The following is a 71,512-nucleotide window of genomic DNA, read 5'->3' as shown; positions in this document are numbered from 1 at the left end:
CAGGTGCATGCTGCCCACGGTCTCACATCCTGCCTGTGCTGGCCCCTGCACCTTTGTCTGCAGGAAAAGATGGGACCCAGCTGGCCCCTCCCCACAGGGGCACTGTTCCCTTCAAACACTCATTCTGCGCTAGGGTCTTGTGGTAAATGGCATGTTTGTGCCGCTCAAAAGGCTTTTTGGGGTGGATTTTGTTTTTAAAGTTGTGGCAAAAAAGATACATCATGAAATCCACCATTTTAGCCATTTTTAAGTGTGCATTAGGTACATTCACCACCATCCATCTCTAGACATTCTGATCTTTCCCAGCTGGAACTCTGTCCCATTAAACATCAGCAGCTCTCCCCCACCCCCTCCCAACCACCACTCTTACCTTTCTATCTTCTTTCTCTCTGAATTTGACTATTCAGGCACCCCATAAAGGTGGAACCATACTGTATTTATCCTGCTGTGACTGACTTATTGCACTCACAATACTGTTCTTCTCAAGGTGCATCCATGCTGAAGCATTTGTCAGAGTTTCCTTCCTTCCTTTTTAAGGCTGAATGACATTCCACTGTGTGCATACACTGTGGTTTGTCCCCTCTTGTGCTGACTGACAATTGTATTACTCCCACCTTTTGGCTATTTTGAGTGGTGTTTCTGTGAACATGGGTGTGCAAATATCCATTTATGCTTCTGCTTTCAGTTCTTTGTGTGTCTGCCTAGAAGTGAAATTTCTGGATCATACGGTAATTCTATGTTTAACTTTTTCAGGAACGTTCGTACTTTTCTTTCTTATTTTTTTACAGCTGCTGCACCATTTAACATTTCCACCAGCAATGTACAAGGATTCTAATTTCTCCATATTCTTGCCAACACTTGTGTTCTATTTTTTTAATAGTAGCCATCTGTGGGGCAGCTGTGTTAGGCTTGCTCGCAAGTTTACGGGCTGCAAGCACTTTGCCTGATTGGTGCATGAGCACCTGGCAGAGGCCCGTGTGCATAGTCTATATAAGGCTATGGGTGCTTCGCCTGGGTGGTGATTCTCCCAGATCACTTTCCCACCACCGTGAGGTGCAGTTTTCCTTGTTCCCTTGCCCTTACTGTGAGTAGCAGGTTTTCCTTTATTACCTCTTCCCCTTTTGTTGTTTATTTGCTCACCTGTTCTTGAGAGCCTCCAATAAACAGATATGGCCTGATGCTTTATGGCTCCACAGTTCCTCTACCATCTGTCTGAATTCAGTGGGAACCTGCCCGGCCTCAGCCCCCAGCATTACATCTGGCGTAGTGGGCAGGGTTCGGAGCAGATGGGGATGGAGCCACTGACACCCTTGAAGGGCAGAGTAGAGGAGTGGTCGCTGTTCTCCAGCATATGGTTCCCTGTGGCTGCCCTTTTGGGGCCATAGGCTAGGTGTTTTTACAGCCCTGTGAGAGGAAACCGAGAGCTCTGTGTGAGAGGCAACCTGAGGTGGAACGCTCCAGGGTGAGCTGTGCAGCGAGCAGCAACAATGGCACAAGCTGGAACAGTCACTGGAGAAGGAGCTGCAATCCGAGAATTGCAAGTCAGACTGCAGGCTGAGAACCAGCGACAGTGTAATCTGGAGCCAGCACTGGAGAGGGAGGCCGACCGGGTTCGAGGGTTGCAGTGTGAGGTGCAGGTGGAACACCAAAGGCATCTGGAACTGGACTGGTCTCTGGAGAAGGAAATGTGGGTTTGACAGTTGCGGTTTGCTTTAGAAGCTGAATGTTGGCAGTGATGGCTATTGGAGAAAGAACTGCGGGTTCAGGAGCTCAAGAGTCAGCTTCAGGCCAAGAGCCAGCAGCCACAGGAGCCGAAGTGGGTGCAGAAGACGGAGCTGCATTCCTGTCAGTGGAGCGGCTCTGAGTCTGTGGGAGCAGGCTTCTCCAACTCCTTTTGAGGGGGAGGCTTGGGCTGCAACTGCTGTACCTAGACTCAGAGCCTGGCCGATGGTCACCAAGAAGGTAAAATCTCAGAAGCAAAGAGTCCCTCAGAAGCAACCATAGCCTCCTCCACAGACAGTGGAGCACTCTGTGGTCCAGCCCTACACCCAGGCAGAGCTGACGGAGTTGGAGGCACAATTCAGGCAGAAACCCATGGAGCTGCTGGCAGCCTGGTCACTGAGGTTGTGGGACATAGGAGGTGGATGGCATCATGCTCTCTGGAACAGAGGTGGAGAAATTGGCCACCATTACCACACACTCGTCCTTGAGGCAGCATCTTCAGAACTGCTATGACAACCCAGGAAACCATACCCTATTAGAATGGGTGATGGCCGGCATTCATATGGTCTGGCAGAATGCGGAGAACTTGCTGGGGCAGTGAGTCGGTGGCAGTGCTACAGTGAGATAGTAAAGGCCCTTCGGGAACTAGGTATGAAGAATACTGTTCCCCACTTGGAGTCTCGTGGACCAGACAAGGAAGTGTTTATGCCCGGGATGCGGGATCTTATCCTCTGCAGTGCCCTGTCAGCCCTTTCTGGATCACTATTGGCTATCCTGGGCCCCTTTGTGGGACAGGCCATCAATGCAGTTACACAGATGGTAGCAGATTTGGGGGAGCTGGAGGCAGCGCAGAATCACAAAGCTGTGAGGACTGCTGCCCGTGCTGCCCCTCTGACTAGCAAGAGGAATGGGCCTGTGAAAGTTACCTGAACACAGATATGGGTAGATTTAATTGCAGCTGGGGAAGATAGGAAGAAATTGGATGACAAGCCTAATAAGGTTCCTTTGGAGCTTTGGCAGCAGCTTAAACCAGGACAGAGATTCCAGCCACTGAAATGAATGGCCCAGCAGCTACCAATAAAACAGTTGGTGCACGAGCAGCACAGTTACAGGATTATATGATAGAGACCACTGAAGGAGAGGAGGACCCCCAAGACCCGCTGTTCCAGTTTGAATAGGGGGAAGGCCAAGGGACCAATCAAACAGGAACGGGTGGGGACTGGATGCCACATGTGAAACTGGGAATCCACTGGTCCCCTTCTAATGTACAATGGGTATTGGCCTTGGTGGATATGGGTGCAGAATGTTTTCTCCTCTATGGGAACTGTTGGGCAGATAAAATGTATTATGCTCACTTTGTTAAAGAGGCCGTTGCCCAGGTGATATTAATGTGTGTTGAGAATCCTTGTAGCCTGGGGCTTGGTTTTGGGATTAAGCCTTTCCCACCCTTTTTGATGTGGGGTGGTACAATCCAATCATGCCTCAGAGAAGTGACTTTGTATTAGAGACTTCCCTATTTTGTATATTGGATTAAGGGTTTGGATTTCTACACTATAAAATGGGGACGGAGCGGGAGCTTGTGCTCTTGGTTCCTGGGATGATTAGCATGAGAGAGCAGAGGGAGTAGAGCAGAGAGCAGAAAGAGGCCATGTGGCCAGGAGAAGCAGCCAAGATGGCAGAGTGCTGAGTGAGATGCCAGTTTGTGTGCAGTTTATGCAGGGAGAAGGAAGGAGATGAGGAACTGAGGAGAATAAGGCTGGTGAGCTAGAAACCTTTGATTCTAGGAAACTCGGATAAGTCAGTGGCTTTGTGAGCACTGAATGTGATTGGGTTTTGGAGCCCAGTGTGTGTTTTTACTTGCCCTCTGGGTGCAAGCTAGAATTAAAGACTATGGCCCATCAGTTTGTGGCTCCGTTGTTTCTTTACCGACTGTCCGAATCCAATGCGAACCTGCATGGGCCTGGCCCCGGCTCCTGGCTTTACAGGAACCCAGAACAGTTTGCTAAAACCCCAGTGGCCATTGACAGTTATGGGGGCCAAACTGTTCAAGTAAAGCCAATAACTATTCCATTGGGGATAGAAAGACTGTCTCCTAAGCCATATAAGATAGGTGTATTTCCTATTCCTGAATATATTTTGGGGGTAGATGTCTTACAAGGACTGTGGTTGGAAACTATTGCTGGGGAGTTCTGCCTGCGAGTCCGGGTCTTGAAGGCAGTGTTCCGGGGACACGCATCACATTTACCCCTTGCAATTACCCATTCCCCAGCATGTGACTAACACCAAGCAGTACCACCTGCCAGGCAGCTATGAAGAAATCACTGGGACAGTCCTCAAACTAGAAAAGGTGGGAATCATCTGGCCAACACGCAGCACTTACAATTCCCCAGTATGGCCTGTGTGCAAACCAGAGGGAACCTGGTGAATGACAGTGGATTACAGAGAATTTAATAAAGTTGTCCCCCCTCTGCACGCTGCTGTTCCCTCAATAGCTAACATGATGGACCAGTTAAGCCATGAGTTGGGGACATACCACTTTGTGACAGACTTGGCCAATGCCTTTTTCTATTGATATAGCTGCAGAGAGTCAAGACCAATTTGACTTCAGTTGGGAAGGGAGACAATGGACCTTTACATTGTTACCCCAGGGCTATATAGCCCCACCTTGTGCCATGGGCCGGTGACTGCTGACCTGGCTAAATGGAAACAGCCAGAGGCAGTTTGTATGTATCATTATATTGATGACATTATGCTAACTAGTGACTCTCTTTCAGAATCAGAGCAAGCAGTCCCTACCCTGCTATCCCACATGAAAGTGTGTGGCTGGGCAGTCAACAAGAACAAATTACAAAGACCTGGGTTATCTGTTAAATTCTTGGGAGTTGTCTGGTCGGGTAAGACAAAGGTTATCCCTGATGCAGTTATAGATAAGATCCAAGCATACCCCGTGCCCACTACAGTGAAACAGTTACAGGAATTCCTAGGTCTGTTGGGGTGTTGGTGAGCATTCATACCCCATTTGGCTCAGTTACTACGCCCCTTGTACAACCTTATTTGGAAGGGGGTCACTGGGACTGGACTGAGCAGGCACAAGGTGCATTTGCAGCAGCGAAGAGAGCTTCAAGGTGGCACAGGCCTTGAGTGTGTTTGATCCTGCCAGGCCCTGTGAGCTGGATGTCCATGTAACCCCTGAGGGTTTGGGTGGGGCTTGTGGCAGCGGACAGAGCACCTGTGGCAACCTGTTGGGTTTTGGTCCCAGTTGTGGAAAGACACTGAAGTCCATTACTCATTAGTAGAAAAACAGTTGGTAGCTGTGTATACTGCCCTCCTAGCCAACGAGAGTGTTATGACCACAACTCCAGTTACAGTCAAGACCACATACCCTATTGCAGGATGGGTGAGAGATTGGGCGACCAAACCTCATAGTGGTATGGCCCAAACCTCCATCCTGGCCAAGTGGGGTGCATACTTGCAGCAACACTGTGCTCTTAGCATCAGCCCATTGAGAGCAGAACTGCAGGAAATCTTGGGTCCTGTCACCAATGCGACCTTAGAGTCAGGTGCAGCTGGGGCTCAGGAGGCAGAACCTGAAGTCAGTCCCTACCAGGAGGGGGGCATCCCTGAGAATGCCTGGTAGACTGATGGTTCCAGCAGGGGACAACCCGCCAAGTGGACGGCTATAGCCTTTCAACCGGCCACTGAGACTATTTAAATGGTCACAGGTATAGGCAGAGTTGTATTAAGGTTGGTTGAGACCCTGGGCGCAGAAGAAAATATGGGGGTCTTTAAAAAAAAGAAAGACAGGGAAAATACATGTTAACCATATTTTAAATTAATAAAAAATATTTTGTACTATTAATGTTAAAATTGCACATATGAAACCAAACTTGGTGTCATTAGAAAAAAGTATAAAGTTGGGGTTTTGCAGGGCCCTTCAGAAGTCGAGGCCCAGGGCATGTGCCCAGTGCACCTACTGTTAAATCGCCTTTTGGTATAGGCCATGCAGCCAATGGGCAGAATTAAGAGCCATATGACTAGTTGTCCATAATGAGCCTTCACCTCTGGTGATTTGCACTGACAGCTGGGCTATCTATTGTGGACTGACCCTTTGGATTGCTACTTGGCACATTAACCAGTGGATGGTAATGCACTGTCCACTATGGGGTCAGGCCATGTGGCAGGACTTATGGGATATAGAACACCAGAAGCAGGTGACAGTACACCATGTCACAGGGCATGCCCCTCTAGACCATCCTGGCAATGAAGAAGCAGAGAACTTTGTAGAGGATGTGATAATGGTTGGAGACTGCGCCTGCAGGTGACATGGCACAGTGGCTCCACCGGTGTCTGCTCCATGTGGGACAAAAAACTATGTGGGCTATGGTTAAGGCATGGAACTTGCCTGTGTCCTATGCAGAGGTACTTACAGCTTGCAGTATGTTCCAAGGAGCACCCTTGGAGACCACTGGTGTCACCTGGACAGATCCAGAGGGGTCATATTCCACTGACACAATTGCAGATAGACAACATTGGACCCTTACCAAAGTCAGAAGGGTACCAGTATGCAGTCACCTGTGTAGATACTGCCACCGGGCTGCTTGCTGCTTACCCTGCCTGTAACCCAGACCAAAGGGCAGTCATACAGGCTCTGGACCGCCTGAGCACTGCATACGGGCAGCTGCTGGTCCTTGAATATGACAATGGTACCAATTTCACGGGTTCTGTGATAAAGCAATGGGCTTAAGACCTAGGGGTGGACTAGAAGTACCATGTCCTGTACAACCCACAGGCTGCTCGTATCATTGAGCGGTAAAATGGTCTCTTAAAGCAGGGACTGTGACAGGAGGGGGGCACTAGCTCCCTTACTGGATGGACACACTGCTTGTGGACAGTACTCCGGATTTTGAATGAGAGACCTCAATTGGGGGAGGGGGAAGCTCCTGTGGACGACCTCCTGCACTGAGTAGCTGTTGCCATCCAGTTGGAGAGATAACACCAAGGATGCTTTGCTCAAGCCAGGTTTTGGACAGCAGGGCAATTTGCTTTGCCTGCCCCAACAGCCCTCCTTAAAGGCCAACGGCTTCAATGGACATGGCCCTGGACTGTACAGGCCCCTACCTGCGATGGGTGGCCTTGTTGACACTGTGGGGTAGGGGGCTAGAGGTGGATCTCCAGTTAACTCTCTGGGCAACCAGAACCTGACCACCTAAGGTAGAAGTGTATTATCCCTTGAGTGCTCAGGGGGACAGCATTATGAAGGACACCTTTGTAATTTTTCTATGGCCAATAATGACTTCTCCCATTCTGCTGCACATGGAACCAGCAGATCCTGGTGTGCAGGCCAATAAGGTTTGGTATGCCCGCCCGGGGTGGCCTCTTGTACCTGCTACTGTGCTGTCTGCAGACAGAGCTCTGGCCTGGATTCTGCCAGAAGGGAAAGATTTGCCTCTCTTAGTGCCACTGACCACACTTTCATTTCACCCACAGCTGTGTTTGTAATTCTGTTGTTGTAGACTGTACTGTTTTGGTTTTGTAATGTCCCTCACTCCTTGCACAGGGACCATCGCGGAAGAAACCTGTCATGTAGATTGTGAGACGAGCAACCCTAAAGGGGTGGAATGTGGGGCAGCTGTGTTAGGCTTGCTGGTGGGTTTACCTGCTTGTAGCACTTTGCCTGATTGGTGCATGAGAGTGTGGCAGTGCCATGTGTGTGTGTGGCCTCTGTAAGGCTATGGGTGCTTGTGCTCAGGGGGATTGTGGATGGCGGATTGCCTGCCTGCCACTGTGAGGGGCATTTTTACTGGTTCTTTGCCTGAGATGTGGTTTCCCTTGCCTGTGTGATCGTCCACTGTTGTGAGAATCTATTAAATGGAATAGCTCAACACTTTCTGGCTCTGCAGTTTCTCTATCATCTGCCTGAATCCAGTGTGGACCTTTCTGCCCTTGGCCATTGGCATTACAGGTGGGTCACCTGGTCAGATGGAGGGCCCTTGGATAAACTCCTAACCCGGGTACCCGACAGGCTACCAGTGCAGGGAAGGGCAGAGGCAAGTACTCCACTAGGCTGGTGAACGTACAGGGATATTGAGTAGGACCAACTATGTGATCTTGTGTAGTGAGAGTTCAGGTTCCCGCATGTAGAGGGGAGCCTTCATCCCTCACAATGCCCTCCTCCTCCCTTATGAGCAGATTAGTCCCCGCAGCCTCCTCTCAGGGCTCCAGGGCATGCCTGGGTCTGGCTCTGGGAGGTGCTAGTGGCCTCATTGGACAGGCGTGGAGCCTGGCTGTGCTTTTTCTCATTTGCAGCTGTCTTGGAGGAGGTAGCTCTTCTGTGTTCTCCCTGTCCACAGGCAACCCTTCATGGAAAGGTCTCCTCCATGGGCAGACCTCTGGGTATGGGCAGCACTTGTGTGCCAGGCCCAGGTGCAGCCACTGTGCTCAGGATGGCATGTATTAAGCAGGTTTATCAGAGTCTTTGGGTAGCTTTTCTGCCTACAGCTGCCCTTTCCCCAGCCCTGAAGAGTCTGATGAAGTGAGTTAGAAGCAGGGCCTGGACTGTCTTGTTAACAAGCACCCAGGTGATTGTGAAGCCCAGGCAGGCTTGCGCATGCTGTTGGGAGCTGGTGGGTGAGAGAGAGAACCACCACCTGAGTCAGCTCCAGCCCTGGACCTACCCAGAGTCCCCATTGCTGGGGAGGAGCCCTCTGCTCAGATGGCTCTGCTGGGTGGGACTGAAGGTGGGTAAGCAGGTGGTGATACACTCTGCTGATATGGCCCGAAGCTCTCTCTGATCTTGTGGATTTTGTATTTCGATGGTGTGGGAGGCCCACACAAGCGAGTCATGTCTAATATCAAGGTGTGATCTGGGCCAAAACACCTTGCTCTTGCATAGAATTCAGGTTTTGCCTAAAGCTCCTATTCAGGCCAATGTTTCACTCATCTATTTCACTCCTATGCCCCCCCCCTAGACTTTGGATCTATAACATTGGTATACTAGAGCCCCCCCATGTAGCCTAGGGTCTCAAAAGATATAGTTAGGCACCTGACATAAGAACCCATCCCTGTCCAGGAAAGGGGCCACCAGCTTCTACTGCACCTCTCCAGTGACAGGGAGCTTAGTTTGCCCAGGCCACGCTCACCACACGGCATGGCTGTAGTAATTAGCAAAGCCTTTCTTACAGTAAGTGAGACCACTGCCCAGATGTGTACGTCTCTCTTTCCTTGCCCATGGCCATGCTGTGACACATAAGACACAAATGCATCTCCCCTAACTCCACCCCCACCCCCACAGCCAAACAGAGGCTCCTAGCACATATGAAAGTTTAATGTGCAAAGGAATCACTGGGGAATCTTGTTGTGGGGAAAGCAGCTATGTTAGGCTTGCTCGCTGGTTTACCAGATGAAAGCACTTTGCCTGATTAGTGTGTGCGTACGTGGCAGCACCATTTGTGTATGGCCTATATAAGGCTATGTCTGGGTGCTTGTGCTCAGAGAGATGGGGAATCGTGGATGGTGGACTGCCTGCCCACCACTGTGAGGGCCACTTTGCCTGAGAGGTGGTTTCCCCTCCCTGTGTGCTCATCCACTGTTGTGAGAGTCTATTAAACGGAATGGTCCAACTCTTTCCAGCTCCACAGTTTTTCTACTATTTGTCCAAATCCAGTGTGGCCCTGCCTGGCCTTAGCCACTGGCATTACACTTGTGAAAATGCAAATTGAGGTTTTGGGTTTCTAAGAGCTCCCTGGCAATGTGAAGGCCATTGGTTCATGGACTACACTTATAGAGCCCTTGTTGACAGTTAAGAGTGTCCCACAGTGAGGGAGGCCTGGGTTCTTGGCTTAGCCCCTCACTTAATGACTGTGTGACCTTGGAATAGCATGGAATAACAATAATATTAGAGCATCTCTCATATTGTTGTTATGAGGAGGATGGAGGAGAGGCTCAAAACTCCCTGCTCAGGGCTGAGTCCTTGGTCATTTGCCATTAAATAGCCCCAGTACCTTTGATTGTTCCCTGGAGGTACTTAATATTTGAGTCCCCTATCCAGGAGATATTAAGAGGGGCCATAACAGAGTAAAGGGTCAGTACACTAAACAGAAGGTGCAGCCATGCCTCAACCTACAATTTTCACAAAAATGCTTCCACTATTCTCACCACTATCATATTAAACACAATGGTAGAAATAGTGATTTTTTTTCCTGGCCAACTCAGATGAGTAAAATATTAATTCAGAAGGTGAAGGGCATATCAACAAAGGTTTATCTTGGGAGGCTACTCTGGTTCTATTTTTGTACTGATTAGAAATGCTAAAGAACGATTAGCTGAACCAATACACTTTGATATGGGAAGACAATCTATTAATATTTGACAAATGACATCATTGTTTGATAAATAGATTAAAGCTGGAGAAATTCTGGTCTCTTCATAAGCTGATGTAGCACTTTGTGTTTTCTGATTCAGCTTTGGGGCCATCTCCTTCTTGTAGAAAGCCCCTTTTCCTTCTAGGTTGAGTTAGGTGCTCCTCAGACCACCCTATCAAATCACTTACCACATGGGACCGAAATGGCCTTTCCTCTATGTTAGATTACAATGTTTTGGGTGCAGAGACCAGCTCTTATTACTATGGTATATCTTGGGAGATGCCTGGCACAGAGCAGGACTCTGAAAATATTTGTAATGGGTAAGGAGGGCAGAAGGGAGGAAGTAAAACGAGAGAATTAGGGAGGAAGGAAGGAGGAATAAATGACCCCCCCCCCCAAGAAAAAGAGGAGAGCATCATTTACAAATGAGTTGGTCTCCACTGACTTTTGTCCCCGAGAGCAAAGATACCTGCTTCAGGAACATAGAGGCGGAGCACTTGGCCATCAGTGAAAGAAGCCTTCTTCTAGCTGACTTGCCAGGGAGCCAGCCAGGTGCCCTCCTTTCAGTTAACAGGTGGCGCATTCTGCTGGATGCCCTTTTCCTCTTTTGCACCTACAGGGATAAAGAGGGCTGGGAAATTGACCTTGATTTCCAAGTGTCTGCAGTTATGTGTTCAGCTTTATCAATAGCCTTGCTCATATTGCTTTTTAGACAGAAGATAACTGCTTCCTGAAGCATAAGGTCCCCTTAGGTTAAGTAAAATTTTTCCTGGTGGGGACTTGGTTATTGTAACTGTGGTTATTTTCCACCAAGGGATACTTCTTTCATTAGGCATGCTCTTCCTGGGCCTTGAGAATTTTGAAATGAGACATTGCTTTTCCTACTTGAGTGAGATGAAAACAGGCAGAGGGGACGCTTGGTGATTTGGTGGCAGAGCCAAGATCACAACTTTGTTCTCTTCATTTGCGCCCTGATGTGTGACTTGTGGGCACCAGGCTTCTGGACAATGGCCTCCATTCATACCCCACTCATCTGGCTGACTCAGCAGGTATAGACAGAGCTAGTGGTACCGGGCTGGGGGGTTAGTGTGATCATTTCTCGATGACATTAAGGGGTGGCCACATTTGTTGGAGGAAAAGAAATGAGTATAGAATCCTGAATCCAAATCACAAACTTGGAATATGTGCATGCCCCCAGGGTTCATGCTGAGTGGGTACCTCCCCATCTTCCCAGCCTGGAAATGGCCTCTGTGTAACCCCTCCAAAAACCCCAAACACAAAAATTAAAAAAGCCCTCAAGGACAATGCATTTTGTGTGGTCCCCTCCATAGCTTCCCTTCTAAATGAAGAGGGAGGCACTTTTTCTCCATCTTGCCCCCATCAGAAGCATGAGGAGGCTTCAGCAAAGCTCCCAGGGATAGCCCATGAGGACTGGCTCGGCCACCCTCCCAGAATGGCCGCCTGCAGTGGGCATCTCCTCGTAGGCCCACAGTGCTCTCGCAGGTGCCAAGAGGTTTCCTGCACTCTGTTCTTTTGAGTTGACTCAGATCCTTTTCTCCAAATCCCCAAATAAAATTTTCTTGTGAGCACAGAGCATAGCTCCTGGTCACTAAATCAGGACAATGGGGGCTTGACTAGGGTCACTCTCAATGGTTGTTGTGGGTCCTGCTCATCTTTGCCTCCCAGCAATAGTGGAGGTCCTGGCCCCGAGAAGACGCAGACAGGTGTTCAAGGATTGAGGCTGGACACCAGGACCGGAGGCAGTGGTGTGGCTGCTGCCCCATTCAGATGGGCACGCCCTGCATGGCCCACAGGCTGGATCGGAAGGCCTGGAGGGCACGTGGTCCCTCAGTCACCAGCTGAGACCCACCCCTGTCCACAGAAGAGACAGGAGTTCAATGACAGAACCGCATCTGCAAACTGGCTTCACTTTTTAAAAGATAGCCTTTTCTTTATCAGAAAATAGCTTTTAGAAGAACATTTTCGTAGTAAAGAAAACCCATTCTAATCAAATGAACATCTCTGCAAGATTGCATTGTATGGATCCTCAGCCATTTCCACCTGAGCTGAGTGAGAGGGTGAAGTAGCATTTGCTGGCATATCTGACCTAGAAGAGGTGTGCTGGGGGGTCTGCTTGCCTGGCGGGGTCTGCATAGTGTTTCTGGGTGCCTCAGCCCACCCCTGAGAAGGTGTGGATTGGGAGCTGAAGCAGAACAGCCTTGAAGAGTCAGGGAAGATCCACCCTAGTGGCAGGGCCAGAGGAGGAAAGAGAGGAAGGGAAAAGAAGAGAAGAAGATTGGGGTCTGGGAAGGGGCTTGGAAGAGACGGGGTCATGCAAGCCCTGCCCTCCCAGGGAGGGGAGCCCTGGAGGTACCCTTGAGATGGAGTGTTTTCAAGAGCCCCACATCCTTTGAGACTGACATTAAGGATCTTAAATTACTAAGTATGTGTGGTGTATGTGTGTGTATAAGTAATTGTTATGGGGGAGGGGGAGTAAGCTCTTCTGGGTTTATTGGTGGCAGGCGTAGGGGTGTTAGTTTGCTGTAATTCTCAAGAAATTCCTTCTGTGGCAAAGTCCTCTAAATCATTGGTAGAGATAATGCCCAGGCTGGGAGTGTCTGCCCCCTCCTCCTCTGGGGTCCGGGGCGGCTCACCGGAGCCGGGGCTCCCAGCGTGCTGAGCTGGGTCACCACGAAGCCCAAGGGCTGGCTGCAGGTCAGCATCGTGGGTGCCCTGGGGCCCCAGGTGGGCTACCTCAGTGGTGTCAGGGCCCTGCCTTAGAAAGGTGGGGGCAGAGAGCTGAGAGGAACAGCGGATCGGCATCACAGTGGCTGCGGGCAGGGGCCGGATGCCGGGGTACAGCATGTAGGGGGCGGCAAGTGCGTCCAGCAGAGGTGGCTCAGGGCAGCCCTCTTCAGAGGCTGGGATGGAGACCTTGACATATTTGCCAGTCTCTGGGTCATAGAAGGTCTTCATTTTCACCTGAAGCGGCAGGTTGAAGACAAAGTACTCTCCAGATTGGGGGTCTTGGAGGACCTTCTGGGTAGTAGGGTAAGGGAGCAGGGGTACAAGGGACTGGGGCTCCCCAGGCTGCCTCCTTACTGGCTCTGAGAAGGTGGACACTGAGTGGCGGTGCACGGGAGGGGGCAGGGAGCGGACCGCGGGGAACCTAGCCAGCAGTCTCTCTCTGGGCGACAAGGGCCTATGCTCTGAGTCTTCCAGGAAGAGCTTCTCCCCCTGGGGCTTGCCATGCATGTCCTGCGTCTGGTCAGTCTTTCTCCTCTTGCTTGCCAGCTTCTTTGCCCGCCGCAGAGCTTTCTCTGTTTTGGGCGGGACCGCCGGTGGCTTGGCAGCTGCCCTGTCTAGGTGTGCAGAAGGCTCTGCTTTTTCAGGAAAGACTGCTGAGCTGGTGTCCACATCCAGCAACGAACCTCGTGGAGAGAGGCTCCTGAGGTCTTCCGCCGACGGCTCAAGTTGGGGGTCAGAGCTGGCTTCCCACGAGAAAGCATGCGTCAGGTCCTCCCTCCGGGATCCCCTGGCTAGGCTGGGGTTAGCCCAGGGGCTGGCGCGGGAAGGGTCCCCTGGCATCAGACCCAGTTCACTGGGGCCCTGGGACACATCATCCCAAACACTGCTGGCGGCTGGGGAATACACGCTGCTCTCCTCCAGAGAGCTGGTGTTGGGGGAAGCTGCCATCTCACCAGGGGCCAGTCTTCTGCCTGGGGGCCCTGCTGTGGGGGTAGACAAAAAGTGGCTTTTGAAATCTTGGGTCTGCTCTTCCCAAGAGGTTCTGAGCTGTCGCAGGGGTGGCCGGTCGTGTGCCTCAGTTTTGGGCAAAGTGATCATGGGGATGCTCCTGGAAGCCTCCAGCTTCCACTGGTCTGAGGAACTGTTGCTGCCATCGCTCACTACTACCTTCCATGCAGCATCTAGAAGTGGCTTCAGCCCTTCACCCTCTCCTACAAGGGGTACAAATGAGACATTAGTCCCCTTTGTCTCCATCCTGGCCACACCAGACACCCATTCATGATCCTCCATGCCCTTATGGGCCACAAGCTTTAAGTGTGGGCCCCTCATGTCTATCAGTGTTGGGGTGCTGGGCATTTCCTGGCTCTTGGGGGCACAGAGACCAGCATCCTTACCCAATTCTGGCCTTGGCAATTCTTCCTCTTTATGGCCACTGCCCGGCATGTCCTCTGAAGACAAAGCTCTCAGGAGGGGCAGCATAATGGGTTTTATCACAGGGGTGACCCTGAGGGTGTTGTCCTTGATTGCAAACAGTATGTGCCTGTTTGAAGTGGAGGACGGTGAGGGGGTGAGGTCTGTGGTATGTGAAACGGCTGCACCCTTGCTCCCCTCGGTCCCAGCCCCTCTGACACTGGCCCCCTCCCTCCACGGCTTCCTGTGTCTCCCTCCAGACACTCGCTTCCTGTCTTCTCGCAACATCTCCTTCTCGCTGCACTCCTTCATGCCTATGAGCCCATTCCTGAAGGCACAGTGCTGGAGCTCATCTTTCCCCATCACCTCCTCCTCCTTCTGATGGTCACCCGAAATCACGCCGTCCCTAGTGTCTTCCTGCTGGCCCTCAGTGAGCCACGTCTTCTGCGGATCCTCAAACGAGGCAAAGGACTGATCTGAAGAGCTAGTGCTGAATTTGGCCTTGTTTTTGAGGCCCGGCATAAAATCAGACTGACTGTCACTGTAAAACACATCTTCCTCCTCAGGAGAAAGGGGCCCCGGGGAGAATTTCTGGTGGCAGTTTGGATTCTGAAGTCCCGCCTCCCTCTCGGGTTCTGTCTCTTGGGAGATGGATCTTGAGAACCCATTTTCTAGGCTGGGGGTCTTCTGTTGCTCTGCAGCTCTCCCCACCACTGGCTCTCTGCTGCAGAGCTTCAGGGACAGACGCGTCCTGGGGCGGCACTCCCTGGAGACTGAAGACCAGGTGTAGCTGGCAGCACCTAGGTCAGAATCCTCATTGGTGGCATCCTTCTCATAGCTGTCCTTGTCGGCAGCCTCCCCACTGACACAAAAGGGGGGTTTGGAGATAGCTGAGGGTGAGCTACGGGTTAGGTAGTTGTCTGAAGAGGTTGTACCAGGATCATCTTTTGGGTCCTTCTGGGTACTGTTGTGAGACAGAGGTGTGTCAGCTGCTCTCTCCTTAGATAACTCATTTGGGGGGCTTTCCTCAAGCCCATTGGGAAGAACAATACCATTGCTCACGGGTTCTTGCTTACCTCTGGTTTTCTCATCGAGGCCCTTTAAGAGCGGCGAGGGGCTGTACATGCTCTTCACACGCTTTCGAACATCCTTGAGGTTGAACAGCAGGCTAGGGGCCTTCGATTTGTAGCTGTTTCGAGACGGACACTCACTGGGCTCCTTCTCTTGGTATCCATTCAGCTGTCCTGAGGATACCAAGGGGTCCTCTCTTGGTGGACTGTTGGATGAATCTAGGATATGCTTAGTGGGTATGATGGGGGTCAGAAGCTTGCTGATGTTAAAAGGAGGATCATAACAGTCACTGGGGTCCACAGCATTGCCAAGAGTGTCATTTTCTGGAAACTGCCCCTGGGCGTTGTGCTTTGTCTGTGAGACCAGGCCTCTACTGCTGGCCTGCGTCTCTTCTGAAGCATCTTGTACACATTCTTTGCCTCCTTTGTGAGTCTTTGGTTTCCTCCATGGGGGCTGGGTGGACCTTACCTGTAGTTCAGGTTTTGAGCTGGCAGCCTTTTCCTCCATAGGGAACACCTGACCTTCTGGGTCCCTAGATCTCCAGGGTCCAGATGTGGAGAGAGTACCTGCCGTCAGCTTGCTCTCGTCTTGACCACAGCTGGCCCGGAGCTGGCTGGGAGAGACTTTGCGCTTGGAGGCCTGGGACTCTCTTCGCAAGGCTGCACCTTCATAGTGACTGGGTGACTTGCTCTCAGGGATAGCCTCCGCAGGGCCCTTTCTCTCACGCAGCCGTGGTTGGTGTGTGCTCCATGACTCGAAGGCACTGTTTTCACTGTGAAGAAAAGTGCCTTTGCGAGCCCACTCCTCGCTCCTGCCAGGCTCCCCCATGGCTGGTTTGCGGGGTGCAGAGGGGAACTTGGACTCCAGGGAGCTGGCCACATTCTCAGGTGTTGAGAGGAAGCTAGTGGAGCCCTGACAAGCCATTTCAGGGTTCGTGGGGGACTCCTGCTCTCCATGCTTCCTACCGGGCTGGTGGCTATTCTGATGGGTGCTGGAGACTTCTGCAGGCACCCTTCTGACAGTCAAAAAGGCAGAATCAAAACAGAAATTGACACCACTTTCTGGAAGAGGAGCAAACTTGGGGGGGGTTTTGATTGCTGGAGGCTTGCTCATGGGAGGCCCACTATTGCACGGTTGGCCCTCAGTCCTGTCAAAAGATTTAATCAGTGAAGACACCTTGGAAACAGGTTTGTTGCTGCTTCTCAGGCCAGAAACCGACACCTCCAGTCTGCTCTGGGCTGGTGTCAGTGGGGGGCTGCTTTTGGGATACTTTTCCTCTCCTTGGACGTATTTGGGCAGCTGTTGTAACGTGGCCGCCCAGCCTGCATGCTCTGTGCCTTGTGATGGTAACTGACTCCAGAAGCCACTTTTCCTGTGGGTATGGCTCACTGTGCCTTGATGCAGGTTCCCAAACACCTGGCGGGTGATGTCTGGGGACAGGGCCAGGTCAGAGTCACTGAAGGACGTGTCTTCCGAGATGCACAGACTCCGGAACGCCCGGTCCGTGAGGCTGCTCACCTCCCTGTCCGCATCATCCAGCACACTGCCGATGCTTGAGGAGTCGCTGAGCCCGTCCGGGCATTTCTTACTCCCTTGCATTGTCTGCCCCTGGGAAGCCTGTCCCTGGTCAGTCAGGGACCGCCTCTGGGGGATGATTCTGGAAGGGTTAGAGATAGCCCTGTTCCCACAAAGTTAGAGATTGTCGTTGATCCAGATGCAATTGAGGAGTGGAAATTTCTTTTTTCTGAAAAAGGAAGAACAGGGTATGAACAGGATATCCAACTCAGCAGCTCTGTAAAAGAGCCACACATGAGTCCAGGTGGGTAATGGTGCTTGCAATAGTTTTATGGGTCAACCTGGGCTAGGCCCTGGTGCCCAGTTTTTGGCCAAATGCCAGTCTAGATGTTGCTTTGAAGGTATTTTCTTTAGATGTCATTAACATGCAAATTAACAGACTTTAAGTAAAGCAGATGGCCCTTTATAATGTGGGTGGGTCACATCCAAAAGACTGAGAATCTCGGAGGAAGAAAGAATTCTACATCTAGCTTTGAACTGGTGCTGCTACATCAACTCCATGGGTGTCCAGACTACTGGCCTGCCCTGCAGGTGCCAGGCTCGCCAGTCCCCACAATGGCATGAAACAGTTCCTTAAAGTATGTCTCTCTGCAATGACATTTTGGCCAATGCCTGACTGCATATCCAGGCAGGCAAAGGTAGGCTTACAATTGTGTGTACACGCAACACGGTTTACTCTTGTATTTTTATTGATTGATTATTGTGTTATTGTTCATACATACAACTGCAGGCCTCCTTTGGCTGACCTCTGTATGATGGTGGTCCCACAAGATTACAATGGAGCTAAAAAGTTCCTATCACTAAGTGAAGTTGTAGCCATCAGTGTCATGGCACAACGCATTGATCACGCGTGTGTGATGATGCTGGCATCCACAAATCTACTGCGCCGCCAGCTGTATGAACGTGTAGCACACACATTTGTGTATAGTGCATAATACTCGATGATGATAAATGACTCTTACTGGTTTATGTATTTACCACGCTATACTTTCTATTGTTATTTTAGTGTATACTCTTTCTACTTGTGAAAACAATAGTTCACTGTAAAATGGTGTGCCGGGTTATGCCAGCAGCAGCCTTGCACATCTCGCGTGTGTGGAGTTTTTAGATTGCATTGTTTTCTCTTGTGCTTGATTTAATCTCATGTTGTTTTGTAAAGTAACATGTTGTATAGGCTTGTAGTCTAGAAGAAATAGGCTATCCTGCTTAGTGTGGGTGTGCAGTAGACTCCATCTAGGTTTGTGTAAATGCCCCCTATGATGTCTGCATAAGGCACTTGCCTCATGACCCATTTCGCAGACTGTATCCCATCGTTAAGTGGTGCATGGCTGTGCAGTTCCACACCCTATGACTTTTGTCCCTTTGGAAAACACTGACTCAGAAAGTGCCTAAAATTTGGATGTGTCATTTTTTTCAGGGAGATCTCCTCTGGCATTCCATGTGGTACTGCCTCCTCACTCTTTCTCACAGTGACTGGTTTATTTATTTTCTTCATTGCATGTAGCACAATCTAAAGTTAAAATTACTTCTTTGTTGCAGTCCATCGTTAGACTGTAAGAACCAGGGATTTAGGAGCCATACGGCCATCTGTTCGCTGATTGCCCTTGTCCCATGACCACCCTAAGAAGGCACTGTTCTCTGGAGCTCACATCTCCTGGGCTCCCCTCACTCTCTACCTTGCCCTGGGCTGTGACTAATGGGAGATGCCGGCAGGAGCTCTACGGAAGGGGGAGCCTGCTTGCCCTTGCCCTGGGCTGCGGGAGGACTGTGTACTCCGCATCCTAATTTTGCCTAGACCTCTGTTACAGCCTCTTCATTACCACCTCTTCTTCTGTTTTATTATTTTTAAATTTATTTATTTATTTTTAGTGAGAGAAGGGGAGGCAGAGACAGACTCCCACATGCGCCGTGCCCCAACTGGAGTCCACCCGGCAAACCCACTAGGGGCGATGCTCTGCCCATTTTGAGCCATTGCTCCATTGGTCAGCAACAGAGTCATTCTTTAGCACCTGAGGCGGAGGCCCATGGAGCCATCCTCAGCACCTGAGGCCAACTCTCTCAAACCAATTGAGCCATGGCTGTGGGAAGAGAAGAGAGAGAGAGAAAGGGGAGAAGGAGGGGTGGATAAGCAGATAGTCACCTCTCCTGTGTGCCCTAACTGGGACTCCACACACGGAGCCAATGCTCTACCACTAAGCCAACTGGCCAGGGCCATCTTCTCTGTTTTAAAATTGGGCTAAAATGAACACAATATAAAATTTACCATCTTAACCATTTTTAAGTACACAGTTCAGAAGTGTTACATACATTCATATCATTGAGCAAATATTACCACCATATATCTCTAGAAATTTTTGATCTTGTAAAACTAAACTGTATCCATGAAACAATAACTCCCTATTCTCTCCTTCCAAAGAGCTCATTCTGAGGTACTGGGGGTGAGTACTCCAACATATTAGTTTTGGGAGATACAATTCAACTCATGACATGGAGGCATTCACTTTGCAATTTGAGGGCTGAGCCATGATTTTGATGAAGGGGGCAGTGTGGACGGGAGAACAGTCCTGGGTCCTCCATAGCCCTGCTGAGCCATGAACCTGTGCTAGATCCACTGTCCTCTCGAATTTGTGTTATGTTGTGGGCTGGGGGACCTTCATGTCTTTAGTCACTTTAAATCAAATTTTTGGCCCCTTGAGGTCCTACCGATATAACCAGGGCATCTTCTGGTGTTCTGAATGCTGAGGTTTTGACTCTGAGCCATAACTGAACTCAAGAATACGGGGGTTTCTACACTTCCACATTCAGATGAAAATAAGATAGTTGGAGATCTAAATTTAGAATCTTAGCGTTAAATAAACACCCTCAGCCAATTAAATACCCACTACGATTAGCAGGTATTTGTTACCTCGTTTGAACATTCAGCTTCTATCTCCTTTCTCTGAGTGAAAACACTATACCTTTTGGAGAAATTCCTCTCTCTATGGTGTTTAGTCTTGGTGGGGTTGAAAGTCAAGGTGCCTGCTGAGACCTCCCTGAACCAGCGGATGATGTGAGACCCAGGTTAAGTCCATTGTGCATTTGGTTTGAAGTGACACAAGGATCGCAACACACTCAGGTGCCTTTGTAGTGTCAGAGTTCTGTGTTGGCCTTTTCCCTGCCTGGGATTACAACTTTTTACCCTGCATCTACAAGGTCTCCGATTTTCTTTGAATACTAACCCATTTCTATTTAATTTGTCCAGTACGTGTTTCTGTTTTGTGTGGCCAAAGAACCCTAGCAGATCTTGGGTCTGAGTCATCATTTCATGGAGTAATTAAGGATGTGCAATGGTGTTTAAAGTATTCGGAAAATGACCACGTCCCTTCTGCCCAGGGGAAAGAGAGAGATGTCCCTATTGGTAGCTTTATTTTCTCAGTTCTGATTTGATTTATCTGGGTCAGAGGGGATGATCATTAGGTTGTCCTCATACTAACAGTCCCCTACTAACCACTAGAGGTGTTTCCAGATGCTGGCCCCTGAGCTGGTGGCTCCATACCTGTTACAGCAGCGGGGGATGCTGGTGCCTGCTGTGCTGGGTTTTAGGATCTGTAGTTGTAAAACTTCTTTTCATGCTTATGTTTACTGTCATCATTGCCCATCTAGGAAAAAGAGGAAAAATAATTTTAGTAGAACCCGACTGACCAAAGGGAAAAGCACATGTTCGGTGCAAAAGATACTCTGAAACATCAATATATCAGTAATACACTTGGCTTTCATTTCATTTTATTTTTTTAGTCCATACTTGAACTCAACAAAATTCCAAGTGTAGTAATTTTTGGTGAAAACCCATATGGGGCCAATTTCATTCCTTCAAACATTCGTTAATTTGTCTATGGTCTAAGAAATCTTCAGGAACCTGTGTGCAAGCCTTTGGGATTTCTAATACAATTGGCCCAGTCATGAACTGTTTTTGCTAGTCAGATCTGACCAGAGGCCCCTTTCTTTCCCATGTGAATTAATAGCTCAGGTTTTGCAATAAAGGAAATCAGAGAAGCTGGACTTATATCCACTCATCAGGCTGTAACACCATGTTCGATTTATTGTTGGCAGGAGGCTTGCCTATCTGTTTTGACAGCTAAAAGAATCAAAAAGCTGCCCAGGAGGATTTTAAGAGTGCTGAGAATGAAGCCCAAACTAATTAAAATAAATCAACTGTGCATCTTAAAGGGAGACTCTCGGGGCTCCCATAGGATCTTCCTCACACTGCAGCTCCTGGGTGTGCTTCCAGTTCACAGAAGTTTATTAATAATATTAATAAGCATAGCAACTCAATTTGTGGAGTACGTTTTGCCAGAGACTCACGAAGGTGCCTGATGTCCCCACCATTCAGTAGCCCATTCCTGACTCCCAGGCCCTCCTTCATGTCTGCACAACAGCTGGGTTTACCTTTTCCATTGCTGTATACCATCACCCTACACCATACGTGTTAGAAATTGATGATTGCTTCTTACTCTCAAGTAGAAAGAAAATTCTTTAAACCCAGACAGGGTGCCTTACTGGCCTCTGTATAGCTGACATACCAACACAGAACCTGAACAAATGTGCGTGGTGACACTGGGCAAAACAAGACCCAGAAAAGGAACAAGGAAGAAGAAAAAATTCTACTGAGGAGGACCTCTGGCCTTGGGTCTCCAGGCCATTTGGAACTTTGGAACAACCTGTTTGTGTCACTGAGCAGTGCGCCCACTCCCCTGTCCGAGGTTCTGTGCAGGTCTAGTTTAGGGGCGAGAGGAACAGCAGTCTGCATCTAGCATGCGTGATGACGAGATGGGGTTGGAAGGGTGTGGTGGCTTTTTATTTGTGAGCATTTAGGGAACCTATGTGTGCTTAGAGGCTTATGGACTCGCTCTCACTGCTGCTGAGGTACATTTTTCAGAGGTCAGCACAGAACTTTCTTGCTCACTGCTTTGGGCCATTTGAAGGAAGCAAAACCAAATTGGTGAAAATTCTGGCTCATAGAGCACTTTTCAGGTAAAAGGCTGTGGTTTCCCCTCAGGTGACATAAATGAAGGAAAACTGTGTATTGCTGAACCTTGTTATAAACAAAGTCTTGGAATATGCACTAATTAATACACAAACAAAAATGAATATGTAACCATAGCATGGTAAGTTTCTATTTATGTCTATGGCTTTCAAAATAGTTTGCTCTCTTAAATGCTACCTCTCCTCCTCACCTCCCATCATTTCCTTAACAAATTTTGCTCTGCCTTTAGTCCCCCCTCCCCCACTTGTCCTTACAACAGGTCATCTTTGCTCATCATCTGACTTTATTTCTGAGCTGTAATCAAGATCGTTGGCCACTAGCTTCCCGAGAAGCTATCCTACCTCGACATATGGGATGCATTGTCTTCTCCCTGGCCTGCCTGGATGTTGGATGTTCAGTCTCTTATCCTCCTCTCCTACATGGTGGTATCTCCTCTGCTCCCAGTCCCTGATCCTCTGCTCTTCCCCACCTACGGTCTCCACAGGGACAATTTTACCCACACCTGTGGTCATGGGGAGCAGTCGCACCCATGTGGGTTCCAGGCCCAATCTCCAATGGCCCACTAGAGAGCTTCACGCCTGTGTCTCACAGCTCTACAAGCTCACACAGTTTAAACAGAAGCTATGACCTTCCCACAGCCATTTCTCTCTTGGGATCCCAAGAATCGATGACTTTTCCTTCTCCTTCTCCTCCATGCCTTCCCCCATCTGATTCATCTGTCTTCTCAGGGCCAGTGTCATCCGTTTGAATCAGAGTATGTCAAACAAACCAAATCTCAGTGACCAGCCCAATGAGTCAGCTTTTTCTTGTGATGAGCAATGAAATTGCTAACTCTTTCAAAATGTCTTCTCACGTAATGCTGTTTTCCATGTCATGTTGCATGATGCTGTTGAACTGTCATGGACTGGGATAAACTTTGTGTCTCCCCACACTCCCCCACCTTCCATGAGGGAGCTACATGCCCAGGTGGGTCACTGCATGGCTCTTTGGAGTGGTAGTCTCTCTGTCTAGAAGGTCTTTCTCTGGTCTGTGGTCACCAACTGCTGACCACTCAGTTCTCCTATTCCTTATAGAATATTTATTTTAAAAAATCACTTGTATTGCTTTATTCCACTTTTTAAAGAATCTTTTTCCAACAAGCCTTTGAGCTCCTGAGAATAAGGTTCCCAGCCTTGTTTATTTTTGATGAACAGGGTGCCTGGTGCATGGTGGTCACTTGTCCATGCTCTCAGCTGCCCTTGCAAGGATGTGATGACAGGATTGCTGCACGTGTGCAGTACACAAACGGAACGCTGAAAGCTCTGCTGCCTACATTCTCTTCATCTACCCCGAGGCTACTGGCCAGCAGCCAGCGTAGTCCTGAGAGGTCACACAGCCCTGGCTCTATTGGTCTGTGCCAGGTTGTAAGGACAGGGAGTGGCAAGGAGAAGGGACTTGTCCATATCACCCCCTAGGGGCCCTTATCAAGATCTCTCTATATAGCCACTCATCCAAGCTCCATGAATGAGGAGGTGGGACAGGCCCATGGGACCAGAGTCCTGAGTGGTGACTGCAGGAGGCCCCAGCTCTGGCACAGTAATCATCCATGTGGATGGGCACCATCAACTTCATTTCTGACATGACATAATGGAGCCTCAGAAAGAGGAGAGAACGGTTCCCATCAATGAACACTCTCTCAGTATGTGCCCCACGCAATATTTGAGTATACTTTTTATTGGTCAGAGTTACCTATAAAGCTAAGCACCACATACTGAAATCAAAAATAGATATTCATTGTTTCTCTAAAATTCAAATTTCACTGGACATGGGTTTTTTATTTGGTGTCTTGCGGGCCTCACCAACTTTTAGGACTCAGGTTGGATCACAGTCAGAAGAGATGATACAGTGAGTCCATGCAGGGATGGTTTACGTTTGTGCGTCACCTTGCTGTTTAGGACACATGTCAGCGTCTATTACCTTGTTTAACTCTCATGACCCCTATGAGATGAGGTGACCAGGTATTCTTGTCACCATTTTTTAGGGGGAGAAATAAAAACACAGAGAAATGTGAAATATTGCTTAATGTTGCACTGTTGGGGACCGAATAAATAAACAGGGTATTTTTGCAATCTGGACAGAGGTGCTGGGCCCAACGCCCACCTCACCTGCCTAGTTAACAAAGAGCTACACCTGATTCTCATTTGTCTCACCCATGTTCTCCGGAGGAGGCTGGAAGCTAGTTTCTTATTAGTGTAAAGTAGATTTGGATGGTGGGGGGGGGGGATGTCTTTGAGTGACCTTAGAAACTTAATTGAATTGCTGATGGACCACATTTTTTTCTATGCATAAAAGTGGATGTGCTTCTGGGAGTGGGAGTGGGGGTTAGGTAGGGTGGGGTGGGGTGGGGTGGGGGTGGGGTGGGGGTGTTACGGCTAAGGAACAGTAGAGACTGTTTGCCGTGGCGTCCTCCTGAACCCATATATATATATCTTTAAGTCCCTGTTTATCATTTATTCAATTCCATACCTTTTCCCGTTCGAAGACCCCGTAATAGACTCGTCGTGGCTGGACCGTGACATTGCACAGTACACAAGGAAGAGAACTGGGACTGGCACTGGGAATCTCTGGGCCACCCTGTGTGCCTTCTTCAGGATAAAACTCTGTGGTCATGGGCTCAGGCATGCAAGGCTGTGTCATGGGCTCATGGGCCAGCGTGCAAGGGAGAATTGAAGATAGGTGAGGAGAGGTAGAAGAAAGGCTGGCTCTCATTTCTATTCATGTCCCAACAATTTCTTAGCTCAATTTTTCATGACAATCACAGGAGTGGGACTGATAACCAGGCTGGTAAATACCGGTCCTGCCCACTCATTGAGGTTGGCCCAGTGGCCATTGCAGAGCTGGTAGGGATGCTCACGAGCCCTTAAGACGGCAATTCAGTTCTCCTCTTGGCCTGGCGGTCTCTGCACAGGAAGCCATTGGGTTTGCTTTGCTGCTGGGTTTGACCACTTGCCTGGAGTGTGGTTTTTGAGCCCAAGCTCTTTGGGTGAATTTAATTACCTTAATTGAATGGTGTTTTCACTTCCTCGTAAAGGGAAAGCAGGAAGCCAGGAGAGACAGGGGTTGGCTTTATCAAACTCAGAAGGCCTTAACAAATTGGAATTGATTTCTCTCACTCCTTTTCTGGGTGTTTTTTTGAGTAATTGTCTCGGGCATGCCTTGAGCTGTTCAGTATAGTAAACTGGCAGATGGTCTACTCTAGCCAGTGGACATGCAGAGGTCCCACATGCGATCTCCACCACCCCACCCCACCTCAGGCCTTGCCCTGGACCCGTGCCCTGTTGGTCAGTCTTGGGCCAAGCTCTTGACCTCTCTGTGCAATTGCCAACAGCCTCTCTGCTTGCTGTTTCAGGGACAACGTCCTGGAGCTGAACCATAAAGTGGCACCTTGACTTTCTCAGGAGGTCCTTCAGGAGAGGCAGGCAGACACGTATGGCGGGTCTGTGAGAGGGCAGGCTCAGCCCTCCCATTGCACGCAGTGTGCTCACTCGTTCCTTGCTAACACTCAGCAGGGGTAGGCCTCTCTTCCCACTTTACAGGTGAGGAAACTGAGGCTTCTTGAGTCTCTCATGAGCGGTGCATGTGGGAATCTAGGACAGACCAGGGAATGCTGCTGAAGGAGCCCACCTGCCTGGGCTAGCGAGGCTTGCTAGGTGGCTATTAGTGTAGTCATGGTTGCTGTGGGTGTTCTCCTGCCCTTGGGAGACAGCTCAGGAACAGCTACACTTTCTTCTGGGGGTTCAGTCCAGCCTCATTCCCACGTCTGGCCTGGGTTGCCAATCTGGGCTGCTATGCCTAGGTGGGCCGCTTCCTCAGGAGCCTCTGAACATTGCCCAGACCTGGGGCTGTGTCTGCGAGGAGGAGACAGGGAGCCAGCACAACAGAGGCTGGCACGGACCCAACTGCACCCTGCCCAGGACAGGAAGGTGCAGGCACCTGGCATAACACAGCCGGGGGGATCCTGAAGCAGGACAAAGGAGAATAAGTAAGGCTTGGAGACGTGAGCACAGATGGCTGAGCATGTTTACAACTTGCTCTCTGGCGCAAAGGCCCTGTTTTGTAGTACTAATGTGTTTCCTGCTACTGACCCGGCATCCAGTGCGGAGTTGGGATGCGGTGCACACAGAGGCCCTCCTGCGATGCACTTGCACTGGCTCTGATAGATACTTGGGCAGTGGTCTCACTCCACAGAGCCTCAGTGTCACGTCTTCCTGCCACTTCTGACCATTTCTGGCAGCCAGGAATTGTGGGGAACAGTTCTTAGAGCTCCTGGGGACATAGGAACTGGACTTCAGCCTGCACTAGCTCTGGATGCTTCCTTCTCTCAGGAGGAGCTCTGGCCTGACACTGCCCAGCTTTCTGACCCTATTCTACCAACAGCCTAAGTGGCCAGAGGCCTCTTGGACAAGGGGCCCTCTGTGCTTTGTGGGCTCAGAGGTGCCCAGTTTACCTTTCCAGGAACAAGTACACTGGCATCAAAAGTAAAGCAGGGGCAGAAAGGGGCTGACCCAAACAGGCTACCCTCACCTGCTCAGGCCACCAGCCTGGGGAGTGCCATTCACAGGCCCCTACCCAGGGGGTGGGGGTCAGAGGGAAATTTTCTCAGAGGTAAAAAGCTGGGGCACAAAAGGGGACAGACAGGCAGCTGCTCAGCCTTTTGACCTTTTGACTTCCTCGTGAGACCCAACCCAAGGTCCAAGGGCCAAAGTCCCCTGGGGAAAAATCACCCCTGCTTGAGAACTGTTGTTATGGAATTAAGTAGAGAGCATTAGCTCAGCCTCTGGAACATTATTTGTTCCTTTCCTTCCTGTCCCCTTCCCCTTCCCTTCCCTTTCCCTTTCCCCTTCCCCTTTCCCTTCCCCTTCCCTTTCCCTTCTGCTTCCCCTTTCCCTTCCCTTTCCCTTCCCTTTTGCTTTCCCTTCCCTTTCCTTTCCCTTTCCCTTCCACTTCCCCTTCCCTTTCCCTTCTGCTTCCCCTTTCCCTTCCCTTTCCCTTCCCTTTTGCTTTCTCTTCCCTTTCCCTTTCCCTTCCTTTTTTCTTTCTCTTTCCCTTTACTTTCACTTTCCCTTCCCTTTCCTTTCCCTTTCCCTTCTCTTTCTCTTTCCCTTCCCTTTCCCTTTCTCTTTCCCTTCCCTTTCCCTTTCCCTTTTTCTTTCCCTTCCCTTCTGCTTCCCCTTCCCTTTTCCTTTCATTTTCCTTTCCCTTTCCCTTCCACTTCCCCTTCTCTTTCCCTTCCCTTTCCCTTTCCCTTCCCTTTCCTTTTCCCTTCCCTTTCCCTTTCCCTTTCCCTTCCCTTCCCTTCCCTTTCCCCTTTTCTTCCCTTTCCCTTCTGCTTCCCCTTCCCTTTCTCTTCCCTTTCCTTTCCCTTTCCTTTTCCTTCCCTTTCCCTTTTCCTTCCACTTCCTTTTCCCCTTCCCCTTCCCTTCCCTTTCCCTTCCCTTTCCCTTTCCCTTTCCCTTCCCCTTCCCTGTCCCTTTCTCTTCCCCTTCCCCTTCCCCTCCCCTTTCCCTTCCCCTTCCCCTTTTCCTCCCTCCCTCCCTCCCTTCCTTCCTTCCTTCCTTTCTCTATCCCTTCCACATTTCCCAGAACATCTTGCCCTAGATTCTGGACAGTATAAAGAGCTGGGACCTGGGTGAAGTCCTGGTGCCAAGGCAGCATCCTCTTGGGCAAGCACCTGAACCCCTACTTATACCTACAAAATAGGAACCTCGACTCTGCTTCTATCCCCTGGGTGGGCTGCTCCCCAGACTGGAGAAGCCTGCAGAAATTATTGTGCAATTGGTTCCTGGGGGCAACCAATGCCCAGTAGTCTCCAGATACTCAGAGTCACTTAGTTCACCAGTTCCTGGGGCATCCTCCAGCCAGGGGACACCTGAATGTGAGCCCTGGCTGTGCAGCCCTGTGCATCCCCTGCCAGCTGCTGGGCTGCCAGGGGAATGCTTGTCTTTCCAGAGCACAAGTTTCATACCTGTTTGGTTTTCCCTCAATACACCATAAGAAATATATTTACATCACAGCACAGCACACGCTCAGCTTATACATACATTTATATATAGATGGAAAATTCATGGAGAAAAAGTACTCTGCTTATTTGTACTGTCTGGTTTCTATTCTATTCTATTCTATTCTATTCTATTCTATTCTATTCTATTCTATTCTATTCTATTCTATTCTATTCTTTCCTTCATTTAAAAAACCTATTTGCAATTTAGTAAGTGATTTTGGCATCCAATAACGAGTTATGATCTGCAGGAGGTTTGAAAGAACTGTTAACTTCAGATGTTCCTGCTGTGGCTCTGCTGCTGCCGCCTGATTTGTAGTGATGCTGGGTTTTCACTTGGACTGAGAAACGGTGACCCGAGCCCCCGACATAGTGACTGACATGGTCTCACCCGACTCCCCTAGGAGATGGGAGGAGGCATCAGGGCAGTGGGCCCATGGACCATGTCTTACCTTTCTGCTTCAGTGTTGGGTCCTCAATTCCCACACAGGGCCTGGGCCCAGTACAGGGTCATTCATTTGTTAGATGAATGAATAAATGAATAAGAGAAATCACCTTTTACTGAGAGTCTGGCATAAGATAAACATTTTATATCCTCCAGTATTATTAATCCATATTTATTATTATGTAATTCATGTTTGCAACAACCTGTAAAGTACAAAGTACTCTTGTTCTTTACAGAGGGGGAACCTAGAGTCATGAGAAATTTAATAGCTTGTGGTGTGGAGCTCGAAACTGGAGTTGCTGGAGAGGAGAGGGTCCCTAAACCTGTATTCACAAAGGGCCTCCAGGAGCTTCTGAATGCCTGTTTCAGGTTGAGAACCTCTGCTTAGCACCTCCCTACCCCTGGCCACCCTGTGGTCCACACACTCCTGTTCATCACCTCAGGCCTCCTTGGAGCTAATCTTAAGAACTGTGAACACAAAATGTCCTTTCATTTCCTGCACCCCATTATGCTTGGGAATCCATAAATTGGTTGCAAAGAACATGAAAGCCCGCCTTACACCTCCCTGAAGGCTATCTGGTTAAGAGGTATGAAATCAGACAGACTTTGGGCAAGTCACTCAATTAGTCTGAGCCTTAATCTTGCTTTTGTAACCCAGGCTGATGGGAGGCAAGCCCAGGAGCCGGGTGCTCACGGGCCCCTGTGGATTACAAAGTGGGTGTAGCGATAACTGTAACTGATGGCCTCGACTCCACCTTGGAGAGACTTGGCCCTAGAGAAGGCCCCTTCACAGGCTCCCAGAGAAAGAGGCACTTGATTTTGTTAGGAGTGGGTTGTCCCTCAGCAACTATCCTATCTTTAGTCTCTGGGAAGGACATACCTTGAAAGCAGCCCTGGGGTGTCCTTGGCTGGGGCAGAGAGAGGAGGTTCCAGAAGGGCTCCTGGAACCACAGGAAGGCAGGGGTGCTGCAGAGCTCTCCTCACTGTCTGGACCCAGCTCCTCCATCTGTACACTACTGCCACGGGGCTGGGCAGCAGTCAGAGAGGCAGCGTTGAATGGCCCTCCCTGAGCATCAGCACCCTGCTGCATGCTTCCAGACATGTCCTGTTCATCCAGTTCCTACTACTTGCCAAGATCTTTATTTTTTTTAATTAAAAATTTTTTTTCAATTATAATGGACCTTCAATATTATATCCACAATCTTGTTCAAGGGGCACAATCTCTGGGCAAGTTAGGTGGAGCTATGCTAAAGAAATCTAAGGCAAAGCAGTTGAGGATCAGAGAACTTGCTTAAGGTCTCACAGCCAGAGAGCAGCAGAGTTGTGATTCAGACCCTGGTCTCCAGTTTATACGCCTCTGCCCTTCCTATGCTGCCAAGGCCAAGAGGGGCACCGGGTGTGGAGATTCTCCCTCTGCACTAGTGCCCCTGCAGGGTAAAGGGGTGTGGCAGCCTTTCTCTTAGCACCTTCTCTACCATCTCCCATAGTCCACCGCTGCCCACCAGGGAGCATTTGCTTTTAGTGAAGCCAGAGGAGGCGCTTGTTGGACCTAGCTGTCCTGTAGGGAGGGTCCTGGAGGGCACCATCTTCCTGACCCCTGGATGGCCAGGAAGGGAAGAGTCTCTGGGATAGGGGCAGTCATGGGAATTTCTAAACATCCTGCGCGTGCACGCGCGCGCGCACACACACACACACACACACACACACACGCACATGCGCGCGCACATGCGTATCAGTATCCAGCTGGTCTTGTCTTCAGTTTCCCTAAGGAATGCTTCACAGAGGCAAGAGAAAGAATCCAGACATGGCAACTCAGGTTATCCTTCTAAAAATTAAAACTGATGCTCTTCCAATAGACAAGGTTATCTAAAATAATGAGTCAAGTTGATGGGAAAGATCAGCTCCACTATGTCTAAGAAAAATGAGGGAGCCCTCCTGCTCTGAGGTTTGTCCTTACCTCTCAGAAGGCCCCAGGGCCTTTTCAGCACAGTGGACCCCACTCAGAGAGGCCCACTCTCTGAGGTCAGGCAGTGGGGAAGGGCACTGGGGGTGCTGAAGATGCTGTTTGGGGACCACACTTGAGGTATCACTGCCCTGGGCCTTGTGTGATGGGAGGTGTTCTGTTTCTGGGAGCTTTTATTAATAGGTCAGAGGCTCTCAGGCCACTGGGTCTTATGGTTGTCAACCCCTGTGGTTTGGACTGTGTCTGCCTTTCTCTAGGCTTGGCTCTGGGCAGGCCGTGAGTGAATGGGGCACAGAGATGAATCAGAAACTCTACCCTCTCCAAGGCTGATGGCCTGTGAGGGGAGACCAGGCAGAGGTCAGTGCAAGCTTCAGGGCCAGGAAATGGAAGGAGAGAGGTCTCCCTGAGGTTGCTTAAAGGTCGAGTGAGAGAGTTCCAACTGTCTGTACACAAACAACCTGCTGGGTTCAGCGCGAGCACCAGCCAGAGGGTGGTGGGAAAAGCAGGAGATCGAAAGTCAGACCAGCACTCCTCTCCCCTGGTCCTGTGTCACCTCAAGTCACTTTACCTCTCTGAGCCTCTGCGTCCTTGCACCTGCAACCATACCTCCCTCCCTGGGTGGAGGTGAGGAATTGTCAAGAGCCCAGAAGAGACTTACAAGAGACTTGGAAATTGGAAGGTTTCACACTAAAGACCTTGGGTTTTTGAAGCAGACAGGGCAAGGAAGGAGTCCAGTATCCGCCACGGCAGTCCTAACGTGCCACCAGGATGGCTATGTACTTTCAGTGAGCTCCTGTGTGAAGAGCACGTAGTGGCACACACCATTTCCAGTCCCCAGACGGGCAGTGCCACATCGTGAAGGGCAGCCTGAGAGCTGCCACGCTGGATAACCTCGACAGCAGAACCAAGCAATCCGCAGAAGCACTTTACACATGCGGGTAACACAGCCAGCAACTGCCCTCATGAAAATGGTGAACACACCAAGGGTGAGTGATGTTTCTGAATGCTGAACCCTTGACCTCTGTGGCCTCCAGGCCTGACCAGGCTCAGAGAGGAGCAGACAGCTCCAGGTGAGGGGATAAGCTGGTGGTGCTGCAGGTGATGAGGCTGCCCAGGACAGGGCTGATGCCCCAGGCTGCCAAGGGAATGCACTTCACAGCAAACAGTCTTCACCAGGGAACCAAGGTCAGCTGAGAACCTGCTCTGCCTCCACCTCCATGCAGGAGGCCAGGCCTTACGCATGTGGCCCCTCCAGGGAATGTTCTAGAATGATACCTATGACTTATGGTGGGGATGACACGTCTCAGCCATGCTCCACGTACTTAATTTTTGGGTCTTATCCCGTGCGTCTTGACCTTGTCCTGCCCTCTCCATCCACTCTCACCAGCTTGAGTCATGCAATCCCTGGGAAACAAGTAGAAACTAAGAGGTGTTTGGGGTTTTCCCAACTAACTGAATGAAATGTAAGATTGAGTACTGGGGCATGGGTTGGCTGAATTTGGTGAAATGTGGTTTAAACCCTCAAATGGAAATAAAGCTGAGACTCACAGCAGCCTGTTGGGAAGTGCCAGCTCTGTGTGTCTCCATGAGGGCCACCTTCTCCTAAAGCCTCTGTGTCTCTGCGGTAACCCTGGACAGACGAAGTGAAAGCCCAAGACACACGAGGAAGACAGCCCGGCCCTGACTCAACTGGCAGGCAGGGTTCAGGACTGAGATTTCTGGCACGGGTGGGAGCAATAGGGCTATTTCCAGACATGGGGTTTCCCCTTTCTGTAAGGGTCTCTAGGGTTTCCTTAGGGTCGGGAAAAACAAGTGGAAAATAACAAGACACTTCTGAGGATCTGTGGCTCTCTCTGACCTTCCCTGTCTCCTCCACACACCTCTGTCCCCCAGTTTCTAAGGGACCCAAGCCCCTTTGAACCCAGCATTCCACCAGCCCCTTTCCCTCTTAGCAGGCACAGTTTCTGCCACCCCAGTCAGTTTCTGGTCACCAAAGAACAGGCACAACTGTTTCCCTCCTAAAGACTCAGGGGCAGATGCACGCGGGACTCGGGTCACCTGGAGGTATCTATTTATAAATTGTCCTGATAAGCATAATCGGCCCCGCTGAGCCCAGGCCACACTCCCCAGCAACGCCAACCCCCTAGTGGCAAGCCGAACACTTCCTGTACCACCAGGCTGAAAAACCTGGCTCAGGGAGAGCTGGGGGCTGCAGAACCAGCCTCCAGTCCTGAGGGGTCTGCTGTTTCAACTGCCAGAACTTTCATTGTATGTGTGTATGTGTGCGTATGCATGTGTGCACGTGCATTGTGTGTATGTATGTTTGCATATGCATTGCGTGTGTATGTGTGTATATATTTATATGTGTATGTGTGAATGTGTGTGTTGGTACCAAATTGACACACTTCAAGGAATGATCTTGTATAGCAGGGACCAGCAAATGTTTCTGTAAAGGGCTGAGTAATACATCTTTTCATTTTTGCTGGTCATATGGCCTGGGCTATGGTAGCCACAGACAGTATGTAAATGAACAACTACAGCAGTGTGCCAATAAAACTTTATTTGCAAAATCAGGCTGTGGTGTACCAACCACTGTTGTAAAGGGAACCTGAATGCTTGAAAATCCGACTTTATTTATATATTTATTTTGTATTTTTCTGAAGTTAGAAGCGGGGAGGCAGTCAGACAGACTCTGCCTGCGCTGGACCGGGATCCACCCAGCATGCCCACCAGGGGGCGATGCTCTGCCCATCTGGGCTGTTGCTCCATTGTGGCTGGAGCCATTCTAGCACTTGAGGCAGAGGCCATGGAGCCATCCTCAGAGCCCGGGTCTACTTTGCTCCAATGGAGCCTTGGCTGCTGGAGGGGAAGAGAGAGACAGAGAGGAAGGAGAGGGGGAGGGGTGGAGAAGCAGATGGGCGCTTCTCCTGTGTGCCCTGGCCGGGAATCGAACCTGAGACTTCCATACACTGGGCCGACGCTCTGCTGCTGAGCCAACCCACCAGGGCCCTGACTTTATTTACACAAAGATTTGTTTAATCTACTCGCTAGGTTTTCTATGCTTATAGGTTTTTAAAAATATTTCAAATAGAGTTTATTAAAATTGAGTTAAATGTATTGAAGTAATGGTCCATGATTTAGGGGTTTTTTTGTCTTTTAATAGCCTTAATTTTCTAGAGCAGTTTTAAGTTCATAGCAAAATTGAGCCACTGGGTGAAAAATACAAAAATTTCCAATGTAGCCCCTGCCCCCGCAAATATAGCCTCCTCCATTATCAATACCCATGATTGTGTTTTAAAGTGCTAAATGATAATTTTTTAAAGGCTATCTAGCTTTTTACACATAATCAGCATTGTTATTCTCAGTGTTCAATTCTTCCCCACAAGAAAAAAATAAAGATACGGTTTTAGATTTGGCCAGGCCCGCTGTGTGAAAGTCTGGTTAGGTCCTCCAGGGTGCAGGGGACAGGCAGTCTGGTGGGCCCACAGTGAGGACACTCATGCTCTCAGAGCCCATGGGCCAGAACATACATGACCAGTTGTCTCCTTTGTTTCGGCTGGTCGGACTCTGCCTGGCCCAGTGCTGGAGGACACAATGAGTCAGCCTCCTGCCATAGAAGTTGTGACTGTGGGGTCGCCCACATTTGGCAACACGATGACTGGGGCGCACCCACTGGAATGTGGGAGCAGAGTGCCCTGGCAGATGCACGTAAGGATGGAGTCACACGAGTCTACCCCTGTACTCTGTACAACATGCCCCTGTGGCTCACACAGCCATCTCACACCCACTGCACACCCAGCACCCTGAGACACGCAGTCCTGACGCGCCCCTCAGCACTCACACCACCCTGCATGGCACCGCAGCCCAGCATTCACTCCGTCCCTGACACCCACACTGGGGCCCAGAGCACACCTCCCTGCCTGGGCAGCTGTGCCTCCCTGCCCACGCTAAGAAACCAGAGTGTGTGTGTCCTACCTTCCACGCCCTGCGCGTCCTGCGTGCCCCGTGCGTCCTGCTGCTTGTTTCTCAGGCGCCCCCAGGAATGGGGGAGAATCCTGACATTTCCAGCCGCCCAGTTCTGCCCAGCAGCCAAAACTTCCTTTGCTAGCTGGGCTGCCCAGAGACGGGACTCCAGACCCAAACTTCTTTTTATTTGTAGACCTGCCCACCTGAGGAAAATCAGCAACCAGGGAGGGACTGGCTGGACACTGGGAGTTCACGAAGCGTACCTAAATAGAGACTCAGCCAGGGGAACCAAATGGTGTCCTCGGTGGGGCAGGAGAAAACAGTGCACTGCAACACCCGCGTGGTGTCGAGTAACAGTCAGATTAAACAAACAGCCTCAGCAGCTATTTTTACATCCAGATCAGTCATGGGTAACAGATAACTTTGGGGAGTGAGAAACTGCTGGCTGCTTAGCCAGGCCGTTGAAGGCGATCCCAACTCCCGTCCACAGTGATTTCTAAAGTGATCCCAGTACCCTCAATTTGAATAAAAATAATCCCAAGGTGCAAAGGAAAACATTTGTTTAGGGAAACAGTAAAAACATGGAAAGCATGTGCCTGGGAACCAGCTCTCAGAGGCCCGGTGATGTCCCAGGGCAGAAATAGCTCCTCTCATCATCGGGCTGGAGGCCGCGGGCTGCATTCCTCGAGGAAGGCACTGCGCTCTGTTGTGCTTTTGGAGCAAAATAACACGCCCAGCTGCAGGCTGGAAGAATGCCAGGCTGGGGCTCGGGGTAGGACTGGCGGGAGAACATGAGCGAGAGGCAGTAGGGAGGCAAGGGCAGTGCCCTCTCTGTGAGCCCGGCCACACAGGCCCAGGTGTTGGCAAGACCCGAGCACCAGTGGACAGGCCCCGTTCCACCAGGTGAGAGCTCCCCTTTCCGTCCCTCAGGGGTGCTGCCCCAGTGGTCACTTGCTGTTTGGCCTGGGTCATCTGCTCCCCAGGCTGACTGTGGACCCTCAGACATCCTTCAACCCCTATGTCTTGGCTCATGTGGTGCCACCTCCTGGGTGCCCTTCTCACCCTCCTCAAGTTGGCCCTGTGAAAGTCTGCTTACCACCGATTTAAAGGGAGAGGGTTTTTTTCCTTGCTTTCCAACAGCCCTTTCTCACACTCCCTTGTCCCACGGCCTGGGAATGCCAAGGTGCCCAGTCCCTGCCAGTGTCCCCTCTATGCGGAGCTCATAGCCCCAGGAGGTCTGCGTCGCACGGTACCTCCATATCTACTTGCAGGCTGCCCTCCCATGCCCGTGGGCTCCTCGTAGACAGCAACCTCTGTCTAAGCCCCAGTTCAGTGCCTGGCACACCCCCTGCCTTACACCCGCGGGGCCAGGGTCCCAGGGCCCTGGGTCTACGCACTGCAGCTCAGACAGAGTCAGGAAGAAGAGCTCCTTGCTGCCCCGCAGATGGGGCTGTGGGGTCAGACCCTGGCCAGCAGGAGTGCCCAGCCGTCCTCCGCCCAGAGAACCGAGGACTGCCTGCTTGCGGATGAGTACTCAGAGATGGTTGGAGGAAGCCCAAGTGAACCCCCGGGTTCTACCTACTTCATCCACCTCCTTTGTTTGTCAAAACTGGCAGGAGCCAACCCAGCTGATGAAAAGAATCAACCTGACATACATGTCAGCATTAAGAAAGCAACACAGAACATAGGATTTGGAGTCCTGGTTTCTTGTAGTTTTCAGCTGTTTGGCAACAGCCTAATCACTGAACCTTCCTGTGCCTCAGTTTACTCCTGTCTGAGATGGGCAGATTGCCTGTGCTCTGTGGGGCTAAAGTTTAAACGAGCAAATGTACACCGATATGCTTGTATATTACAAAGATTTTCAAATGTCGGTCATTTGTTATTTTTTTCATGATTTTTGCCACATTTTCAATCATCTGTACCATTGCTTATTTACTATTTATATGTAAAAAGAACTTTCAAAAACAGGGCTTTATGGCAAACAATCATACCTGTGCAACCATGAATTTGATGTTCTAGTTAATTTTGTTTTCCTTACTGCACATGGAAACAAATTTATACCCAGTTCCTATGTTATCTGCATTTGACTCAATTGTTTCATTCAGAGTTTAGGAAATGTCTGCCATTACTAAATCTCGTTTCACGGAGGAGTTCGCCTTGGGCCAGAGGTGCACATGCTGACCTGCTCAGCAGGGCCTCCGGTTCTCCTGATATGCTTTCCTCACTCCTCAGTACCTTTCTTCCCTGCTTACTGTGACTCTTCACAGGTGGAGTGTACGCCCTCACGTCCAGTTCAGGAACCAGCAGCAGTGAACTCTGCTGTGCAGCAGGAGCTGGTGGCGTTCCCTGGAAGAGGCTAATGGAGAAGGAAAACCATGGGGTGGCCTGGGGACAGTTCAGGAGGCAGGGCGATGGCCAGCAACTTTGTCCATGATGTCAACTGAAGGGGTCAGGGAGAACAATAAGACACAGTAGGCCTGGCAAGACTGTGTCCTGAGAGCAGGTGTCCTCAGAGTGTAGCTGGAGGCCCCATCCCATTAGCCTGACCACAGCGGATGGCTGCAGAGTCTGGTGTCTCCTGGAATATGCCTCCACCTACCCCGTGCCAGGGACCCTGTGTGCCGTTTGGTCATGGCAGCATGCTGGCACTGACAACTCCAGCACAAAGCAAAGCCCAAGAACCCAGCCCCAGCCCCAGACCAAGAACTCAGGGTCTGCATGAGCCTGAACCGGCATCCTTCCAGGGGACGGGCTCAGGCGCAGTGAGCGAGCGCTCTCTCCCAGTCCAGGAGCCGTGAGCTGCGTGGAAAGAATGTGAATGAAGACACAATTCTAAATGTAGCATCACTGACGCCATGTGAGCCGTCTCTCTAATCATCCAGAAAAACAAGGCTCGCCTGGACATTCTGCAAGAGCGTAAATAAAGCTGTCCTCGGGTGGCGTGCTGTGTCTTCCCTTCGCACAGCAACTCTGCTGCCTCCAACTCTCAGCCCAACTCCTGGAACGTCATGGGAGCTGCTCACCTGCCTGACTGGGTGGGTGAAAATGGCCTGGCCCTCAACTGAATGTACGTGACGCTTTGCTAATTTAGTTTCACAGCAAATTCACTGCATTCTGCATGTGTGTTAGTTACAAACATTCAAAGCCAGTAATGAAGGCAGTACAGTATGGGTCCTTCAATTCCTGATTTGGGGCGTTGGAAGCTTAGATCCCTGAAAGTATCATGAGGCACTGCCCCCCCCCATTCTTCCACTTCGTGACATAGTTCTCTGGATGGCTTGTCAGGAGGCCTCAGGAGACTTCTTTTCACTAATGCTCAGCCTTCTTTACAAGTCTTTCCATGTTTATTTATTTTTATTTTTTTATTTTTTTGTATTTTTCTGAAGCTGGAAACAGGGAGGCAGTCAGACAGACTCCCGCATGCGCCCGACCGGGATCCACCAGGCACGCCCACCAGGGGGCGATGCTCTGCCCATCCAGGGTGTCGCTCTGTCGCAACCAGAGCCACTCTAGCGCCTGGGGCAGAGGCCAAGGAGCCATCCCCAGCGCCTGGGCCATCTCTTTGCTCCAATGGAGCCTCGGCTGCGGGAGGGGAAGAGAGAGACAGAGAGGAAGGGGGGGGTGGAGAAGCAGATGGGCACCTCTCCTGTGTGCCCTGGCCGGGAATCGAACCCGGGACTTCCGCAAGCCAGGCCGACACTCTACCACTGAGCCAACCGGCCAGGGCTAAATTCTTTACAAGTCTTTTCCATCAACTTCTTCAGGAGGTTGGTGCATTTCCTGAGCTTAGTCATAATAACAACAACAATAATAATAAAAATAAGTAGTAGGCCTTGGCTGGTTGGCTCAGCGGTAGAGCATCAGCCTGGTGTGTGAATGTCCTGGGTTCAATTTCCGGCCAGGGCATACAGGAGAAGTGACCATCTGCTTCTCCACCTCTCCCCCTTCTCTCTTTATCTCTCTCTTTCTCTCTCTCTTCTCCTCTTGCAGCCATGGCTCAAATAGTTCGAGCAAGCTGGCCCCGGGCACTGAGGATGGCTCCAAGGCCTCACCTCAGGGGCTAAAATGGCTTAGTTGCCAAGTGACAGAGCAGCAACCCCAGATGGGCAGAGCATCTCCAGGGCTGGCTGGGTGGATCCTGGTCAGGATGCATGTGGGAACCTATCTGCCTCCCCTCCTCTCACTGAATAAAAATAATAATAATAAAAAGAAGCAGCACTAACATCATAATAATCATGCTAAGCTAACACACGTAAAACCTTTACTCTGTGCCCTGCACTGTTCTGAGTCTTGATATAAGTTAACCCGCACACTGTACAGTGTGTCAGAGGCATGGCTCCACTTTGTTCTGCCCCCACAAATCACTGCCTGTCCGGAGCTACGGTAACACGAGCAGTGGAATCAACAGTGCCTACGCACCTGTTACGTGCTGGGCCCTCTCAGTGCTTCCCCTCACCAGATCCTCACAACGCCCTGCGCAGTGGCAGATTGAGCTCCGTCTGTACTGATGAGGAGACTGAAACGTGCAGAGGTTTTGGATGTCACACAGCTCACGGTGGCACTGAGGATGTAGGCCAGAGTTTGTCTGCCTGTCTGTCAGCCTGCACGTCTCTGTTGTACCCCCCACCCCCCACCTAACCACTCTCCTCGCCCAAGTCCAGGGAACACCGCTTCCTTTCACCCACCTGTTCTCTTTGCCTCTCACTGCCAAGAGCCCAGAGGCAGGCCAGGGCGCCTCCTTAGCTACTGATTTGTAATGGTAACCCAGAGGGTTCTTACCCAGCATTGGAACAGTGGAACTGTGTCCTCAGGGCTCATGGCAGGAAGGGGCATCACTGAAGGATGGTGCTTCTGAGGCTCAGGCTCCCCTAGGCCACTCACCTGCTGAGGGGCTTGGGCAGTTGGAGTCCTCCTTCAGACGGATTTCCTTACTAGGAACTCTGGGCTGACTCCTTTGCTGCATGATAATGTGTATCTGTGCCTAGCTCAGAGGGGCTGGATTTATGGGGGTACCCCTGTTTGTAGGTCATTCTAGAAAACTGCACACTGGCCTTGATCACTGAGGCCATTTCCTAGGCAGCTGCTCTCTCAGTCTGACCAGCTTGGTGCCACAAGGTGTCTGTCACAGTCAATTGAGGGGCTTCTCCTTAAGGCCTTCTATCAGGATTCTTTTTTTTTTAAAGTGAGAGGGGGAGATAGACAGACTCCTGCATGTGCTCTGACTGGGATCCACCTGGTAACCCCCATCTGGGGTCAATGCTCAAATCAACCAAGCTATTTTTAGCACCTGAGGCTGACAGGCTCATACCAATCGAGCCACGGGCTGCAAGAAGGGAAGAGAGAGAGAAGGGGGAGAGGGAGGAAAAGTGAAGCAGATGGTTGCTTTTCATGTGTGCCCTGACTGGGATTGAACCTGAGATGTCTGCATGCTGGGCCAATGTTGTATCCACTGAGCCAACCAGCCAGGGTCCCATCAGGATTCTTTGCTTAGAACTTCAATTCAAATGAAAGAGGCAGAGCCTGTGTTGTGACTAGAGGTGAATCCAGTTCATTAAGACACTGGCAGACACCAGCAAGATCAGGGTGGGCCGCTGGGAGATCGGGCCCCAGCATATCTACAACCTGCGTAGAAAGATCTCAAAAGGGAGATATCTAGAAACCCAGAGTCAGGAGGAGCTGGGACAGGTGTGCTCTGCTCTCTAGAGCACAGGTCGACAATTGTTTGTTTGTTTTTTTCTGTAAAAGGCTGGGGAGTACGTGTTTTCAGCTTTACCAGCAAGATGTCTGTTTCTCAGCCTCTCAGCTTGACTGTGGAAAGCAGTCAGAAAGAATCTATAACAAACGATAGTGGCTGGTATTTTTTTAATTTTTTTATTTTTCTGAAGCTGGAAACAGGGAGGCAGTCAGACAGACTCCCGCATGCGCCCGACTGGGATCCACCCGGCACGCCCACCAGGGGGCATTGCTCTGCCCATCTGGGGCGTCGCTCTGTTGTGACCAGAGCCATTCTAGCACCTGGGGCAGAGGCCATGGAGCCATCCCCAGAGCCCAGGCCAACTTTGCTCCAATGGAGCCTTGGCTGCGGGAGGGGAAGAGAGAGAAAGAGAGGAAGGAGAGGGGGAGGGGTGGAGAAGCAGATGGGTGCTTCTCCTGTGTGCCCTGGCCGAGAATCGAACCCGGGACTTCCGCACGCCAGGCCGATGCTCTACCACTGAGCCAACCGGCCAGGGCCATAGTGGCTGGGTTTTGATAAAACTTTATTTATGGACATGTTTGAACTTCATATAGTTTTCACATCTCACAAAATAGTCTTGTTTTGATTTGCCTCCAACTATTTAAATATGTAAAAACTATTCTTAGCTCAGGAGACTGTACAAAAACAGCGGCAGAATGAATTTGGCTCATGGCCATGGTGTGCGAACCCCTAAGCCTCTCTGTCTACTTTAGTGACCGCCAACTACAACACATGAGGCTAATGAGCACTTGGAAACCTGGCTAGTCTGAATAAAATGTGCTGTGAGTATACAACACACCTTGGATTTTGAAGACAGGACATAATAATAATAATAATAATAATAATAATAATAATAATAAAGAATGTAAAGTGTCTCCTTAGTAATCTGTATTGACTATTATACTGACTTTGTGTTGACATGATGATACTTTGGGTATTTTGGCTTTAATAACATGTATCACTAAGATGGGTTTCACATGTGTCTTTTTACTGTTTTAATAACTGGCAGGTTTTAAATGATGTGTGATTCTTAGGTATTTCTGTTGGACAGCACTAGGCTAGCTCTTCTCCTGGGTGGGGACCCTCCCTCACTGCCCACCAAGACCATGAGGCTGGTCTGCTCCTGGAAACAGGGCTGATGTGCTCCTAGTGAAAATGTCTCAGCTTCTCCACTGTCAGCTGCTCTGAGTTCAGTTGTGAAGAAAGGACTTGTTCCTAGAACACTAGTATTGATGCTTTTATTTGCTTCTACCATTATCTAGAAAATATTGGACCTTCAATGACATTCTCTGCTAACGATATAAAGATTGTGACAGCTACCGTTTCCAGGCACCGTCTAGACAGGAGGTTAGCTCTCTTCTACACGGAGTGGATTTTGATTCAGCCACCCTGGGAGGAAGCCATCCCTGTCTCCACTTCCAGATGCAGAACAAGGTCACAGAGCTGAAATCCCTTGCCCCAAATTATGTAACTGACAGTAGAGTTGCTCTCAAAGTCAGGTCTCCCTGTCTCCCTAGACTAAGTTTTCTTCCTGATGCCACACTCACTGCGATGCCCAGAGAAACAAGGCCTCCCTGGGAGAACTGCTTCTCCCTCCACTGCAGAAAGGCAGTGGGGGCAAGGCACATTGTGTGCAAGAAAGATCTTGATGTAGGCGGGAGTGCAAACCCCACGTGTGTGCCCTTGCTGCTCTGTACCCCAGTGGCAGCTGCAGAGGAATACCACTGTTTAACTGCCCCACACCCATCCCTGGCACAGGGGTAGCAGGGTTGTTTTGACTTAAGAGATGACCCAAGGTAGCACTCACTTCTCTCATGCTGGCTGTAGCGGCACTGACCTCCTTGCTCCTCTTCACATATTAGCTCTTTTCTGCTTCAGGCCCTTTGCACATGCTGGCCCTCTGCTTGGAAGCAGACCTGATCTTTACCTGGCTGCTCCCTTCTCCCACTCAAACATTAGCTCAAGTGTCACTTCTTCAGAGAGACCTTTCCTGACTTTCCCACCTGTCACATGGCACCCCAGGCATCCTCTGCCATGCTGTCCTGTTGATATCTTTCATGATGCTGATCACTCACAGGACCCATCTCACCCCTTTAATCATGGCTCTGTGCTCTGTAATTACTCTCCCAGAAGGCAGGCTCCAAGAGGGCTTTCACTTTGTCTACCTTGCTCTTCCCTGCACCTAATATATGCTCATGAATGATTAGGAGACACTGAAGGTGAAGGGGGGCTCCTCATGGCCTTTTCAGACCTGCCTTTACGGACTCAGAGTGTTGGCCTTACTACAGAGCAGCTGTTCTTAAGTCATCTGGGCGGGGGGTGGGGGTGGGGGCTGGCGGAAACACAGGTTGTAGGGCCTCTGTCAGTGTGCACACTCTAAAGCACTCTCCCAGGTGATACTTGTGCTGTTTGTGTGAGGGCTGCACTTAGAGAAGAAAGCTGCAGCCAGGTGAGCCACGCCCACTCCACCCTCCCAATCTCGCTACAGGCTACAGATCGTTTCCTGGGGACAACCGTTCAAGAGTGGCTTTCTTCTTGAGTTGATTCAGCAAGTGTGTACTGAACACCCCCTAGGTCTCAGGCATCGACCTTCATCCTTACTGCATCTCTGAGGTGAGTTTACAGGTAAGGGAGCTGAGGGATGGGCTAAAGAAATAACTGGAGGTCAAAGAACTAGGGGAAAATAAGGCCGGGGTTTGAATTTAGAGACTCAGCCCAGGCAGGAGCTATGCTCCCATTCTTCCCTACTGTCTCTCTGAGGTATACCTTCCAGAAGCCTTTGGATATGGGTCATGGGTGCCAGGTAGACCAGCTGTCTATTTCCAGTTCTTATCTGTGTGATGGTTGCAGAGCCACATGGAACTTCAGGAGACGCAGCCTGGAGACGGTGCAGCTGAGTGGCTAAGATAGTAGATTTTGGCTCAGAGAAGTAAGGTTTTTATTCTCAGACCTACCACACACTGGCTGTGTGACCTTCAACACGAGCTTGATTTTTCTAAAATTCAGTCTGGCACTCCTTTCGGGTGACTGTTGTCAATGCGAAACGAGATGACGCACGTGTTTACACAGGTAGCTCCACACAGGAAAGTGCAATAGGCTGTTACCGCTCTGATTGCCTTGACTCTATCAGCACTGGGGGAGAAGGCCTCAGCAGGTCTGCAGGGACTGAGAAGCCTGGGGTTTGGGGTGAGGAGGTAGTGAGCAGAGGACCGAGAAGCCGGGCCCCTCCTCACGGTGGGGTACTGCATAGCTGCCGGAAGGGATGAGGGGCATTCCTCCATCCTCTCAGGGAGTCATGTGGGCATTGGTGTGTATTTGTTTACAGTAAGGAAAATAATAGAAAAATAAACAAAAAAAAGAGAAAACCCATCTAGAAACAGTTAAACAGTTACTTGTGGGGATAGGAGAGCACAGGTGTGGGGATGGGAGGAGGAGGTTGACATCTCTGAGTCTACCTGGTTTGGTAGATTTGATGTTGAGTCATGTAAGTACCTTACAGAATTATAAAATTAAATTAAATACATAAGAAATTAAAAAAAATAAGTCCCTAAAATGAAGAGCAAAATGAAACAAATGAACTTAATATGTGGGTGGCCTAATTTCAGAGAGGAAATATTTCAAATGACCTTAAAATTTATTAATTGGACTTAACATCTGTAAGAAACACATGCCCTAACACAAAATTAACTGTTCTCAGAAATAGATGTAGATATAGATACAGCAAATTAGTAGATATGTTACCGCCCTGGAAAGCAGGACTTTCTTTTTTAGTGTTAAAGAGATGAAAATATAGAATAAAATGGTAAGCAAAGGCTGTTACTTGTATATTTGAATATCAATGTACTTATATTTTAATATCAGTGTAAGCTGGAGAGATACTATAAAGTCAAATATAAAAAGCAAATATAACATGTATTTTATCTTTTACAAAAGCATTTTTTTCCTAAAACAGTCTCAAAACAATAAACAATGCAACCACAATGAATCTATTTTGCACGTAGATTCTGTCTCTGAATACAATTTCTCATTGAAAAAAAAAAGCATTTCCTGATCTGGAGTAGAAAATGTGTAGAAAGGGTTAGAACTCTTTGTCACACCAAAAGGCAGGTGGACTAAGAAAAGCTCCTGGAATGAAACCAGAGAACAAAGGAACCAACTTGAAGTTTCCCACCAGAGAACGAGGGAGCAGGGCCTATACCAGTGAGAGTGAAAGCCATGCTGGGTTGAAACACATCGAATATGTTTAAAAACATGAGTCCATAATGATAATGAAAAAACAAAACAAAACCCCAAAAGCCAACTACTGAAACAGCCCTTCAATGGTCCTCTTAGAGAATGCAGGGACCAGCTTCGTTTTCCAAAAGGGGGAGCAGGATAGAGTACCTCATGTGACTTTCCTGTATGTACTGTGCCAAGGAACCAAGTGTGGATGAAGGAGAGTTCCTCTAATAAAGAAGGAAGGGTAAGGCTGGTACAATATTTGCAAATCAATCAATGTGATTCATCACATAAACAAAAGGAAGGAGAAAAACCACATGATAATTTCAATAGATGCAGAAAAAGCATTTGATAGAATCCAGCACCCATTCATGATCAAAACTCTCAGCAAAGTGGGAATACAGGGAACATACCTCAACATGATAAAGGCCATCTATGACAAACCTACAGCCAACATCATACTCAATGGGCAAAAATTAAAAGCAATCCCCTTAAGATCAGGAACAAGGCAGGGGTGCCCCCTTTCACCACTCTTACTCCACATAGTTCTGGAAGTCCTAGCCACAGCAATCAGACAAGAAGAAGAAATAAAAGGCATCCAAATTGAAAAAGAAGAAGTAAAACTCTCATTATGTGTAGATGATATGATATTGTATATAGAAAACCCTAAAGTCTCAGTCAAAAAACTACTGGACCTGATAAATAAATTCAGCAAGGTGGCAGGATATAAAATCAATACTCAGAAATCAGAGGCATTTTTATACACTAACAATGAACTGTCAGAAAGAGAAATTAAGGAATCAATCCCCTTAACCATTGCAACCAAAAAAATAAAGTACCTAGGAATAAATTTAACCAGGGAGATTAAAGACTTATACTCGGAAAATGATAAAACATTAATAAAAGAAATCAGGGAAGATACTAACAAGTGGAGGCATATACCGTGCTCATGGTTAGGAAGAATAAACATCATTATAAAGTCTATATTACCCAAAGCAATTTATAAATTCAATGCAATACCGATTAAAATACCAATGACTTACTTCAAAGATATAGAACATATATTCCAAAAATTTATATGGAACCAAAAGAGAACACGAATAGCCTCAGCAATCTTGAAAAGGAAGAATAAAGTGGGAGGTATCACACTTCCGGATATCAAGTTATATTATAAGGCCATGGTACTCAAAACAGCCTGGTACTGGCATAAGAACAGGCATATAGATCAATAGAACAGAACTGAGAACCCAGAAATAAACCCACACTTTTATGGACAACTGATATTTGACAAAGGAGGTAAGATCATACATTGGAGTAAAGACAGCCTCTTCAAGAAATGGTGTTGGGAAAATTGGACAGCAACCTACAAAAAAATAAAACTAGACCAACAACTTACACCATTCACAAAAATAAACTCAAAATGGATAAAAGACTTAAATGTAAGCCATAAAACCATAAGCATCTTAGAAGAAAACATAGGCAGTAAGCTCTTTGACATCTCTTGCAGCAATATATTTGCCTATTTGTCTCCACGGGCAAGTGAAATAAAAAACAGGATAAACAAATGGGACTATATCAAACTAAAATGCCTCTGCACAGCTAAAGATAATAAGAACAGAATAAAAAGACAAACTACACAATGGGAGAATATATTTGACAATGCGTCTGATAAGGGGTTAATAACCAAAATTTATAAAGAACTTGTAAAACTTAATACCAGGAAGACAAACAATCCAATCCAAAAATGGGCAAAAGAAATGAATAGACACTTCTCCAAAGAGGACACACAGATGGCCAATAGGCATATGAAAAAATGCTCAACATCACTAATTATTAGAGAAATGCAAATTAAAACCACAATGAGATATCACCTCACACCAGTCAGAATGGCGCTCATCAACGAAACAACACAGAATAAGTGCTGGCCAGGATGTGGAGAAAAGGGAACCTTCCTGCACTGCTGGTGGGAATGCAGACTGGTGCAGCCACTGTGGAAAACAGTATGCAGATTCCTCAAGAAATCAAAAATGAAACTGCCTTTTTTTTTTTTTTTTGTATTTTTCTGAAGCTGGAAACAGGGAGAGGCAGTCAGACAGACTCCTGCTTGCGTCCGACCGGGATCCACCCGGCACGCCCACCAGGGGCGACACTCTGCCCATCAGGGGGCGATGCTCTGCCCCTCCGGGCGTCGCTTTGCTACGACCAGAGCCACTCTAGCGCCTGGGGCAGAGGCCAAGGAGCCATCCCCAGCGCCCGGGCCATCTTTGCTCCAATGGAGCCTTGGCTGCGGGAGGGGAAGAGAGAGACAGAGGGGAAGGAGGGGGTGGGGGTGGAGAAGCAAATGGTCGCTTCTCCTATGTGCCCTGGCCGGGAATCGAACCCGGGTCCCCCACACGCCAGGCCGACGCTCTACCGCTGAGCCAACCGGCCAGGGCTGGAACTGCCTTTTGACCCAGCTATACCACTGTTAGGAATATATCCCAAGAACACCATAGCACTGTTTGAAAAGAAGAAATGCACCCCCATGTTTATGGCAGCATTGTTCACAATGGCAAAGATCTAGAAACAGCCCAAGTGTTTGTCAGAGGACGAGTGGATTAAAAAGTTTTGATACATATATACTATGGAATACTACTCAGCCATAAGAAATGATGACATCAGATCTTTTACCACAACCTGGATGGGCCTTGATAACATTATACTGAGCGAAATAAGTGAATCAGAAAAAACTAAGAACTATATTATTCCATACATAGGTGGGACATAAAAATGAGCCTCAGAGATATGGACAACAGTGTTGGGGTTACAGGGTGGGGAGGAGAAGAGGAAGGGGTTGGGGGAGGGGAGGGGCACAAAGAAAACCAGTTAGAAGGTGACGGAAGACAATTTTATCAATGTCACCTCATTAAAATTAATTAAAAAAAAAGAAGAATTTGTCTCACGGCTAATTCAGGCAGTTAGAAGAATAGTATAAGGATGCTAATTCTGCTTCCTAGGCCACATCCTGCAAAAGGGGCCCCAAGAAAATTGGCGATTTGGCTCCTCTGATTTTGCCAATTGGATTTAAAAAAAATAGGTCAGGAACATCCTGAAATGGAACTAACAATACATGAGCATAAATTTAAAGGACTTCTAGATACTGGAGCTGATGTATCTGTTATTGCTAAGCTACAGTGGCCTCCTTCCTGGCCCACTCATGCAGCAGCCACAGAATTACAAGGTATAGGGCAGAGTAAATTCCCTCAACAAAGTTCTAGTTTTCTACATTGAGAAGATTAAGAAAGTCATTCTGGATTTTTTAAGCCTTATGGGCTCCCTGGATGGCCAGTTAATTTGTGGGGTAGAGATGTTTTAAAAAATATGGGAGCATTGCTTGTCAGTCCTAATGGTTTAGTCAGTACTCAGATGCTTGATTGGGGATTCTTACCCACCAAAGGACTAGGGAAAGAACAGCGAGGAATTCTCACCCCCATAGAAGTGGCACCCAGTGCCAGAAGGTGTGGATTAGGATATCAAAATTTAGCATAGGGGCCTTGGTAGCTCCTGATACCTCAATAATGCATTGAGCAGACCCAATTACTTGGAAATCAGATAATCCTGTATGGGTAGACCAATGGCCCCTTTCTCAGGAGAAACTTAGGGCAGCTGCTCAATTGGTACAAGAGCAGCTACAGCTTGGGCACATTGAACCATCTAATAGTCCATGGAATACACTTCCATATTTTGATCTTGTTGCCTCCTGGATTATCAAGGGGTATAGGTGACCCTTACAACTTATAGGTTTTGAGCCTCAAAATTATTGTTGTTCCTTTTTTCAAAGGATCAACAAAAATGGTTCTGGGAAACTTCCACTAAATGGCAAATTGCTTTTGCAAATCAATGGACAACTAAATACTGAAACTGTCAACTTAAAATCAGCTCAAAGACTAGAATTATATGCCATTATCATGGCTTTTCAGCATTTGCCATATTCCCCCTTTAATCTATATACAGACAGCAAATATTTACTTATGGTGTTTCCACTATAAAGACTATTTGTCTTAGGGACAAATGCTGATGAACTATTTCAGCAGTTCCTCCTTCTTCAAAGACTTGTATGTCAACATAGAGCTCCATGTTTTATAGGACATACTTGAGCTCACTCCATGCTCCCTGGAGCTTTAGCACAAGGGAATGCCCTTGTTGATCAAGCTACCCAAAAGAAAATTATTTGGAGCAACCATGACAGATCGAGCAATTCAGTCTCATACTATTCATTACCAGAACGCTGCAGCCCGGTGTAAACAGTTTCAACTTTCTTGGGAAGCAGCACAGCAGATTGGGAAATCCTGTCCAAGGGGTCCTATACTACCATCTGTCCCTTCATTTGGAGTTAACCCTCAAGGACCCCTACCAGAATAATTTTGGCAAATGGATGTTACTCATATACCTTCATTTGGCAAACAGTCCTATGTCCACGTTACAGTGGATACATATTCTGGATTTATAGTAACCTCTGCCAGAACAGGAGAGGCTGCTAAGCATGTTATAGCTCATTGTCTGTATGCATTGTTCTATTATTGGATTTCCTAAACTGGTTAAACTGCCAATGCTCTTGCATATGGAGCAAAAGCACTTACTGTATTTTGTCAAACATTTCAAATTATGTATATTTCTTACAATATTTAAAGTCAAGGTATTATTAAAGTGTATCCAGAAAATATTTTAAGGTCAATTTAAAAAAATTTAAAAGGGGAGAGTCATATCCTGGAACTCCTACGGGTCTACCATATCATGCTTTTTACTTAAAAAATTTTAAGGCCCTGGCTGGTTGGCTCAGCGGTAGAGCGTTGGCCTGGCGTGCGGGGGACCCGGGTTCGATTCCCGGCCAGGGTACATAGGAGAAGCGCCCATTTGCTTCTCCACCCCCCCCCCCTTCCTCTCTGTCTCTCTCTTCCCCTCCCGCAGCCAAGGCTCCATTGGAGCAAAGATGGCCTGGGCGCTGGGGATGGCTCCTTGGCCTCTGCCCCAGGCACTAGAGTGGCTCTGGTCCCGGCAGAGAGACGCCCCAGAGGGGCAGAGCATCGCCCCCTGGTGGGCAGAGCGTCGCCCCTGGTGGGCGTGCCAGGTGGATCACGGTCGGGCGCATGCGGGAGTCTGTCTGACTGTCTCTCCCCATTTCTAGCTTCAGAAAAATACAAAAAAAAAAAAAAATAAAATTTAAATTTCTTTTGAATGCTGATGAACATGAGATGCCAAATCTTTTTCTCCTGCAAACTACTACCTTCTTTTATTTGATCCAGCTAATAACACTGTTTTGTCTTTTTCCAAATAGCTCCAGATATATGGAAAAGGTTTATATAGGCAAATGGGGATCCTCAAACCCCTCAGCGAGATCTTCTGAGCATGGCTTTTAAGATACCAAGAGGCAGAAAAAGCCCAATAGAGATCAGGGGAACTACCAGCTTTTAGAATATGCCCTTAAAGGCTCCAATGCCCCAAAGGGATCTCATAGGATGCCATCTGGGTCTTACTTCAATAGTGGAAAGGAAGGTCATTGAGCTAAAGCCTGCCAGACTTACATGCCTCTGCTGTGAGGAAACAAGGACACTGGAAGGTAGGCTTCCCCCTCATTCCTCTAAGGGAGGGTTCAGTCTCTTCCAGCCCTGCTCCAGCCACCTATGACCTAACCTTGCCCAGGATGCTGGGGTTTGCCACTGAAGGCTGAAGGTGCCCAGGGCCGTTGGCCCCATCTACGACACTGTGGACGAGCCTAGGGTATTTCTTCCAAGAAGCAGGTAAACTGATCTCATTTGCACAAGGGCCACTTAACTATGTCTTGCCTGAGTAGTCAGGATTTTTATTCTTCCCTCGAAGATCTCTGTTGTGGGTGTTGATAGTCCTATTTTCTGCTGCTTTGTTTAATATATAGTGTTTCCTCTATTCCTCCTACCTCAATGCCCCACACATATTTCAGGCTGGGACCTACTCCTAATTTAGAGCTCTCTTTCCCCCTTTTGCCAACTTCTATTATGAATCTACCTTTGCCACCCAGCTTAGTGTATCCCAAGGTTCTCTTTACCACACCACAGTCACAGAGCTCCAGGGAAAAGCAACTTGGTCTCATCTCTCCAGGCAGAGGAGAACAGAAGCTCCATATCCACACATGCTGCAGATGGCTTTTCCAGTCTACCTGAATCATTACCAGCTAGAAGCAGTGGTCATTGGAACTTGGACATGAGCTGCAAAGTATAGAATTGTGACAATTCCAGTGCCATGCGGACTTTTCCTGGATGTGGACTTTTCCTGGACTCTTGCTCCTTGTGACAGCTCCTAACAGATTGAACTGGGGTTGGGTTGCATTTTTCAGGGATTTGGCATGGTGATGGTGCCAACTTGGACTTGGTGAACATGTTAAGGACACTACTCTTTTATGGATTCTTGCTGTATTGGCCAAGAGTTTGCTTAAAGGCTTTAATCACTGTAAAAAAAAAATAGAAGACTGGATAAAGAAGATGTGGCACATATACACCATGGTAACCATTCAGCCATAAGAAATGATGATATCGGATCACTTACAACAAAATGGTGGGATCTTGATAACATTATACGGAGTGAAATAAGTAAATCAGAAAAAAACAAGAACTGCAGGATTCTATACATTGGTGGGACATAAAAATGAGACTAAGAGACATGGACAAGAGTGTGGTGGTTACGGGGGGTGGGGGTGGGGGGAAGGAGGGAGAGGGGGAGGGGCACAAAGAAAACTAGATAGAAGGTGACTGAGGACAATCTGACTTTGGGTGATGGGTATGCAACATAATTGAATGACAAGATAACCTGGACATGTTTTCTTTGAATATATGTACCCTGATTTATTGATGTCACCCCATTAAAATTAATACAAATTTATTTATAAAAAAAAAAAAGAAGGAAGGGTAAAGGTAAGATGTAATTATTTTCCAAACCCCGAACAAAATAATGGATATAGACTATAGTCACCAATGGACCTCCTGTGATAGTATCCGTTGCCCATAAAATATTCTTGCAAAAACAAAACCCAAAAAATCCTAAATCAGAATGAGCTTCTAAGCCTGGATATTACTACCAGGCTCCGGAATAACAGGGAAAGAGAAAACTGATAATGACACCAGGAGGAAGCACAGTCTGGGGTGGGAACTCTGCAGGACAAGCAGCCAACAGATAAGCCATTGAAACTGATACAGGATGAACTAATGGATTGAAAGGCCCTAAAGAGTTCTTGTAACATAGTCTAGTTTTATGTACTTCTTTTATTCTTATTTAAGTATTAAATGCATGGAATAATAAACTACCTTTTGGTATATCATTTTTTTAATACTTAAAAATGGTAATTAGGGCAGATAACTGGTTGTTAAGTTATTTGAATCCCACCACTGATTCTGATTCCAACAAACCATCTACAGCAAACGTTTTAATGACAACTTGGGAAATTTGAGCACTGCTTGGGTCTCTGTGATGTTCAGTGATTACTGTTTCTGTTTTAGGTGTGATAACAATATGCTGGAAAAAAAAAATAAAGCTTTGGTATTTAGAGAGACCTGCACTACTTTTTTTGAACGAAATAATATGATATCTGGGACTTAACTTCTAAGTAATGCTGTCTAAGGGGAAAGGGTCAGAGCCTATGAAACAAGGTTTTTAAAGCTGGGCATTTGTTATACTATCTTCTGAACTTTTGTATATGGTATGCTCCCTAATTAAAATAAAACAAAACAGAAAATTCCCTAGGGCAGACAAGAGAGAAAAAGAAGATCAGAGTGAGTGAGCGGGAGGTGGGAGCTTCAGGGAGGGAGACAGAGGAAGGCAGAGCACTCGGTGGGAGTTGGGGTGAGGACCCAGACTGTCCTTTAGACCCTGTGGCAGGAGAGGTGGCATTTGGGCTGGCCTGGCTCGTCCTGTAGACTCCAGTCTGTCTGCTGACCCCACTTGGGGTTATCTGATATGAAGTGGCTTCGGGGAGGCCAACTGCTCTGCAAATATTGGCAGGAACACAGAACATCAGAAACAAACCTCTAAGTTCAGAGGTTGGCTGACTGAGGCCATGCTTAACTAACACAAAATTAAAATAGAAGGTAATATCTACAGTAGACTGTTAAGTAACCAAGTAGAGTTTATATTTTGATGTAAAAATGTGTATATTCATGCGGAAAAAAAGTAACAATGCAGTTTTGTTAAAAATAAAAAAGGTCTTAGATATATCACCAAACATTAGGTAAAAAAGAAGAAACCTCAACCCAACAGATACTGTTTTGTAAGCAGTTTACATGTATGTGTTGATTTTCCCTTTTCTTTTGAAGGACGGTAATGCATTTTTCATGAGATGATTTGCAGCAGGGCGAAGAACAGCTGTTCGTACTTCGACAAGAGATTACAGTTGGACCCGTGCTCAGGGAAACCTGAGTCCAGGGTTTCAGGGAGATGCTTCTCGTTCCCTCACCCTCACGCGGGCTGGAGCTGGGCAAGGTGAGCAGCTGATTTCATCCATGACATTGGCACCCTGGAATGGGTCTGTGGGATGGGGGGGAGGGCTCTAAAAATACACCAGTGTAGGGGAGTTTCTCCAGAAAACCCAGAGATATCTGCTTTCTCCTAAGGGCTAGGGGTTACTTCCTAATGGTTAGAATCTGTGACATGGTGATTGTACCAGGAGCAAGCTACTTCTTAGACTCTTGCACACCTCAAGGTCCCTCAACAGACATTGTCTTTGCTGCAGAGGGTCAGTCAGCCACCCAGGAGGGAGGGCTTATTCACCACATGGATGGACTGCCCAACTCATGTACTTTTAATTCCATCAGAGCTCTGGCTTCTTGTTGGGAAACAGGATGTCAAGACCCCCTCCCTGAATATCAGCTCCACTGGGGGAGGTCATTCTCATTTACTTGTCCAGTGTCAGAGCACAGCATTGGAGACAGATACCCACAATGGCACTGGGCCTGGCTCAGGTGCCTTTGCAGTTAAAGTGGAGCCAGTGAGTAGCTTTACAAGTCACCTTCTCTCCAGGTTTGCTCTCTGACATTCAAAGTCTAGTTCCCCAAAGTAGTCCTGTTTCCAGAGGCCAGAATTCAGGGAGTGCTGAGATTTTCACATGATTTCCTGGGCATCTGCTAGTCACCGTTCCATTGGCACAGAGGGTGATGTCTGGTCTGCAGAGAGTTCTTCATCATGACCATTCCAGCAGATGGCAGAGCCAGTGCCAGACTGAACCTAGGTGCCCAGCTATTGGACCAGGGGCCTTCTGGCCCTTTCTTTGCCTTCATGGAGGGAACAGCACACATGCCTATCCTTACACATCCATGGCTGTCTGCTCCAGACATGGATTCATCTCGTGCCCAAGAGACAGCAGGAGGGTTTTGTTCTAAAGTAATTGGATTGGTCAATGGCATTTAAAAATCAAGAGATTTTTGTGGCAATAGCAGCATTTCTGGCTTTTGTTTTTTAATGGAGGGTGGGATTCCACTGGGTGGCATTGCTGTATGGGGTGGGAGCTGGAGCTGAGGCTGCCCTGCAGTCAGGGCACAGCCTCCTGCTGGCCCCGTATAATTTCACTATGACATAAGCTGCCAGGTCTGAAGGCTTTGGTGTTTGCAATTCTACTCTCAGCAAGGAGTGGTTTAGATGGTGTTAAAGGGGGGAGTTGGTCGCTTGCAACACAGCTGCTCTATCTCAATGTCCCCCGTGAAGCCCGCGGGGAGGCCGGGCCCTGAACTCCCAGCCCCACCACCCTCCTCACCACCTACCAGACATGCTCAGACACTTAGAGAACTGGGTTACCACGTGACTTGAATTAAACCTTGGTAAGGACATGAACCAGGAAAGCATTCTGCTGGCAGTAATACTAAATAAGACATATCTTCAGAAACATTTACCTACTGAGAGCAGATACGTCTTCATGAAATATAAAATCCACCCAAATTTATTAAAACTTCCCGCACAGTAGTGGGAACTCCAACTGAGCAGCTCTCCATTAAAGCCTCATCATTATTATAGCATTATTTATTTATATCCTACCCTAAGACAGACATGATGTAATCCAGTAATTAAGATTGTTATGATTGAATATTTATTAAGCACCTACAATAAGCCAGTCACTGATCCACATAAAATGAGTCTTTACCCTCAAGAGCTCCCATCCCGGTGCCGTGAGGAGCTTGGTGCCTCTCATGGGGAGCAGGGGGAGTTTAATGGATTTTGTCTTCCTTGAGCAAGCCTGAGAAATGACACTGATCAGAAATTGGACCCAGTTTAGTGTTGCTGTTCAATCCGAATGAAATAGACAATCCCTCCCTAGCTTAAAGAAGAGATGGGCGTGCAGAGGGACTGTGCCCGCAAAACGCCTCACACAGGGAGCCAGCTCTGCCAGAAGCTAGTGGTAGATGGGGCCACAGACTCTTCTGGTCCCCTGGGGCACCTCGATCTGCTTTGTAGACATACCCCCAGATCAAGATGAGTGGTTCTTCTGCACTTGAAAAATTAATCCCACTCTGACACGTCACAGGCCGACATTTGCTGGGTCCCTCCTGTGTGTCAGGGCTGGGGCTGCACCAGGGGACCACCTACAGCCTCAGTCTCCCTGGAGCCAGCTGCCTAGACCAAACCCCTCAAACAGCTTTCTCCTTCCACCTCTCTCCAATGGCTGCCAACACCTACGACTAGTTCCATGGCTTCTCTTCTCTCTTGTTCTGTCCTGTCTTCTTCTTTATTTGTCACACTGTGCTACTTCTCCCTACAGGACCTGCTGGGCTGCGAGCTCACCAAGATCGAGCCTGCATTCTGGACCCTTTGCTTCTTCCTGCCCCATTGCCTGGTGACTGTTGGCACAGAGAAAGAATAAATGAGTGAACGTAAGCAGGAGCAGGTCAGTGGGTGAAACACACTGAATGTATGCCTGGCCTTGACACACGAACTCCTGTGACCAACTTCCTTCAGTTACAGTGCCTCCCTAGCAGATTGTTTTTGTGTTTTGAAAGAGAGTGGAATGTCCCCTGGGTCCTCGGGTGCCTGAGGTAGAAGATGTTTTGAAAGCTGATGCATGAACGCCATGCTTCTCTCAGCACAAACCCTGACTCCTGAGTTTGGTTCAAATAAAATCACCTTGTCATGAAGGGGATCCTATTCATTTCCAAAAACTATCAGTTTTTAATAATACGGTAATTTAAAAATATATAGTGAAGTACATATTGCATAACAGGCACCATCTTAACCATTTTTAAGTGCACAATTCCATGGCATCAAAGTACATTCATATTGATGGGCAACCATCACCACCGTTCATCCTTAGAATGTTTCCATTTCCCCAAACTGCACCTTTGTTCTCATTAAACACTAACCTCCCGTCTGCCTTCCCTTGGCCCCTGGCAACCAGCCTTCATGTCAATCTCTATGAATTTGACTAGTGGAATTATGTAGTTTTTAGGTTTTTATGACTGGCTTTTTACACTTAACATAATATTCTTAAGGTTCATCCATGTTGCATCGTGTGTCAGAATTTCCTTTTTGTGGTTAATAATATTTCTTTTTATGATTATACGACATTTTGTGTATCTATTCATCCATTAATGGACACTTGGGTGGCTTCCACCTTTTGGCTATTATGAATGGTGCTGCTATGACCATGGTTATTCAAATATCTGTTTAAGATCCTGCTTTCAAGTCTGTTGAGTATATATGCAGAAGTAGAATGTTTGGGTCATATGGTAGGTGTATTTTTAACTTTTTAACTATTTTCCATAGTGCCTGCACCAATTTATATTCCTACCAACAGTCCTTAAAGGTTTCATTTTCCCCACATCCTGACCAAAACTTGTTTTTTTCTTTTTTCCCTGTTTATTGAACTTATTGGGGTGACACTGATTACCAAATTATATAGGTTTCAAGTGCCCAGTCCCACAATACATCATCTGCACACTGTATTGTGTGTTCACCAATCCAAGCCAAGTCTCCTTCCCTCGCTGTTCATGCCCCCATGTGCTCCTCCGCCTCCCCACCCTATGCAGTTACCACACCATTGTCTGTGTTCATGAGTTCTTTTCTTTTTTTCTTCTTTTCTGCTCAATTCCCCCAGTTTCCTCCCAACCCCCAACAGCTATCAATCTCCTATCTATGAGTCTGTCTTGCTTTTGCTTGTTAGTTCATTTTGTTCATTAGATTCCACATATGAGTGAAATCATATGGTGCTTGTCTTCTCTGACTGGCTGAATTCACTTAGCATAATACTCTCCAGGTCCATCCGGGCTGTCCCCAAAAGTAAGATTTTTCTCCCATTTTACAGCACAATACTATTCCATTGTAAATATACCACAGCTTTTTTTTCCATTAAGCACCTACAATATATGTTCCAAACCATATATGTTTCAAGTGTACAACTCAATATAACACCATCTACACACCTCATTGTGTGCCCCCCAATACAAGCAAAGTCTTTTTCAGTCCCCATTTTCCACCCCCCGCTTTGCTCTCTTCCCCCTCTCTCACCCTCTTCCCCCTTTTCCCTCTAGCTATAGCTACCCTGCTATCTGTATCTATGTCATGGATATATATCATATATATATTTGGCTAATCAATTAATACTTGACAAAGGAGGCAAGAGTATACAATGGAAAAAAGACAGTCTCTTCTATAAATGGTATTAGGAAAATTGAAATGGCGTATGCAAAAAAATTAGACTAGACCAATGACTTACACCCTACATAAACTCAAAATGGGTAAAATACTTACATGTATGTACCAGAGCTTTTTAATCCACTCATAAACTATTCTTTTATTTATTTGTTTTTAAAAAATAGTGGGCATCTTTATGGATGTGAGGTAGTATCACATGTAGTTTTGACTTACATTTCCCTAATGATTAATGCTGTTGAGCATTTTAAAAAAATGATCAGTTTTTAAAGAAGCATCCAAATCACTACTTTTTGAGGTTTCATTTCAAAGGGAAATCTTTGTGTTGAACAGGCCATATGGTTTGGATGGGCATGCTGATGACAGAGGGTGAGACCATAGGAAGATGTGCAGCTGCAGAGCTACCAGCTCTGCCCCCTCCTTCCCTCCACACAGGGCCAGCTGTGCACTGTGAGCACCTGTGGAGCAGTAAACACTGCAGTGCCACCTCCCACCCCTGATGTTTCTGATTGAATTCATCTGGAGAGATGCTCGGCCGTACACAGGGGAGGCTTACTAAGCTTCCACATACAGCTGGTGTGTGGCCAGGCTGGGCACTGCTGCTTCAAGCTGTGCTTCTGTTTCTTTGGGGCAGGGAAACTGTGGGCGCAGAGCTGGGACCCTGCAGCCTGTGTAAGAGGGATGAGCACACACTGAGGTCCATTACAGGTCTTCTTTATTCTTTCATACTCTCTCTGATGCCACCAGATATCCCCACAGTCTGGCTCTTAGGCCTTACGAAGTACTCATGACTAGGTTGGAGGATACTTTCTCCTTGCAGAAAAGACACTGCCACTTATTGCCCATGTCCTCCCCTAGAGGAGGTACGGACCGTTTACTTTGGTCTAACACTTCGGTGATCTACAACTCATGGCTAAGTTGCCATGTTTCCCAGCCTTTTACTGGTAGGGCTGATCTGGAGGCTTGTTCCAACACAGAGTATTGGGATTTTCCCTCAGAACTTCTAATTTGGTATGTGGGGTTGGTGTCCAAGAATCTATTTTGTATTGTTTTTAAACAAGCTCCCCAGATGATGCTTGTCTAGAGTTAGGCAACACTGTCTTGATGTGTGAGGGATGGTGCTGAGGGGAGAAATTTCCCATGGGTGTACCTTGTACCCTGCACCACGATAACACCTCTCACCATGCACCACTTCATGCTTAGCCAGAGGTTATCCAAGCCTGGTCCCTAGACCAACTGTACCAGCATCTTGGAGCTTGTTAGAAATGCATATTCTCAGGCTCCCCTGAATCAGAGACCGGAGGTGAACCCAGAAAACTCTGTTGACAAGCCCTCTGAGGATTCTCTTTCAACATCTGGTCTTAACAGAGCCTCCCCACTGTTTACAGGTGGGAAACCAAGGCCCAGATGGACAGCATGGCTTTTCCAAAGTCAGACAGTAGATGAGGGCAGGGCAGGGCCCAGGATCCCACGGCCCCGCACCATGAGCTTCTTCCCCAGAAGGAATAGGGGGCTAGAAAGGGCCTAGAGCTACGGTGTTGAAGAGGTTCTTATCCTTAATTCTAACATCACTGCAAAGGGTATGAAAAGCCACAATGGGAAGAATAAAACATATGCCCTATGGATATGCCTTTCACATAAATTAGAAAATATTTGACCAAAACACACATAAATAATCCCCATCAAAAAACAACCCTCCCTCCAAAAACAAACAACTCTACCACCTATGGTCTAGGATTCTAAATTATGCTGAAGGGGGGGAAACAAAGGCATGTCAAATTAGGCAAGTCAGACATAACTATGCTATTACCACCCAGAGCATTAGTAAGAACTAGTCTCAAGAACACAGGACTGCCAAAGATCACAGTTTTCATTTGGAGCAAGATCAAGCCACCAGACCCAGGCCACACCCTTTGGGGCCTATTTTAAAAGAGATTGCTTTTAAAATGGCAGGTCAGCCCAGGGTGAAGAGGAAATAGCCAGAGTAGCTGAGCTAGAAGGGGAGCAAGATGTCCAGGCAGAGCTGTGACCTCAGGGAATGTTTCTCACCTCTCCAAGCCCCTCCCAAAAACTCAATCTAACGCGGAATTGTGAGCACAGTGAAAGCAGTCTTAGGAGGGAAATTCATAGCAATACAGGCCTACCTCAGGAAAAAAAATCTCAAATAAACAATCCATCTTACACCTAAAAAACTAGAAAACAACAACAACAAAGCCAAAGTGAATAGAGTGTAGGAAATTAGATGAGAGGAGAAATGAACAAAGTAGAATCTAAAAAATAATACCAAAAATCAATGAAACCAAGAGCTGGTTCTTTGAAAAGATAAACATGATTGATAAACCTTTAACTTGACTTATCAAGAAAAAAGAGAAGACACAAATAAAATCATAAGTGAAAGAAGTGACGACTGACATCATAAAAATACAAAGGATTATAAGAAAATACTATGAACAATTGTATGCCAACAAACTGGACAACCTGGAAGATATGGATAATCCCTAGAAACACACAACCTTCCAAGACTGAACCAAGAAGAAACAGAAAATATGAACAGACCAGTTATAACCAACAAAATGATTCAGTAATCAAAAAACTCCCAACAAACCAGACAGGAGAGGGATTGGAGGACTGAATGAAAAAGGTGAAGGGATTAACAAATACTAATTGGCAGTTACAAAATAGTCATGGGGATGTGAAATGAAGTATAGCATAGGGAATATAGTCAATAATAGTGTAATAACTATGTGTGGTGCCAGGTGGAGACTAGAATTACCAGGGAGATTACTGTGTAAAGTATATGATTTTCTAAACTCTATGCTATACAACTGAAACTGATATGAAATAATATTAAATGTAAACTATAGTTAAAAATAAACTTTAAAAAATAAATTGTGGAAAGAAATGTTAAAAAAGAAAAAACCCAAAATATTGGCCTCTGGCTTTAAATCCCAGCTGGGCTCTTACTAGGTATGTAGGTGTGGGAAGGATATTCATCCATCTCTACCTCAGTGGTCTTGTCTATTAACTGGGCATAATAATATCGGTCTGGTAGTTATTGTACAGATTAAGTAAAAACAGTGACTATTCAACCCTTAGATCCATGCTGCATTTGAGGTTGGTATTCAATGAGAAGCAGCTTGGATTAGGAGAGTGATCTGCTTTCAGTGGTCTTTGGAAGCAGCCTCTTGCACAGACCCTGCCTCTTCTGGTGGAGCCCACCACTGAACAGCCCAGAGCAGAGTCAGGGTGCCTCTTTTCTTTTGTAAGTGCCCTGGGAAAAACATCAGCACTGTTACCCCTCAATGCTCCCCTCCCCAGAAAGACAAAAATAGCCCCGTCTTTTGTCTATTTTAAATCCCAAAGAGGCTGCCCCCATTTCCATAGCATTATTTGCTTCTAAGTAACACCTAAATTTCATCTTTTTAAATTTCACTAGGTGGTCCCCTTCCTAAAAACTTTTCCATGTGCATTTACAATACATTTAGGTGGTGATAGAAATGTATACAGGTAGCCTGACCAAGCAGTGGCGCAGTGGATAGAATGTCAGACTGGGATGCAGAGGACCCAGGTTCTAGACCCTGAGGTCGCCAGCTTGAGCGCAGGCTCATCTGGTTTGAGCAAAGCTCACCAGCTTGGACCCAAGGTTGCTGGCTCGAGCAAGGGGTCACTTGGTCTGCTGTAGCCCCACGGTCAAGGCACATATGAGAAAGCAATCAATGAACAATTAAGGTGTCACAATGCGCAACGAAAAACTAATGATTGATGCTTCTCATCTCTCCGTTCCTGTCTGTGTGTCCTTGTCTATCCCTCTCTCTGACTCTCTCTCTCTGTTAAAAAAAAAAGAAAGAAAGAAATGTATACAGGTATATGAGAGTGTGATAGTTTGCACACATGTGTGATTGTGTGAGTGTGTGTGTGTGTGTGTGTGTGTGTGTGTGTGTGTAGCCCAGGAAGGTTTATGGGTTAGACTTTGTATTATCATCTTATCAAAAAGACAACAAGAAGTTCATTTCCACTGTTTGTGGAGCTAATTTTCTAAGAATCTTACCCTGAATTTTTTGCAGCTGTTACAAACAACATAAAAAATAAACTGTATTTTCTAAAATATCCCGTATTTTGGAAGTGCTTTTCACATTGAGCATTAATTATACATTCAAGTGGCCCTTAATGGGATCATAGACCAACTGGTGGAAGGGCCCTGGGAGTTCACTCCACCCCTTCATGCTATACCTGAGACCCCCAGGACCCCCTGGGGGGGAACCTGGGCCAGGCTTTGTGGTGTGTGGATGGAAACCCAGGTCCTGACACCCTTCTGCAGCACAGGGAGATGAAACTGGACCTTAGAAGCGTCTATCAGAGATTGAAACAGGCTAGCTATGCTATGAATAGTCCTTCCTGTGGGCTGATGTAACATATGAAACTCCACTATCACTGGCCAGAAGAGCACATTTTCCAGTTAAAAGTCCAAAAATGGGCCTCAAACTTATTTACTCTTTCAATCAAGGTACTTGTGCTCCCCTGGTTCTGGGTTTTGAGGACCCTGAGATGCATACACAGGCCTGGCTTCCAACCAAACTCAGCATTCTGCCCCCTGCTGGCAGAAAACTGCCTTGCAAGTGCTGCTCCCCACAGGCCTTGGAAGCAGCATGTGTGTGGAGGAGGATGGGGAGAAAGCCAGAGACTCTCTGCCCAGGCTCTCAGGGCACAGGTTGGATGGATCAGGGCTCAAAGTCCAAAGGAACACTTGCCTCAGGTACAGGGAGCTGGAGACTGAGTTCAGGAGGCTTCCTTAGGAGGCCAGCTTGCATTTGACGTTTTCAGGAGGGTTGAGGGGTTGAGAAAGTATTAACATAGTCTTCCCTGAAGGGGAGAAAGTATGTTGATGGTGGACATGAGGTCACAAACTTAAAATGGTGTGGAATTCCAACAGCTGGTGAGACAGAAGGTGTGTCATAGAGCAGAAGGCTGAGAGTCCTCTGTGCTCTTCAGTCAGGATAAAGGGTTCCTCTTTTTTCTTTTCTCCTTCCCTTTTCCCTCCCTCCCTCTCCCCTTCTCTCTCTTCTTTCCTTCTCAATAAAATGTATTTTCCTCATGCTAGACAATTTGACATATCTTGGGGGGAAAAGCAGAGGGAAAACCATCCGAGGGACATTTGTACCAGGGGAGACTATACTTGTGTGGGGCGTGGGGGCTGCATATGTGAAACCGCCTGCTTCGTTTTGCTGTGAACCTAAAAATGCTCTAAAAAAAAGCATTAAAAAAAAAAAGACAAGAAATTTCCACACATAAGTCCCATGTGCCGTTCATTCATTCACTCATTTTTTTATTGTGATCATACTATCTGAAAAATTTTATAACCTTGTTTTATCATTAAATATTATACCAAAAAATTTTCATGTTGTTATAGATTCTTCCAAAACATTGTTTTTTAATGGCTTACTATCTCATATTATGCAATTGATGTATTGGGCTCCTTAGAAAATGCTACCACAATGGTGTTTATGAATAAGACATTTTTATTTAGACAGTGTGTTGAGATGTGTCTGCAGATGTGCAATTACTGGATCAAAGAGACACATGGCATTAAGCTTTGTGTGGGTACATCCTGCCTAGTTGTTTCCCACGCTGCCAACAATGAGTAAGCCTGCCCTTTTGACCACATCTTGGGCAGTATTAGTTGTTTCTTCTTTATGGCTCTTTGATTCTATGAACGGTAGACAATAGGTCCTCAAATACATAGCTAACATCCCTGGTAGTGACAGAGTCCAGGTGTAGAGTGTGGCATGGGGTAACACAAGTACAGGACAAATGGTGTGGGCAGGAATCTTTCTAGCCACGCCCAGGGTGGGGCAACCTTTCTGTTGCCAGGTGGGACCAGAAACAAGCCCCAGTTAACACAGGTCCCCAGCTTCTGTTCAAATGCTGCCCAGGGGCATGACAAGGCCGGGTGGTGTAATTCAGGGTATTTCTGGCAGAGCCCTGGGCTTGAATCCCTTCTCTGCTAAAGTCCTGGCTTCGTGTAGTGGGCTACATGTTATCTCTCAAGTCTCTGTTTCCTTTCGTGTCCCCAGGAAGAATTGTTTTGAGAGAGGAAAGGAATGACCGCTAGCAGGACGATTCAGGTCAGGCTCCTTCCCTTCTTCCCTTTCATTCCCAAACCCTCGCGCGCCCCGTCACAGTCTTCAAGGTTGACACAGCCCAGACGCGGAGTCTTGGTCAGAGGGAAAGGATGCTTACCCCGGGTGGTGAGCCCTACCAGACTGTGCCAGGCACACTGCCGGCTCAGGGATGGCCCGCCCATTCAGCGTGTCGTGGGGTGAGCGTCTGGAGGCCAGCCCGCTGCCGTTCTTCCTTCCCATCCTTGGGATGAGATCATGCGTCACAGCTGCTAACTGCTCAGGAAAAGAAGGCTTTTTTAAAATCAGGCACTAAAAGTGCCTTCAGCAGCCGCGTGCTGTGCCGCTGACGGGTGTGGTCTCCAGCCAATTCTGGGACACTTCAAAGAACAGAGGTGAAAGTGCTTCTGGGAAATGAGCACTACCAGCCCCTCCCCAACCTAGATTTTCTTGGACTGCGTGACCTGGGTCGAACCCAGAGATGGGAAATAAGGGTGTGTCTGCGACGCAAACACTACTGAAAACCCGGTGGAGGTCTCAGTCTCACTTTCTCTGAGAATGGGGGTAGACTGACTGCGTCCCACCTGGTGGGATTGTAGAGATGGTGGAAAGGGGAGAAAGAACCGTGGCATTCACAGGGCTGCAGACTGTGATGTTACATTTTATTTGATTTTTTCAGTAACTCCATAAGATGAGAGTACCATCATCTGGAATTGGGCCCTTCCTGCTGCACAGCCCAGGTTCCCTCCTCAGCACGATGCGCCGCAGAGGCCCCTCCCTTCTTGTAAGCAGTAGGGATGCGGAAGCAAAGTCTGGGTCTGTGGCCCGTGGCCAGCACCCTTCTTCCTCTCTGTGGCACAGATCCTCCTGCTGAGGGTGGAGCTGGTTGGTGTGAGCCTCCTCCACCTCCACATCAAAACACTTGGCGAACTGCAAAACGTCCTTAATGTCAGATGCAAAGATGTGTGTGGAAGGTGGGCATGTCCTCGAGTGTTCATCGGGCTGAACAGTGGGGGCGGCGCAGGCTGGGACTTCTAGCAGGCACCTCCCTTCTGCTCCCCAGCCTTGTGGTTCTGCTCCTGATAACATCTTAGGTCAAGCAGGCTGCTAAACACAGCCATGAGTGCCCAAGACTGTCCACACTACTGTCCAAGTTTTTCTGTGTTCGGGTGAGACGTCACAGTGAAGCTCAGTTTTGGGGTAAACATTTTATTTCCAGGAGTCTCCTCCTCCCACCACTCCAATTTCAGGCACAGGGAAAAACCCCAGAGAGCCACCTGAAAGGTGGGTGGGGAGTGGGCCAGCCTGGAGAGAGCCTGGCTCTGCAGACCCAAGCGTGGCAGTGCCCGGAGTCCTCAAGACCGAAGTCTTTGGCTCTGTTGCCACATGGGCTTGGAGACACTGCTGCCTCACTGGAGCCATCAGGCCATTCACCAGGCCAGGGTCCCTCACTGGCACCCCCAGCAGCATGGACTTGGGCAGCCATCGGAGCTCTCTGAACTACAGTGGGCTCATGTGCAAGAAGGAATGATGGTAACCTCATGTTCACCATTGTGGCGAAACAAGGAAAGAGAGGATGTGGTGATTCTGGGTGAAGTGACACTCATCATGCTGCTGGAACTGGTGTGTGTCGAGTCTGCCATGAGGTATGTGCTGTGCCTTGTCTCCCTCAGCCCTCCATGCTTACACATGGTTCAGCTGGCCGAAGTGTTCTGAGCATCTCCATGTGCTGGGACTTGAGGATCAGTAAGATGATGAGCTCAAGCCTGACCAGGCGGTGGCGCAGTGGATGGAGCGTCGGGCTGGGATGCGGAGGACCCACGTTCAAGACCCAAGGTCGCCAGCCTGAGCCCAGCTCATCTGGTTTGAGCAAAGCTCACCAGCTTGGACCCAAGGTCGCTGGCTCGAGCAAGGGGTTACTCGGTCTGCTGAAGGCCCACGGTCAAGGCACATATGAGAAAGCAATCAATGAACAACTAAGGTGTTGCAACGAAAAACTCATTTCTCTCCGTTCCTGTCTTTCTGTCCTTATCTATCCCTCTCTCTGACTCTCTAACTCTCTCTGTCTCTGTAAAAAAAATAAAAATAAAAATGATGAGCTCAAGAGCACACGGACAGTAAGAGCAGAGACATGAGTAACGTGGTGCCAGGGTCTCCACAGTCCCCATCTGACACTCCATCCTCCCTTCTTACCAAGTGATGATCATTTGTATTATTATCTGGTTTATTGGCCTGAAAAAAAATTTTAATTGAATTTTATTGGGAGTGACATCAGTTAACATAACTATACTAGTTTCAGGTGCCAATTCTACAACACATCTCTATGTGCCATATTGTGTGTTCACCCCCCCATCATTTATCCCCTATGTCCTCCTTCACCTCCCCCACCCCCGGCAATCACCAAAACTCTCAAGGAAGAAACTCACTGAGGGCAAAGGGGGCATAGCTGGGTCTCGGCAGGGATGTGGAGGGGCTTTTCAGGACTCCCCCTGATGGAGCTGGTTGGGGGTTCCAGGGCCACTGCGCTACCCTACCTGAAAACTCTGGGAGCACCCTTCTATACCAGTGGCATCCCTGGATTTGTGCAGCTCCCAACCTGTGCAGCTGAATGTAATGGCCAACTCAGGTCCCATGCCTGCAAGGCCACCTTGGAAATACAGAAACCCCAGCAGTATCCTAGAGCCTGTTTGGAAGTTTCCATAGAGTGGTAGGGTTCTCACTCAAGTGGTCCCAATCAGGTACACACATGCAGGGGCTGTTCCAATCTCCAGCCAATAAGGAGGGTTTTTGAGGTCTGCTGATGGTCACACATGGCCGCACTGGTCTATGCCACATGCCGGTGGAAAAGGTGCTCGAGATGATGCCCTGACAGCCTCCATGCCCCTGTCCTTTATCTGATGTTGAAACTTTGCTCCACTATATCTTTGCATGGATCACTGGGCCAGTTCCTCAGTCAAAAAGGCCTGCTCTTCAGAGAATAGTGAGCCACACCTGCTCAGAGCCTGGGAATGAGATGCCCCGCGTGTGTACATGTGCAATGCTGGTGGCTGAGGCCAGGTAGGTCCACATTGGATTCGGGCAGATGGTAGAGAAACTGTAAAGCTGAAAAGCATTGGGCTATTCCATTTAATACAATCTCACAATGGGCGGACGAGCAAACCGGCAAAGGTAAATGAACAGCAAAAATGGCCCCTCAGTGGTGGTTAGGCAATCCATAATTGCCATCCACAATCCCCACTGAGCACAAACACCCATGGCCTTCTATAGGCTGTGCACACGGGCCTCTGCTACATTTCCTGCACTAATCAAACAAAGTGTTTGCAGCCAGAGAACCAGCAAGCAAGCCTAACACAGCTGTTTTCCCAACAATGTGTGTGCACATGCTATGCATTGGTATGTGTGCGAAAGCATATGCAGCTGTCCTGTGGGCTGGGAGACAGAATGAAGAAGATGGCATCTAGGCACTCTCAGCAGAGAAGGAGATGGTGGTCGAGGGCAGGGAGGAAAGGAGTGTTTTCTCCGTGCCTCGGGCTGAACCAGGCACCTTGCACTTGGGAATTAGGGACTATCACCTCCACACTCCAGAGGAAGAATCTGAGGCTCTAGCTCACATCAACGCTCCGTGGTGCTCTGCTTCTATGGCATGCTGTGTGCTCCTGCAGCAGCTTCTGTGGCGTCCATATGGCCATGCGCTGTGCTAATCGAATGTGTCACAGTATTCAAAGGCTGGGTTTTGTGCTTGAAAACACTGCCATGTTAATATCTTCAGATTGTTTCAGAGAGTGTCAAAATAGTAAATTAGGACATGATGGGCCATATATTCAGAGCAAAGAGCTGAACTACCATTTTATTACATGTGCCATGGAATTAAATGCTTTTTTTTTTTTTTGACAGAGACAGAAAGAGACAGAGAGGGGGACAGATAGGAACAGACAGACTGGAAGGGAGAGAGATGAGAAGTATCTCTTCATTACAGCACCTTAGTCCCCTTAGTTGTTCATTGATTGCTTTCTCATATGTGCCTTGATGGGGGGCTACAGCAGAGTGAGTGACCCCTTGCTCAAGCCAGCAACCTTGGGCTCAAGCCAGCAACCATGGGGTCATGTCTATGATCCCATGCTCAAGCCAGTGACACCGTGCTCAAGCTGGTGAGCCTGTGCTCAGGCTGGCAACCTCAGGGATTCGAACCTGGGTCCTCCTCATCCCAGTCTGACACTATCCACTGCACCACTACCTGGTCAGGTTAAAAAAATTTTTTTAAATGGTGATGCATCATTTCCTGAAGCCAGGTAAAAAATAGTTAGCAGAAGTGATTTATTCTCCATTTCATTTAAAAATAGGAACCTGGAGTCCCCGGATCTCACTCTCTGTTATTTATTTGTGCCTGGAGGGCACTTGAGAGTTTGATCTGACATCCTGACTTGAAGGACACAGCTGAGCCCTGGGTGAGGTCAAGACAGGGAGGCAAGGACAGAGTGACAGCTATCTCTATGGGTTAGAGGTGTGCAGCTTCTGAGAGCAAGACTCTGAAGGCAGCAGGCTGTGTCCTTCTCGTGGGCTTGGCAACCTCTGGCTTTGTGATTGGGCTGTCACTTCTTGGTGCCTAGTTTTCTCCTGCAAAAATGGAATGACAACAGAGCTGCTTGCAGGGCTATTGTGAGGGTCTCATGAGATTATCAGTACAAAGAAAGTGGGTCTCCAGTAACTCTTGAACGATTATGTGATATTTGCTGCCAGATAGTTTTAGAGCACCTTTTAAAATTTATAATAGTAAACACACTATAATAGTAAAAACACTGAGAAAAAAAGCCTTGGAAAATAGAGAAAATAACAAGGAAAAAAAAATAACTTGCTATTGTAGTGCCCAGAGATGATCAATGTTATTTTTTTTTCCTTTTGGGGCATACTCTTAAAAACAAAAATTAGGTTTATATACATGGACAATGGAATATTCTGGTACTCTGTTTTCATAGGTGTGATAGTGTATTGCGAACATCTGCCTCATCATTAAAGATGGTCTACAGACTTTTTTGCATAGCTGCGTGAATGCACATGGCCCATACTGACCCCTATTATTGGACCTTTACATTCTCTTTATGAACACTTCTTTTCTAGTCCTTTTTAACTTATCATGGTTAAAGGTCAATATTATCCACCTGTTTTATAGGACACTGTTCAAGTTTCCTGTGATTGCTGCAAGAAATGGCCATCTGAGGGTGGTCTCCCAGCTCTGACGGCCACAGTTTGGGACTGAGGAGCTGCCTCTGAAGGCTCTGCTGGAGAAAGTCCTTGCCTTCCATGGCTTTGGTGACTCCTTGCCTTGTAGCCATGTCCCTCCCCAATTTCTGCTGTCTTTACAGGGATGCCTAATCTCTGAGAGGCTCTCCAAAGGCACTTGATCAGTGGTGTTACGGCCTGGCTTGGAGAATTAGAATGAGGTCCTCTTCATTAGACTCCCTAACTTAATTATATCTGCAAAGACTTTTTCCACATCAGGTCACAGTCACAGGTTCTGGGGTTTGGGATGCTGACATGTCTTCTTTGGGGTCAGCACTAAGCCCACGACAGCCAGGGAACCAGGGCTAAAGAAGGCCAACCCTCTGTCTGAGGTTCCAAGGCAGGGGACTTGCAGTCAGTCTACCCCCATTCTCAGAGAAAGTGAGACTGAGACCTCCACCGGGTTTTCAGTAATGTTTGCGTCGCAGACACACCCTTATTTCCCATCTCTGGGTTCGACCCAGGTCACGCAGTCCAAGAAAATCTAGGTTGGGGGAGGGGCTGGTAGTGCTCATTTCCCAGAAGCACTTTCACCTCTGTTCTTTGAAGTGTCCCAGAATTGGCTGGAGACCACACCCGTCAGCGGCACAGCACGTGGCTGCTGAAGGCACTTTTAGTGCCCGATTTTAAAAAAGCCTGGATTCGAACCTGGCATGTGGCCTAAGCATATTTAATTTGTCCAGATATCTTTGTATATAAATGGGAGTCCTCTGGAAAAAAACAACAACTTGTGTTAATGAACTCTGTCAGATGACACTGGCTCTCTATTTTCTGTCCTTCTGGGCCTAGTCACCTTTGGGGTAAGGCTCTCTGGACCTCCACCTTAGATCTGTCCCCACTAGCCGGGTGGGGCCTTCCTGGGTCTCTGTCCATTCAGCTTCAGTCTCTGCACCCTCCTATGGGGCTCTTAGCATCACTTTCACAGGAGCCAACATTCATAGGACGGCAGACATGAGTGCTCCTTACACCCCCCTTCTCAAGGATGCCTCAGGGGTCCACACCACCACCTGGGTCCAGGCTACTTTCTCTGATACGGCCCCCACTGCTCTGGGCTTCTTTCCTTTCCCAGGAGACCTCTGAATAAGTCTGCCCGAGAGCCTCTTTCCCAAGGTCTATGGGACACAACCCCTACAGCACACTGCCAGACACCTGCTTTTCTCATGCGACCAAGGCTGCTGAGAGGTTCAAGTGAGGTTCCTAACAGTGATAGTGCCCTGTCCTCCGCTTTGCAAATCTGATGAATACCGGTCAAGAGATTGTAGATAGACATGGAGCTGGGCAAGGAGTCTCGGACAGCTGGCTAGCTGACTCACCCTCATTTCCTACTGTGGGCCCGAGTGCTGGCCCTTGTAATCTCCCAATTTCACACTGATATATGTCCTCCCATGCCTGTAACCAGTTCTGAGTTCGAATCTTCCCTCTACCCCTTTCTGGCAGGGCCTCTGTTGTGTTAGCACTGGGATAAGTCAGAGGCAGCTTGGCTGCCTGGGCTTCTGCACCTGCAGGACAGGCAGGTTCAGGCACAACACAGAAGATGGCTGTGACAACCTGGGGGGCAGTGTGAGGGGAAGCCCTCAACCTTGGGCTGTACCAGTGTCATGGGAACGGGGCCTTGTTTAAACACTGGTGCAGGAGAATGTGCCTCTCTAGCTGAGTCCCAGGTGACGCTGATGCTGGACCTCTGGCCCATGCTGTGGGCATCAGTTTCACTCAGAGCAGCTGCTTGGGAACCCCTTCCTGGGGGATTGCGGGATTCTGGGAGCCTCCGGGGACCTCAGGGGTGGCCAAGGGCACTTTCCCAGCCGAGGAGGACATGCTTCTTCAGCAGCCAGTGCCTGGGAGTTGCTGGGGAGGATGGGCCTCTGTTCCTGCCCGGCAGTGAGCCGCAGTGTCATGGCCACACCATGCCTGGCCTGCGACAGCCCTGAAGTACCCGCAAAGCCAGACGGTCCCTCATGGTACCCGCACACTGCTCCCCCTTCTGCTCTCCTGCGCAGCCTGCCAGGCTGTGCTGCAGGTGGGCTTGGAGGAGTGTTTTCCAAAAAGCCTCTGTGGAAGCTGGTGGAGTTAAGTGGAAGGTGACTGTAATGCCGGTGGCAGGGACCAGGCAGGTCCACATTGGATTTGGGCAGACAGTAGAGAAACTGCGGAGCCGGAAAGCATTGGGCCATTCTGTTTAGCAAAGTCTCACAATGGTGGACAAGCACACAGGCAGGGAAACAGCAAGACTAGCCCCTCACAGTGGCGGGCAGGCAATCTGCCATCTGAAATCCCCTGAGCGCAAGCACCAGAGGCAGTTTAAGGTCGGTTGAGGTCCCAGGTGCAGAAGAAAATATTGGGGCCCTTAAAAAAAGGAGAGAGACAGAGAAAATAAAAATACCTGTTAAGCATATATTTAAATAAATAAAAAATATTATGTACTATTAATGTTAAAATTGCACATATTAAACCAAACTTGGTGTCCTTAGGAAAAAGTGTAAAGTTGGGGTTTTATGGGGCCCTTCAGAAGTCGGGGCCCAGGGCACATGCCCAGTGCACCTGCTGTTAAATCTGCCTCTGGCAAGCACCCATAGCCTTTCATAGATCATACACACATGGTACTGCTACGGACCCACACACCAATCAGGCAAAGGGCTTACAGCCAGTAAGCCAGCGAGCAAGCCTAACTCAGCTGCCTCACATTCCACCTCTCTAGGGTTGCTCACCTCACAATAGGTACATTACATACATTCCCAAAATGACAATTACAAAGGTGCCTTTCACACTCTGCCTATGGAGTTAACTGAAGGCCCACCTCTAGCTTTCCACCCCATGGTAGGTGGGAGTCCAGGGCTGTGTCCTTGGAAAAAAGTGACCTTGGTGCATCTCTGCAACTAGGTGAGAAGCAGTCCATCATAGACAGCCCAGCTGTCTGTGCAAATCGTCAAGGTAAAAAGTCCAATACAGGCCACTAGCCACCCGGCTCTTTATTAACAACCTCAGCACCTTTCCATAAGCACTCTGTCCATTGCCCCAAGCTCAATCCAAACCCCTCAGAGGTCCAAGCTCACAGGTGGAGTCAAACACATTCAGGGCCTGTGCTACCTTGACAGGTCTCTTAGCTGAACCTGAACACCAGCCATTTTCCTGGCAGATGTGAGGGCCACCTATTTCCCCCACTTTTTCAGCAGCTGGAACCTCTGTTCTGACTCAAACTGCCGCCAAAGCTCCA

At 48.3% G+C, this 71,512-nt stretch overlaps 1 protein-coding gene and 1 long non-coding RNA gene across 2 annotated transcripts; one reads left to right on the top strand and one right to left on the bottom strand.

The window, feature by feature from the left end:
* Positions 1-12,007: 12,007 nt before the first annotated feature.
* On the bottom strand, positions 12,008-34,635 carry C9H10orf71 (chromosome 9 C10orf71 homolog). Its single transcript, XM_066348929.1, has 3 exons — positions 34,330-34,635; positions 20,422-20,524; positions 12,008-17,055 (listed from the first exon to the last, which is right to left on the bottom strand). The coding sequence occupies exon 3, from the start codon at positions 16,908-16,910 to the stop codon at positions 12,633-12,635; it is 4,278 nt and encodes a 1,425-aa protein (XP_066205026.1). The 5' UTR covers positions 16,911-17,055; positions 20,422-20,524; positions 34,330-34,635; the 3' UTR covers positions 12,008-12,632.
* Positions 34,636-35,150: 515 nt separating this feature from the next.
* LOC136381010 (uncharacterized) lies at positions 35,151-55,346 on the top strand. Its single transcript, XR_010747009.1, has 5 exons — positions 35,151-35,223; positions 36,588-37,387; positions 42,543-42,667; positions 52,591-52,756; positions 55,023-55,346. It is a non-coding gene; the product is annotated as an uncharacterized lncRNA (long non-coding RNA).
* The last annotated feature ends 16,166 nt before the right edge of the window (positions 55,347-71,512 follow it).

This window comes from Saccopteryx leptura, chromosome 9 (assembly GCF_036850995.1).
Source record: "Saccopteryx leptura isolate mSacLep1 chromosome 9, mSacLep1_pri_phased_curated, whole genome shotgun sequence".
NCBI classification, from domain to species: Eukaryota; Metazoa; Chordata; class Mammalia; order Chiroptera; family Emballonuridae; genus Saccopteryx; species Saccopteryx leptura.
Note: the sequence above shows the minus strand (reverse complement) of the source record. Positions and strands in the feature narration are given on the sequence as shown.

Coding starts and splice junctions, on each gene's coding strand:
- C9H10orf71 (XM_066348929.1), bottom strand. CDS start 16,910: ATGCAAGGGAGTAAGAAATGCCCGGACGGGCTCAGCGACTCCTCAAGC.